Genomic DNA, 72089 nt, shown 5'->3' with positions numbered 1-72089 from the left:
TATGACAAACACACAGCCAATATCATCCTGAATGAGAAAAAGCTGGAAGCATTCCCTTTGAAATCAGGCAATAGACAAGGATGCCCTCTCTCACCACTCCTATGCAATATAGTATTGAAATTTCTAGCCAGAGCAATAAGGCAATTAAAAGAAACAAAAGGTATTCAGTTCAGAAAGGAGGGAGTCAAATTGTCTCTATTTGCAGATGACATGATTGTATATTTAGAAGACCCCATTGTCTCGGCCCAAAATCTCCTGAAACTGATAAGCAATTTCAACAAAGGCTCAGGATACAAAATCAATGTGCAGAAATCACGAGCATTCCTATATACCAATAACAGACACACAGACAGCCAAATCAAGAGCGAACTCCCATTCACAATTGCTACAAAGAGAATAAAATACCTAAGAACACAACTAACAAAGGATATAAAGGACTTCTTCAAGGAGAATTACAAACCACTGCTCAAGGAAATAAGAGAGGACACAACAGGTGGAAAAACATTCCATGCTCATGGTTAGGAAGAATGAATATAGTGAAAATGGCCATACTGTCCCAAGTAATTTATAGATTCAATGCTATCCCCATGAAGCTTCCAGTGACCTTCTTCACAGAACTGGAAAAACCACTTTTAACTTCATATGAAACCAAAAGAGAACCTGCGTAGCCAAGACAATCCTAAGCAAAAAGAACAAAGCCAGAGGCATCATGCTGCCAGACTTCAAATTACACTACAAGGCTACAGTAATCAAAACAGCATGGTACAGGTACCAAAACAGTGACATAGACAAATGGAACAGAACAGAGACCTCAGAAGCAACACCACACATCTACAACCATCTGATCTTTGAAAACCTGACTAAAACACGCAATTGGGAAAGGACTCGCGGTTTAATAAATGATGTTGAGAAAACTGGCTAGCCATGTGCAGAAAGCAAAAACTGGACCTCCTCCTGTCACCTTGCACTAAAATTAACTCCAGATGGATTACAGATCTAAACATAAGACCTAACACCCTAAAAACAGTAGAAGAAAACCTAGGCAAAACCATTCAGTACACAGGCATAGGCAAGGACTTCATGACTAAAACGCCAAAGGCATTGGCAACAAAAGCCAAGATAGACAAATGAGATCTAATTAAACTTCAGAGCTTCTGTACAGCAAAATAAACCATCATTAGAATGATCCAGCAACCAACAGAATGGGAAAAAATTTTTGCAATCTACACATCTGACCATGGACTAATATCCAGAATCTACAAAGAACTAAAACAGATTTGCAAGAAACAAACAAACAAACCCATTCAAAAGTGGGCAAAGGATATGAACAGACACTTCTCAAAAGAAGACATATATGAGGCCAACAAACATATGAAAAAATGCTCATCATCATCACTGGTCATTAGAGAAATGCAAATGAAAACCATATTGAGGTATCATCTCATGCTAGTTAGAATGGCGATCATTAAAAAATCTGGAGACAACAGATGCTGGAGAGGATGTGGAGAAATACGAACACTCTTACACTGCTGGTGTGAGTGTAAATTAATTCAGCCATTGTGGAAGACAGTGTGACGATTCCTCAAGGATCTAGAAACAGAAATTCCACTTGGCCCAGCAATCCCATTACTGGGTATATGCCCAAAGGATTATAAATCATTCTGTTATAAAGACACAGGCACACATATGTTCATTGTGGCACTATGTACAATAGCAAAGACCTAGAACCAACCTGAATGCCCATCGATGATAGACTGGACAAGGAAAATGTGGCACATATACACAATGGAATACTACACAGCAATAAAAAATGATGAGTTTGTGTCCTTTGTAGGGACTTGGATTAATCTGAAAACCATCATCTTCAGCAAACTGACACAAGAACAGAAAACCAAACACCACATGCTCTCACTCATAGAGGGGTGTTGAACAATGAGAACATGTGGACTCAGGGAAAGGAGCATCACACACTGGGGTCAGTTGGGGGAGTTGGGGAGGGACAGCACAAGGAGGGTAGGGTGGGGAGGGATAACGTGGGGAGAAATGTTGGATATAGATGAAGGGGTAATAGAGGCAGCAAACCACCTGGTTATGTATGCACCTATGCAACAATGCTTCATGATCTGCACATGTACCCCAGAACCTAATCACAATAAAAATAAAAACTAACAAACCAAAGTTGGAGGCATCATGCTACCTGACTTTAAACTATACTACAAGGCTACAGTAATCAAAACAATATGGCACTGGTACCAAAGCATAGATATAGACCAATGGAACAGAACAGAGGCCTCAGAAGTAATGCCACATATCTACAACCATCTGATCTTTGATGAACCTAACAAAAACAAACAATGGGGAAAGGATTCCCTATTTAATAAATGGTGTTGAGAGAACTGGCTAGCCAAAGTGCAAAGCTGAAACTGGACCCCTTCCTTACACTTTACACAAAAACTAACTCCAGATGGATAAAAGATTAAACATAAAACCTAACACCATAAAATCCCTAGAAGAAACCCTAGGCCATACCATTCAGGACATAGGTATAGGCAAGGACTTCATGACTAAAACACCAAAAGCAATGGCAACAAAAGCCAAGATAGACAAATGGGATCTAATTAAACTTATGAGCTTCTGTACAGCAAAAGAAGCTATCATTAGAGTGAATCAGCAACCAACAGAATGGAAAAAAAAATAGCAATTTGCTCATCTGACAAATGGCTAATATCCAGAATCTACGAAGAACTTAAATTTACAAGAAAAAAGCAAACGAGCCCATCAAAAAGTGGATGAAGGATATTAAGACACTTTTCAAAAGAAGATATTTATGCAGCCAATAAATATATGAAAAAATGCTCATCATCACTGGTCGTTGGAGACATGCACATCAAAACCATATTGAGATACCATCTCACACCAGTTAGAATGGTGATCATTAAAAAATCTGGAGACTACAGATGCTGGAGAGGATGTGGAGAAATAGGAATGTTTTTACACTGTTGGTGGGAGTGTAAATTAGGTCAACCATTGTGGAAGACAGTGTAGTGATTCCTCAAGGATCTAGGAATAGATATTCCACTTGGCCCAGCAATCCCACTACTGGGTATATACCCAAAGGATTATAAATCATTCTATTATAAAGACACAGGCACACGTATGTTCACTGCCACAGTGTTCACAACAGCAAAGACTTGGAACCAACCCACATGCCCGTCAATGATAGACTGGATAAAGAAAAATGTGGCACATATACACCCTGGAATACTATGCAGCCATAAAAGAGGCGAGTTCATGTCCTTTGCAGGGACATGGTTGAAGCTGGAAACCATCATTCTTAGCAAACTAACACAAGAACAGAAAACCAAACACCACATGTTCTCCCTCATAAGTGGATGTTGAACAATGAAAACACATGGACAGATGGAGAGGAATATCACACACCATGGCCTGTTTGGGGGTGGGGGAGCTAGGGTAGGGAGAGCAGGGAGTGGAGGGATTGGGAAGGGATAACATTAGGAGAAATAACTAATGTAGATGATGGAGGGAATGGATGAAGCAAACCATCATGGCTTGTGTATACCTATGTAACAATCCTGCATAATCTGCACACACATGTACCCCAAAACTTAAAGTATATAAAAAATAATAACTGGAGGAAAAGTATAAGTTAACTAGGTGAGGGAGGGTGACACTGAATAAGACAGAGGAGATAGAATATGGAAAGGTCCTGTGGTTAGAGGGCACATCACATATTTAAGAACCTGAAAGAAAATAAATGTGGCTGGGGCCACATTCATTTAATCATTACCTGAATTCTCATAAGGTAAAATAGAGTAAGAAAATTTTTAGATTTTGAATTTCATAGAGATCACTGAAATCTGAACTCACAGTGATTTTTTTTCCCTATGCTCATTCCTTCTCACCTACTGAATCAATTGAATTTGCATACTTCTTTAGTCTTCATTGTGGTTTATGATTCCTTTAATCTTCTCTATTTGTCCAGTACTTCACCCTGATTGGCTTAACTTCTTTCCACAGGGAACCATTTTAAAGTGCTTTGCTAATCCCTATAATTTTCTTTTTACCCTTTTGCGTTTATCCCATAGTTCTTTGCTGAGCTCCAAACCTAGGTAACCATCATCTTACTCTGTTCTCACTCCAGGATTCCAAGATTGTTTAAAGATTACACTATCACAATTTAATGACAACGTATACTTCCCTCAGCTGGGTCCTCAATACCATTCAGTTGTCTCTTAACTAATGTTTTGTTGCATCCTCAGGATTTATTGTAAGGTTTTTCATTAAAAACAAAACCCGCTATTACTCCACTATGCTCACTCATATTTGATGACCATACCTCCTATTTTTTGCAAAAGACTGAGGCAATCTGATGTAAAATTCTTCAGTATATCTCTTTCATGCTCCTATTGCTTCTTTATACATCTTCTATTAGCAACTGTCTTAGGTCTTTAAATATCCTCTTTCCCACCCAACTCAAAAGAAAAATGAGCCCCTTTCTTTACAACGTTTGTTCCTCTATGGCTTTATTCACTCTTATTTCCTGTAGGATCATGCTCCCTCCTCTCTGGAATGTTCAATTTCTTCATCATATTGGTGTCTTCTTGTTTACGTATAGTTCTAATCAGTGACTGCTTATCCTAAAACATCAAATGAAGCAAAACAAAAGGCTCATATGGCATTACTGGTCCCTGACGCTATCGCTCATCTTCTTATACAACAATACCAATAACAAAAATAATTTCTGATAAGAGCTCCTGATGCTGAGCTAAAGTACTTTAAACATTGCTTCATTTCAGCGTTACCAACACTTCCTGTAGAGTGGAGTGTTTTTGCCCCATTTTACAGATGAGAAAACTGAGGTTTTGGGTTAATATTTATTCTACTTTCTAGTAGTCCATTTACTCCTTAACTTCTTCTAATCTTAATTGTACTCTACTCATTTTAATGAAGTAGCTTCATCAATGATTTCCTAATTTCAAATTCAACAGGCTTATCTAGTAATCAATTTGACTGTTGTATTTGCCTTTTATTTGATGCTATCTACTGAGTCCCTTGATGTGGGCATTCCTGGGGGCTTAGTCTTTGGTCCTTTTCTCTTCTTACACTTTCACAGTTATTAATTAATGTCACTGATCCGAGTGATTCTAACCTCTATGTCTCTATCCCAGACCTATCTTTTGAGCTCTAGCTCCATGTGTTCCATTATCTAGTAATCATTTCTTCCTACATATACCATAGATACTACAAACACAAACAAGTCAAAACTAAACAAATCTATCCTCTTCAACTTCACCTTCTTTATCCAAAAAAGTCTCTCCTCCTTTTGACTTCCTTTGGGCCAGCCTCCTAATGTGCCTCTCCACCTCTAGGTCTACTTGCCCAGGGACATAGGTGTGAGGTGAATCTTCATAAAGCTTAGCTCTGATTACTTCACCTGTCCTGTTTAAAAAATCCTTTCATGTATTTGCATTCCTATCTAAGTAAACTAAAACTCCTTACATGTTCCAGGATGTTCATAATTTGTCTATTTTACATTGCCTATACTATCAGCTCCTGGTTTTCAAATCTGACATTATATAAGAGCAAATGGGGATCTTATAAATATCAATACTTGGGGTTCACCACAAACCAGATAAATTGGAATCTCTGGGTTGGCATTGGCGCCAGTAGTTTTAAATACTTTCCAGGTGATTCTAATGTGCAGCTGGGCTTGAGGACTTCTCTAAGCCAACTGTACTATTTTTTTCTGCATTTGGCCTATATATCTTGTTTCTCTACACTTGCTTATGCTTTCTCTTTGACAGATACCCTCTGTGGCCACAGTCACCATTTTTTGAGGTATATTTAACAGAGTAAAGTGAAAACATTTTAAATGTTCAATTTGACAAATTTTAAAAATTATAGATATCCATATAACCACTACACAAAATAAGACCATTTTATCACTGCAGAAAATTCACTTGTACCCTTTTCCAATTAGTTTTCCTCCCTCCCAGAAACCACTTTTGGACTTCTAACAATAAAGGTTTTGCCTGTTCTTATACTTCATAAAATTTTAACCATATAATATGTTCTATTCTTTGTTTAATCTCCTTCAGTAAAATGCCTGAGATTTATCTTTGTTATTGTACATACAGCAGTTTATAATTTTATTTCTGAGTAGTACTCAATTGTGTGAATATACCACAGCTTTTGTATTCTTTTTTGATTGAGGGACAACATTGGGCTGTTTTGATACATTCACTATTTGAAGCCATATGAATTCCTCAAGGCCCACTTCAAATTCTAATTTTGTCAAGAAGTCTTCTCTCATCTCCCAGTTATAAATGATCTCTTTTTACTGTGACCTCCCATAGCATTTTGTGCCTGTCTGAGACAGTGCAGAATGTATAAGAATCAGATATAACTGTGTTTAAAATGTGTCTTTATGACAAACTGGCCGATCTTATATAACTCAGTGTATTTGTTTTTTACTGCTATAATAACACATTGCTACAAATTTACTGGCTTAAAAATAACACTAATTTATAGTCTGACAGTTCTGGAGGTCAGAAGTCTAACATGAGTCTCACTGGGCTAAAATCAAGGTGTCAGCAGGGCTGCATTCCTTTTTGTATGCTCTGCAGAAGTACATGTTCCCCTCCTAGAGACTGTCCATTTTTCTTGGCTTGGAGTCTCTTTTCTTTTCTCACATTGTATCACTCTGACCTTTTTCTCTTCCTTTCTCTTCCACTTTTTAAAACAATTATTATTATTGCATATATTTATGGGATAAAATGTGATGCTTATGCACACACATGTGGAATGATTAAATTAATCTAATTGGTATATCATTGCCTCACATGCTAATCATTTTTTTTTTTTTGTGGTTAGAACATTTAAAACTTCTTCTAGAAATTTTCAAGTACACAGTACAGTATTGTTGACTATAGTCACCATGCCATACAATAGAGCACCAGAATATATTCCTCCTGTCTAACTGAAACTTTGTGCCCTCTGATTAGCCATTTCTTCCCTGCCCCAGCCCCCCAAATCGATGGTAACTACGATTCTACTCTCTGCATTGTTTGACTTTTTTAGATTCCCCATATAAACGAGATTATGCAGTATTTGTCTTTCTGTACCTGGCTATTTCACTCAGCATTATGTCCTCCAGGAAATGCTGTCAGAAATGTTAGAAATGAGAGAATTTCCTTCTTTTGTAAAGCTGTATAGTATTCTATTGTGTACATGTACCACAAATTTTTCATCCATTTATCCATTGATGAACACTTAGCTTGTGATTACATTAGGCCCATTTAGATAATCTAGGAATGGCAGCCTTAATCCTGTCTGTAATTCTTAATAACCCTTTGCAGTGTAACATATCACATTCAGAGGTACCCAAAGTTAAAATGTGGATGGATATCTTTGGGAAGGTAGTATTAGTCTGCCTATCATACTCAGTTAACTTCTGGGTTTGTTTCCTTATCTAGAAAATGAGATGAATGCTATCTATTTTATAGGATTGTATTGAGAGTAAAATTAAATCAGTTAACATATCTAAATTGCCTAGCACATTTCCTGGGAAAACATAGCAGTGTTATTGCTTCAACAAATATTTGAGATCCCGCTTTGAGCTAGGCACTATTATTGGTGCAAGTGATACAGTAATAAAACAGACCAAATATCTGCTTTATGTATTTGAAATTTTAGTCGGATGAGACTGGTAATAACCAATTAAACAACAAATATATAGAATTTTAGAAAGTGAAGTGATGTGGAGAAAAATAAATCAGAGTACAGGGTTAGAAAGTGATAGAGGTTATTTTATATCAGATGAGCATAGCCTCTCTGATAAGGTGATATTTGAACAAAGTCTTGAAGGAGGTGAGGCACTGAGCCATAGTGATATCTGGATATCTGTAGAATGAATATTATAGGAAAAGGGAACAGCAAGTACACACAAAGATCCAGAAATGGAGCAGGACATCCCAGTGGGCTGTATTAGGGTCTTCAAGGGGGTTAAAGATAGGAGATGAGGACAAAGAAATAATGACAATTATTATGATTATTCTATTGTCTGCTGCCTTACAACTTTGTAGGGGGCTTTGAGGGCATGAACTTTATCAGTTTTGTGATGAGAACTGTAAAAACTTACTCTCAGCAATATTGAAATGTAACAATATTCAATTATAAAGTATATTCAGCATGTTATCAATCTTTAAAATATAATCAAACATTCCTGTCTTATTTAGTGTTGCATGTCTCTCAGCTTAGCGTAATGCCCAACACATGGTAACTGTTCAAGGCAATTTTGTTATATGGACTGTTATACATACTGTGTCACATTGAAATAATTCACTCAGTTGTCCTATTCCTTTATTTATCTAAATTGTATTTAGTCATATATCATAGAAAGAAATTGTTCTCTCACCCAACTGTATAACCCACTACTCTCCATTTTGGTGAATGACTTTGCATAGGAAAAACCACCTTTTCTTTCCACTTCTAGATTCCTGGAGGTTGTCTGAGCCTGAATGACTGAGTAGTATAAACTTGTTGCCAAAGAGTAGCCTCAGGCTGTGTAAGTTGCTTTACCTTTTTATTCAAAGAGGCCCAAGTGAAGAGAGAATATTAATCAGTTTTATCTGTGCCTCAGAGTCACATGCTCCAGCCCTTTGCATTATTTCACTAGTTGTCTTGTTCTCTGCAAAACATTTTTATAAGTTTCTAGGAAGCTGGGAGTATTTTCAGAAATTTCTGAGCAGACTTGGAAGTATTGGAAATTTTAACTTCACATCAGTCCTGTTAGAACTTGTCTGTAACTAGAGTTGTCAGTTAAAACACAGGATGCCCTGTTAAATGTGAACTTAATATAAATAAAAATAATTTCCAATGTAAATATGTCCCCAACATTATATTCAAAATATTTATACTAACAAGAATTTACTTGAAATTTTATCTGACAATGTTATCTGTAAACCGAATGCCTGAAACTTCTGCAGCTACCTACCTTGGGATTACTATATCTGTGACTACTTCAGTTCTAGTCCTAGAAAGAATTGCCCATATTTACTATTTCCATGTTTTCTAATTCATACTCTTATAAACTAAGTCATCAGCCGTTGTTGCTACTATAAACTGAAATTAGTCTGGTTGATTCCACAGCGCAAAGTCCATTGATTCATTCTCAGCCCTTGGCAGCATTTGCCAAATTGATCACTCCTTTCTCCTTGGTGCACTATATTCCCTTGGATTCTACAACACCACCCTCTCCTGGTTTTATTTCTACGTAGTAGGTTCCTCCATGTTCATTTCTTTTGCTGGCTCCTCATATATCCTACCTGTCAACATTGAAGGGATACCATATTTCTCAACATCTCAGTCCTCATATCTCTGATCTCTGTTCTTATTCTCCTGTTGACCTAATCCCATATCACAGCTTTAAATTTCATGTATATGTTGATGAAATGTTGACAACTTCTAAATTTATGTCTTTATCCCAGACTTCTCCACAGAGCTCCAAAGTCAAATGTACAATGCCTACTCAAAGCCTCCACTTAGATGTATAATAGGCATCTCAAAGTCAACACATCAAAAACAAAATTCCTGTTCCTCTCCCTTGCCTCTCATAGCCCCACTACTCCTACAGTTTTTGCCATCTCAATTATTGGGGAGCTTCATCTTTCTAGTCTTTAATCTCTGGCTCATTTATTTCACAACTAATACCTTAGAAATGACATTGACATTTTCCTTAAGATTTATCCAGATTCTGATTACTTCTCACTGTCTCCACTGTTACTTTCCTGGTCCACCAGCTATTGGCTACATTATTATAATAGCCTTCATATGGCTTGGCTGTGTCACCATACAAATTTCATCTTGAATTGTAGCACCCATAAATCCTATTTTATGGGAGGGACCCAGTGGGAGATAACTGAATCACAGGGGCAGTTTCCCTTATGCTCTTCTCATGGCAGTGAATATGTCTCATGAGATCTGATGGTTTCAAAAGAGATTCCCTCTTCCACTTGGCCCTTATTCTCTCTTGCCTGCTGCCATGTAAGACATGCCTTTGCTTCTTCTTTGCCTTCTGCCATGAAGAGGCCTCCCTAGCCATGTGGAACTGTGAGTCCATTAAAATTTTTTCCTTTATAAATTACCAGTCTTTGGTATGTCTTTATTAGCAGCATGAGAACTAATACAGTAAATTGGTACCAGTACAGTGGGATGCTGCTGTAAAGATACCCAAAAATGTGGAATTGACTTTGGAACTGGGTAACTGGTAGAGATTGGAACAATTTGGAGGGCTCAGAAGACAGAAAAACATGGGAAAGTTTGGAAATTCCTAGGGACTTGTTGAATGGCTTTGGCAAAAATGCCAATAATGATATGGACAATGAAATCCAGGCTGAGGTGGTCTCAGATGGAGATGAGGAACTTGTTGAGAACTGGAATAAAGGTGACTCTTGCTATGTTTTAGCAAAGAGATTGGCGACCATTGGCTCTTTCCTAAAGATTTGTGGAACTTTGAACTTGAGGGAGAAGATTTAGGGTAACTGGCAGAAAAAGTTTCTAAGCAGAAAAGCATTCAAGAGATGACTTTGGCACTGTTAAAAGCATTCAGTTTTAAAAGAAAGACACAGCATAAAAGTTTTGATATTTTGCAGCTTGATGATGCAATAGAAAAGAAAAACTCATTTTCTAAAGAGAAATTCAAACAGGCTGCAGAAATTTGCATAAGTAATGAGGAGCCAAATGTTAATCTCCAAGACAGTGGGGAAAATGTCTCCAGGGCATGTCAGAGACTTTCCATGCAGCTTGTGCCATCACAGACCCAGAGGCCTAGGAAGAAAAAATGATTTCCTGTTCTGGTCTCAGGGTCCCTGTACTGTGTGCAGCCTAGGGACTTACCACCCTGCATTCCAGATTTTGATTTTACAGTTTTACAGGCTCATAGGGGAAAGGGACTTGCCTTGTCTCAGATGAGACTTTGAACTGTGAACTTTTGAGTTGATGCTGAAATGAACTGTTGGGGAACTGCTGGGGAGGCATGATTAGGACATGTGAGGACATGAGATTTGGGAGGGGCCAGGGCAGAATGATATGGTTTGGCTGTGTCCCCACCCAAATCTCATCTTGAATTTTAACTCCCACAATTCCCATGTGTTGTGGGAGGAACCTGGTGGGAGTTAGTTGAATCATGGGAGTGGGTTTTTCCCATTCTGTTCTCATGATAGTGAACAAGCCTCATGAGACTTGATGGCTTTAAAAATGGAAATATGCCTGCACAAGCTCTCTTCTCTTGTCTTCCCCAATGTGAGACATATCTTTCACATTCTGTCATGATTGTGAGGCCTCCCCAGCAACGTGAAAGTTTAAGTCCAAGAAAGTTCTTTCTTTTGTAAATTGCCCAGTCTCAGGTATATCTTTATCAGCATCATGAAAACAGACTAATACAAAGTTTGCACTATTAATTTTAAAGGTCTGTTAGAGCCCTAATTTTCCTATTTTTTTTTGGCTTCTAGGAGACTAATTCCTAACAGCAATCATACTTGAGCAGTTTTCCTACAGACCAGAACTGTCCTTTACTCTCTAGCAAGATTTTGAAAAATTCACAAAGGGCATTTATAACCTCTTCTTTACCATCAGTTTAACATTCTGATAACTCAACATTTATTGAGAAATTTAAAAATTATCCAGATTTTCAACTGTTGGTGTTATACCTTAATATATTATCAAAGGGTCAACTTCATCACTTTTTTAACTGACCACTTATTTTATGGGAATATTGATTTGGATTTTTTCATAAATATGTAAATGGTCTCATCCTATAGAAGCTGATATCATGCATTATTTTCTTTTCTTGTTTTTTTTTTTTTTTTTTGAGATGAAGTCTCACTCTGTCATCAGGCTGGAATGCAGTGGCACAATCTTGGCTCACTACAACCTCTGTCTCCTGGTTTCAAGCAATTCTCCAGCCTCAGCCTCCCAAGTAGCTGGGACTACAGGCACATACCACCACACCCAGCTAATTTCTGTATTTTTAGAGATGGGGTTTCACCATGTTGGCTGTGATGGTCTCGATCTCTTGATGTCATGATCCGCCCACCTCAGCCTCCCAAAGTGCTGGGATTACAGGCATAAGCCACCACACCCAGCCCATGTGTTACTTTCTTAAAAATGAATTCAACCTGAACTTTTAAAACTGTTTTATTTTACTGTAAACTGGATTTACATAACAATCCTTATTTTAAAATGCACTGAGAAATGAGCATTGACTTTAAATAGTTAAATAATTGTCATGTAAATAACGTTTTCATTAACTCTTGGAGCTCCAGAAGATGGAACTATGAACAGGAGTGGAAATGCAAAAAGATTAGCCTGCTGGATTTTGCCTTACAGATGTATGAGTCTCATTAAAATTAGGTATCTCTGGCATAAGTGTCAGTAAGTTTAAATAATTAATGAATGCATCATATCTCAAGTGCTTTCTGCTAATTTTATGTCACCACCCACAGATCAAAAGGTGTAGACTGAGAGTGTGACTCAATTATTTCATAACTAAGAAATACTCAATCTGATTCTAATTAGTCATCCCTAAATCGGGACTTCAACATAGCTTTTCAGCCTTGGATGACAAGATAAAAAGTCACACAGAGCAGATATTTACATTGGTATTTTGATGACCACGGAAAATAAATGATCTCATTAATAATGTAGATCTTTTTCCCCCAAGCAGTTTTCAAGTATAGAACACATTCTACTTTTTTTTATGTATTAAGGTTAAAGGGAAGATCCTGACATAGAAAGGAAGAACTTTCTTTCTGAACCTCTTTAATGAAAAACTAGCAAATTCCTTCTAGACTTTCTTTTTAAAAACAGCCTCTTTACTAATGAGAAACTGAAGTAAATTATCACTAATTAAATGCTAACTCTGTAAAAGATGCAGTAGTAGGAGCTGCTCATTTTAACCTCTTAACAATCCTCTAATATTCATATATTTCTATTGTATTGGTGAAGAAACAGGGTTTCAGCAAAAACTAATTTTGCCTAAGATTACACAGCTGGTAATTGGTATGTGAACTGGGTATTTCTTTCTTCATTCCCTTGTTCTTGTCATTGTCTAAGGTTTCCTGAGACCAAATTCCATTGTTTCACAAAGCATTTTCCCATGTTATTTTCCATTTTAGCACTAAGGTATTTAGATATTTGACTTCCCAGGTCCTATTTTCCTTTGAATAAGTATCAATCTTCAGTCAGAGCTAATAGTAGCAACCTCAATAATTACACATTAGGGAGCTTCTACTACTCAGCAAACATACAGAAAGCAACCAGAAAATCTGGGTTTCTAATTCTTGAACAACCAATATTTATTAAGGTACATATATATCAAAAAGGTAGTATTAATTAGTACTTTGGAACATAGGTACAAGTTAAATATGTATGCACAATGGTGTACAGTAAAGTGCTGTTTATGAGAGCAAAAAAATTTTGAAAACCAATATTCAATTATAAATTTAAATTATTCTACATAATTATGAGAAAGAATCCAGTCATTAAAATTGACAATGTAGATCTGTTACTTATCAACATAAATTTTTGTGTTGTTAAATTTTTGAAGCTTTCAAAAGAATAAATAATGAAATATCCTAATATATTATCAAATAAAATATGGTGCTATATTAAAAATATATATGTATATCCTAGAGAGGTTAGGTTTATCTCCAAAACACAAGGGTGGTTTAACATTTTAAAATTAAAGAATGTAATTCATATTAATAGAATCAGGGAGATTATATTTTACCTCAGTAGATGGAGAAAAAGCAATTTATAAAATCTAATAGCCCTTCAAAATTAATAAAAAAGATAAATTTTTAAAAATTTAGAAAAAATGGAAAATTGTATAACCTGATACATGATTATTTAAACTACAAGCCTACAGGCAACATTATGTTTAGAAGTGAAATGTTAAAAGACCTCCTGTACACATCACAATTGAGGGTGAGACACATATGCCCTGTATCAATCTATTTACCAATCTACCAGAGGTCCTAGCCAGTATAACATGGTAGGGAAAAAGTGGTATACAGATGGAAAAGGAAGAAATAAAACTGTCCTTTTTAATAGATGAGACTGTGTATGTAGAAGGTCCAAAAGAGTCTATAAAAAATCTATTGAAATTCATAAGCGAATTATCAAGGGCACTGAATATAAGATCAAATAATTATATTTGTATATGTCAGAAACAAGCATAAAATATTTGAAGGATAACATTCACAATACCATAACTATGTCAAATGCCTAGAGAAATCAGACAAAATTTATGATCAATCAATACACACAATTAGAACATTAGAACAATGGGGAAAATAGAGTTCCATCCACACATATATGGTTAATTGACTTACATCAAAAGTGCCACTGCAGTGCAGCAGGGAGAGATGACCTTGCTAATAAATGGTGCTGGATTTATAGTTTATTGAGCTACAAATAGAAAAAAAGGAAACCTTACCTCTACATTATAAACAAATTTCATTTGGACTGTGGATATAAATGTGAAAGGTAAAACAATAAAGCATCTAAGAAAAAATATGGGAAAATATCTCACTGACTTTGTGCAATTATTTCTTGCACAAGACATAAAAACAATCAAAGAAGATGCTATAAAATTGGACATTAAAATCTAGAACTTATATTAATCAAAAGCATCAATAAGAATGTGAAAAAGCCCCCCCCCCCAAAAAAAAAGAAAGAAAAAAAAGAAAAAAAGAAAATGAAAAAGCCAGCTTCCGCTGGGATAAGATGTTTATAAAAACTGTGATCAAGAAAGTTGGTATAACAAGAACATCTAAAGAACTACCAATCAATAATGACAGATAAGCCAGTAAACAAATTGGTAAAATACTCTGCCAGATAGTTTGTAAGATAGGATATCCCAATAGTCAATGAAATATGAAAATCTTCCGAGTGTCATCAGTCACCAGAGAATCACAAATTAGAAACATATTGAGAAATACACATTCACCTGAAAGGCTAAAGTGAAAAAGAGCAGATAATAACAAGTATTGGCAAGGATGTAAAGTGACTGGGACACTTATGAATAGCTAGTGGGAATTTAAATTTATACAACCACTTGTGAAGATTTGTTATACTAAAGTCAATAGCCTATGATCAAGGAAGTTTTTTCTTAATTATATACAGGAAAAATATGAAAATGGATGCACTAAACATATGTACAAGAATGTTCTTAAAAACATTATTCATAATAGCAAGAACTGGAAAAACCCAAATGTTCAAGTATAGAATGAATAAATAACTTATTGTATATTCACACAATGGATCTCTATGCAACCACTTGGATGAACCTCATAAAAATAATGAGATGTGAAGGAAGCTAGATATAAAAACAAGTGCATAGTGTAGAATTCTATTTATACAAAGTTCAGAAACATAATAACTATTTGATCTTATATTCAGTGACCTTGATAATTATTAATTCAATAGCTTTCTTATAGACTGTTTTGAACTTTCTACATACACAATCTCATCTATGAATAATGACAGTTTTATTTCTTCCTTCCCTGTCCTTATACCACTTTTTCCTTGCCTTGTTGTAATGGCTAGGACCTCTGGTACATTAGTAAATAGATTGATACAGGGAATCCTTGTCACATCCTCAATTGTAATGTATATGGGGGCTCTTTTAACATTTAACTGCTAAACATAATGTTTCTTGTAGACTTTTAGATTAAATAATCATATATCAGATAAGCAATTTTCCTTTCTTCCTGGTTTGTTACAAGTTTTATCTTTTTTTTTTTTTTAATTTTGGACGGGTATTCTTAGACTTGATGGCTTTATAAAAGAGAATGAAAAGAGAAGGGCTCCATAATATAGGAAATATTTGTAACAAAATGTTTGACTGCTAAATATTTGTGTATATTGAGACCAATTTATTTATTTTCCTTCAGCATGCATAACTGCCCACTTTGTGGTTGGAACTTAGATATTAAATTTGTTGTGATTTAAGGGGTAGGTACATAATCTTGGAGTTTGATGTTTTCAATTCAATTGGTGGATTTTTCTCAGTGATCCAGAAAAGGTCAACCTTTTGGCCTCATAATTGTATATATAGTTGCAAGCCAATTCAATCACATATGAACAAAACAGGTCTAACATGATTTTACTGGCATAAGGCCAGTCAGCCTCTACTTCAATCTTTTACTTAACAAGCTTTAAATAATCCTTGTAGTGGTTCCGGTGTGGCTAGGGCTCTCTAGTTCTGGGTGCATGGGCGTAAAACACAGGTTCTTTGGTCAGCTTCAATGATTTCACCATTGTCCTGGACTATCCTTTGATAATCACACATAATTAAAAATTCAGGAAATTATTTCCCTGCTACAAATTAGAAAGTTCAATTCAATTTCAGCAAAAAAAGTTATTAGACTGTCTAGGAAATTTATTATTTCTATAATTTAGTTCATAAATTTTAGCAATTTCTTTTTATATTTCTAAAATCAAAACATCAAGGTAGAAAAGAAAGAAAATTAGTCAAATGACTTTTATTTCTTTTCCAAAGTCTTGTGTCTTGTCTTTTCTCTTTTCTTTTCTTTTCTTCTCTTTCTCTCTTTTTCTCTTTCTCTCTCTCTCTCTCTTCCTTCCTTCTTTCTTTTCTTTCCTTCTTTCCTTCTTTCTTTCTTGAGAAACAGGGTCTCCCTATGTTTCTCAGGCTGATCTTGAACTCCTGGGCTAAAGCAATCCTCCCACCTCAGACCCCCCAAAGTACTGAGATTACAGGCAAGAGCCACTGCACCCAGCCCAAAGTGTTTTTCTTTGTTATTTATATGAAGTGAGCTTTTTTGTTGTTATGATACGCATTTTATTTACATTATATTATTGAATCCTGACAACAATCCAGTGAAACAAGTACTATATTATAGTTCCCATTTTACAGATAAAGAAACTGAGACACTGGGTGCTTAACTTGTCCAAAGTCATTCAGATAGAAAGTAGCAGAACTAAAATTCACATGAAGATTCATGTTGTTCCAGAGACTAAATTCTCAACCATTATAATGTATTTCAGATATATGTGCTACCTAGTAGTACAAATACATTTTTATTTATTTATTTATTTTTAATAACAATCCATTACGGAACAAGTTAATTTTGTATTCACTTATAGAAGAGGAAATTGAGGATTATAATGGTTTGTTAACCAAAAGAACATTAGCAAAAGGAATAGTAAAAATGTGTTTGGTACTATGGCACAAAGGGCCTTCAACTGGTTTATCTATCAGGTTGATCAGTCATGTTAATCAATCCTATAGTTAATTATTTTTTTCCCATAGTTTTCAGGTAGCAACACCCTACCTTCTTAATCACTCTGCCCAACTCGGGGATTTTCTTCTCTACAACCATTTTTTTCTCTTCTTTCTTTCTTTCATTCTTTCTTTCCTTTCTTTTCTTTCTTTCCTTCCTTCCTCTTTCTTTTCTTTTTCTTTCTTTCTTTTACTTTTCTTTCTTTCTTTCTTTTCTTTTTTTTTTTTTTAATTTCCAATCTCAAGCTTTTAGTGGAAACCAGAAGCAGCACCTCATTACAAAAAAGTTAGGGATGCTTTAATGAGAGCAGCAGTTCTCAACTAGAGAAGATTTTGTCCTCTCACCTCCAAGAACATTTGCTGAAGTGATGTCTGATAACATCTTTGATTATCACAACTTGGTGTGTGTGGAGGTGCTACTGGCATCTTCTAGGCAGACACCAGGGATGCTGCTAAACATCCTACAATGCACAGAATTCCCCTCCACAGAATGGTGTACAGGAGCTGGGTTGGGCAGTTAGTTGGAGGAAATAAACAGAGGTTGGTCAAAGTATATAAATTTTAAGTTATAAGTTGAATAAGTTCTATGGATCAAACATACAGCATAGTGACTATAGTTAATATTATATTGTGTACTTGAAATTTGCTGAGAGTACATCTTAAGCATTCTGAGCAAAATAAAAAGTTAAACATATGTACTGGTCAATTCTGTGCTTCTAAACAGAATATTACAGAATGAGTAATTTATAATGAACAGAAATATATTGGCTCACTGTTACAAAGGCTGGAAAGTCGAAGATTCAATGACCTGCATGTAGCGAGTACCTTCTTACTATGTCATAACTTGGTAGAAGGCATCACATGAGTGAGAAACAGAGAGAATGGGTTGAACTCATCGTTTTTTAAGAAACACACTCTCCCAATAACAATATTAATTCATTCATGAGAGCTCTACTTATGAATCACCTCTTAAAAGTTCCACCTCTCAACACTGTTGCATTGTGGGTTAAGTTGCTAACACATGAACTTTGAGGAACACATTCAAATTATAGCACTATGTGAGCTAATGAATGTGCTAATTAACATGATTATAATTATTTCGCAATATATACATATATCAAATCATGTTGCACACTTTAAACATAAAGAATTGTGTCAATTTTGCCTCAATAAAACTGAAACTATATTAAAACATTAATTTAAGAAAAAAAATTATGGCTCAAAATGCCAATAGGGTTGAGGTTGAGAAATTCTAACTTGGAGGTACAATCACAAATTGCCTTACATGGCTTGTTGCATGAGCTTATCTAGGACAATACCAGTTCTGTAACTAGGCTGCTATCTCGTAAATTCCAACAACTTTAATGTACCCAAGATGGCTCTTGTACACAAAAAGAATTGTCTCAAAGATTGTTTCCCAAACATTTATAGGTTCATATAATGGTTATATTTATAACCATTTATGGGTTATACTAACCTATGAATGCAAGTGGTTAATAATTTATTCAAAGAAATAAGAAACAAAGAAGTGAAAAAGCAAGCCACTCCTTATAAGGGATGGGAAAAGAGAGAGAAGCTCTGACAGAAGTTGATTCATACATTAGATTAGCTCTGACCTCATATTTAGTAACTTGTATCTTGACATACAGATAATCAAATTCTTTCCTCAGATATTTGTACAGAAATCTTAGACATCAAAAAGAGCTACAATGAAGGTATCTGAGATTAAATATTTTATCTCAATGTTGCAAAATAAGCAATTGTACATTGAAAGATAGACTAATAGAAAACATTAAAATTGTTTTTTTCCCCTTCTAAAATTCATTTTAGATTTAGGGGATACCTGTGTAGGTTTGTAACATGGGCAAACTGCATGTTGGGGGTGAGGGTTTGGTGTATAGATTATTTCATCACTTACTTAATAAGTATAGTAAATGATACATAGTTTTGGATCCTCACCCTCCTCCCACCCTCTATCCTCAAGTAGGCCCCAGTGTCTACTGTTTCCTTCTTTGTGTTTATGTGTACTCAGTGTTTAGCTCCCACTTATAAGTGAGAACTTGTGGTATCTGGTTTTCTGTTCCTGTGTTAATTCAGTAGAATAATGGCCTCCAGCTCCATCCATATTGGAACTACTGGGTGTAAGTCATTTTGCCTTACAATAATAGCTTTACTATCATATATTTTATATAGTTGCATAGGGTCATCAGGTGGTTTTATTTAGACTTCTAATGTGCTCTGCAGTTACATATTGGTTTATTTCCAGAGTGTTCCAGTGTTAATGGTTCATGGCAGAAGTCTTTGGCTGAATATAGAATCAAACATATAGTATGTGGTGTTAAGGGGTAAATGAAAATGATTGATCATAAGAGATGTTTCAATTTAATCTTTCAAGATTTCATGTGGTGAAGTGGAAAGAAGTCTAGCTGTGGTGCCAGATAAACCTCAGTCTCATCTGTGGCTCTGCAATTTTCTAGTCATTGGAATAAAGTTACTTAGTCTTCCTAAGCCACACTTTCCCCATCAGTAAAACAACAAAAATATTAAGAATTTCCACCTAAGAACTTTGTAAGGGTTAAACGGGAATGTGCATGTAAAATGAGAAGTACACACTCTCTTGCACATGTTAACACTCAAGAAGTGTTAGTCTTCTCCCACATAATCTTCACAGGAATTACTGGAAGTTATGCAACTTAATATGCAAAACATTTTGGAATTAGCTTTAAGTTTATTTGGTGATCTCTGTGACTATGTGAAATCACAAGAGCAGCTTGTAAAGACTTTCACATGGATACTTGTTCTGTAATTTTTTATTACACTCTGATGAGATGTACAATATAGGTAGAATTATAGAGTTATGTACCTAAGAGATACCGGAAAAGAAAGCCACTAATTTGACTTAATGGCTATATCAAAATGTCATGTTCAATAAATATCTGTAGAAACTCACAGAAAATATTTCTGATAATGGGTAGTAAATTACAGCAAATGTAGGATGTGAATAAGTAGGTAAGACTGTTGTATATTTGGGACAGGGTTAGAGTTTCTAAGCCATACTGAAAATATTGCCCCATAGTTGTCACATATTAAGAATTGCCAAGCTAGTTTGAGGTAGAATAAATTGCCATAATTTTGGATGATAATTTAGCAATAGGTCTTAAACATTAAAATAATCGGCTGGGCGCAGTGGCTTATGCCTGTAATTCCAGCACTTTTGGAGGCCAAGGCTGGCGGATCACCTGAGGTCAGGAGTTTGAGACCAGCCTTGCCAACATGGCGAAACCTCATCTCTACTAAAAATACAAAAAATTAGCCAGGCATGGTGGCAGGTGCCTGTAGTCCCAGCTACTCGGGAGGCTGAGGCAGGAGAATCACTTGAATCTGGGAGGTGGACGTTGCAGTGAGCCGAGATTGTGCCTCTGCACTCCAGCCTGGGTGACAGAGTGAGACTCTATCTCAAAAAAATAATAATAATTCTTTTTTTTCTCTAATCACGCATCTAGAAATCTAACCTGAAGAAATAGTTCTTGGTAATTTGTAGACAAAGATGCTCATTTAATAATAATTTATAACAATGAACATCTGAGAAATCTACAAATCACCAAGAATACATTAAATAAATTGTGCTGTATCTGTGTGATAAGATGCTATGTGGCTATTTTTAAAGATGTTGGCAAAAGAAAATGTTTAAAATGTAATATCACATACAAAAGAAGGGATCTAAAACTTCTTTACAACATAAATTCAGTTTGTTTTTGTTCATACATATAAAGCATATACTCAAGCAGCAATCGTTGTATCTGGGTAGAAAAACTGTAAATGACTTCCGTTTTTACTTTATAATTTAATTTTGTGAAAAAATTTAACAAAAACATTTTTTATTATTAGTAGAAAAAATAAATACTATATGCTATATAGTTTTGGAATACTTAAAAATACTTTTAAAAGGTACGGTTTTCTTTGAGCGCTGAGTTGTGGGCCAGCTGTCTATCAGGAAAAAGGAGGGCCAAATGTGTGAGCTGTCCAGCATTGGAGAAAAATTCTAGAGCAACAGCATCTTTAAGAGCCTAATTAACAAGTCAGTTGTGTCTAGCTAATTTAAACAATAAGCTTGTGTACCTACAATTTAACTAATCTGTGTATAGTTTATACCCTGAAATTGCTACACTTTGTAGCAATTTTGCACTCCAATCAGTTGACAGAGCACTAGTGAGCAGTAGACATAGAGCAGAGAGAGAGAGAGACAAGGGAGAAAGAAAGGGGAAAGGCTACGGGCCATAGGGTATGGAGTTTAGCAAAGAATTGCCCTTCCCTCTGCCACCCAGCCATTACTTTAGATGACCTCAGCAGGAAACTGCCTGCTTGAGGTTAGTTGCCCTATTTTCTAATATTCCCAATTACTGAGAAGTATGGAGGAAGTATATAGTAATGCACAAACTTTCTAGATTCTTTGTTTCATTTGTTGCTTTAAAGTTTGGACCAACTTTAAGGGTAGGGCACAGAAGAATAAAAGTTTAGACTGGGATTCTAGGAGATTCTCAGGCTTAGAGGTGCATACACCACTCTTTTTCCTCCCTGGGACATTAAAAAACATAGAGCCATATGATATGAACATTTTCTTTATTTTTTGTGTTTGTCCATTTTTTTTTCTGTCGTTAATTGCAGGGACAGCCCCACGGGGACAAGAACATAAATATGAGGGAGAAATTTGTCAGATTACTACAGGAATAGGCTTAAGATACCTAGACATAGTCCTTACATGCCTACTGATATATTTCTCAATTACACTGACTTATCATTTCCATTTCTCTGTCCTCTTTCATTTTTCCCTGTATAGAAAGGATGAGAAGATAAGATCAAATGTAGACTAAAAAAATGAACTCATAGTTTTTCTCTGACTATAAAACACACACATGATGATTGGAAATATAAATTATTAAATATCTCGCTACCTGAAAACTGTTTCAAATTTTGGCATAATTTCTTCTAGACATTTTCCAATGTATTTGTATCTGGGTTTGCATTTTTTCCATATTATTATATATTCTTCTGCAACAGACATTTTCTTGGGTGAAAAATATAAAGTTTACTTAAACATTCACAAAATGTGTAGACATTCAGAGTGCTACTAGTTTTTATTGATTCAAAATACCACCACAATGAGTAGCCTTCTAGCTAAATTTTTGTTCAGATCTTTGTTTGTTTAGGGATGGAGTCCTAGAATTATGATGTACCAGGTCAAAGGGTATAAACATTCTTCAGGTTTTTTATTTATGTTGTCCAATTTCCCTCCAGAAGTGTATCCTGACTTAAAGTCCCATCAACTATACAAATAAATATAAATCTAGATTTTTAAACCACAAGAAATAACACAAATACTTTAATAAAATTCAATTATGACAGCCAAATAAATAGAAATGAGTGTCGCTTTTGTCATTCTTCAGCCTTATTTCATGTGCTGGGACTGCAGTTTCACTCTTAACTATTATGAGGTATCCTCAGATAAAATCAGGGTGTAGGATGAACACTGAATAAATAATAAAGTTCAAAATAATGCTAGAGGTACCTTGGAAAATTCTCAAGTGATTCTGTTTGTGATAACTCTGAAGGCTCCCTCCTACCTACAGGATGATATTTAGATTTAGGTGTTTCTAATCTCAGGCTCAGCAAGCAACAAATTCGTATTGAGCCTGCTATGCTCCAGACCTTCTTCAAGTCAATGGTGATACTGTGTTGAGCAAGATGAAGTCTTTCCTCCCTGAAGTTGCAGTCTGGTAATCCTACTGCAACGAGCCAATCATTTCTTTTACTCCCTCTTCCACCACAAGATCCTGTGCTCTAATCAGACCTTTATTGTGATGCTTTATACTCATTCTTACTTGATTAGGCTTATCTTGTCTCATAAGCCCTAATCATTTCGGTCAAGGGTTATCTGATGTTTCCTGTGAAGCTCTCCTGAACTATTACAATAGTCTGAACACTTAAATCTGTACTTACACTTTAGAACTTGATTATTCATTGTCTTGAATAATAGCAAAAACTTGGAACCAATACAATCGCCCAGCAGTAATAGACTGGATAAGAAAATGTGACACATATATACCATGGAATACTATACAGCCATAGAAAAGGATGAGTTCATGTCCTTCGTAGGGACATGGATGAAGCTGGAAACCATCATTCTCAGCAAAGTAACACAGGGACAGAAAACCAAACACTGCATATTCTCACTTAGAAATGAGAGTTGAACAATGAGAACACAAGGACACAGGGAGGGGAACATCAGACACGGAGGCCTGTCTGGGGGTGGGGGACTAAGGGAGGGATAGCATTAGAAGAAATACCTATGTAGATAGATAATGGGTTGATGGGTGCAGCATACCACCATGGCATGTGTATACCTATGTAGCAAATCTGCACATTCTCGACATGTATCCCAGAACTTAAAGTATTTTTAAAAAGTTACATGCATGAAGTGTTATAGTTTCCCACTTTCCTCTTAAAGAGGCAGAGGATTTATTAAGGTTATAAAGGTAAAAGCGACTCCTAGATAACTACTTGCCATAAATTTCAGGGCCTGGTAAAAAGGGGGCACTGGCTTTTTGTTTAGTTTTGCTTTAATCTCTGCTTATCTGGTGGACCATCTTATTTGTTCTTTATGACTGAGCACCAGGAGAAAACAGCAGAAAAAGAGATATTAGTGTAACAGTCTAAATAACCAATTTGTAATAGAAAGTATATATGTGATTTCCTTTGATCAAATGGATGACACCAGAGGTAGCCAGGCTTGATTCTTCCTTCCAATATGCTACCCAAGTGGGCTATCAATTGATGAAGTTGTCCCCAATAGCCAAAGGCTTTGAGGTGTACTACCAGAGGCAGGAGCTGAGGGAAGCTTTGAAGAGGTTGAAACTCATTGTCAGACAACGGTGCAGGGGGAGTCACTCATTTATATTGCTCAAAAAGATCTCACGTGCACCCATGATTTGGATACCTGACATGAAGAGGGCATTGATGATCAACCATTCATAGCCAGAGAAGCAGTGGCAGATGAGTTTAGATTATACCAGTAGTGCCTTCTAACTCCAAACCTGCAGAGTAGAAAGCAACTCTGAAGAGAGAGGAGGAAAGTGCAGGTTGTAGTCAATCACCACTCCAAATCTCTTGAGTTGAAATTTGGCTGTTACTGAGGGAAGGGAAGAAGTAAACTGGCAATGAATTGAAATATTAAAATGGGTTATACTTTTTAAATTGGGTTGGATTTTTTTCCATAACTAAAAGTGATCAAAAAGCTAGGGGATATGCCTGAGGTGTTTTTCGGTTCAGGAAATGCAGATTGAACATATCATGGTTAAAGGTAGTAATTCAGAAAAAATTACATATTGTACCTATCACAATTCAATAAACTGAATATCAATACAATTTTTTTTTCGTTTCCTAAAGGTATCCTAGTCAGAATAGGTAACAGGATTTAGTACCTACGTCAGAAAACATTGCTATTTAACTGTATCTACCACATTTTTTTTTTTTTTTGCATCAAGAAGTTATGTAACAGCAATGTGAGTGTTTTTTTCTGAACTACTTAACAAAAAACACTGGACATACTGTACCTATTTCACTTGTTATACCTGATTATAAGTAGCAATTCAAGCTGGTAAAATGATTTAATGGAAAGATACTATGTAAGAGGTACTGTTTAATTTTTTTCTGTATTTTTTCATTATTTCCTGGTAACTTTTAGTCACATAGCTCCCTTCATTTCCAGACAAAAATGATCTAAACAAATGAGTCAGACTTTAACCCACACTGAGGCATTAGCTGCTGTTGTGTAATTACAAGACAGGTGTATCACCACTCCTAAGCCTGAAAACAACAATATTTCAACAACACAGGACATGGGCTTGACCACCAGTAACTGATTGCTGCATCCCACTGATGTTAATAACTATAATAATATTGACTATACAGCTGGATTCTACTTCATTATTTATGAGTCCTCCCTTCCATGGATATTGATGGAGGTCCTGGTGCTAATTTCATAAACTGATATTTGATTGTCAGTCGAAAATTCTATGAAACTGATCCAATTGGCTTATGCACAGAACCAACCCTCCTCTCTTCAGCAGTCTCCTGAGAGGGAGCCACAATTTGGAGCAGTGACATATCTAGCAGGTGTTAAGGTGTTCTTTTCAGGCTGGTAATTAATACTAATTAGCCCTTTGTTTGTGTTTTTAAAAGAAACGGGTTAAGAGGGGAAAGGTGAAAGGAAGGACGACTTCCAAGAAAAGGAAAACAGTTCAGAAGGACTGGGTGAAAGTATGACATGAGGTAGAGGAAAGAGAAATAGAAGTAAGCAGGAGACAGGAATACTAAGAGGGAAGGTGATTTAATAGAATAATTGAGAAAGGCTGAGATGGAAAGGAGAGGCGCTATACTATAGCATAAGTACTGGAAAAAGCTCAGGTTTTGTTAATAGAACTCGGTTTGAATACCAGCCCCTATATCAGGCGTCCCCAAACTACGGCCCGCGGGCTGCATGTGGCCCCCTGAGGCCATTTATCTGGGCCCCTGCCGCACTTCAGGAAGGGGCATCTCTTTCATTGGTGGTCAGTGAGAGGAGCACAGTATGTGGCGGCCCTCCAATGGTCTGAGGGACAGTGAACTGGCCCCCTGTGTAAAAAGTTTGGGGACACCTGCCCTATATGTTCCAGCCCTATGACCTTGGACAAGCTATGTCACCTATCTCTGCCTATTTATTAGTCTGTAAAAATGGGGATAATAATAGTACTTTCTTGGTAGAGTTGTTTTGAAGATTAGAAATAACATGCATAAAGTACATGGCAGAGAATGATGGTTTCCAGTTTCATCTATGTTCCTGCAAAGGACATGAATTCTTCGTTTTTTATGGCTGCATAGTATTCCATGGTGTATATGTGCCACATTTTCTTTATCCAGTCTATCACTGATGGGCATTGTGTTGGTTCCAAGTCTTTGCTATTGTGAACAGTGCCACAATGAACATATATGTGTATGCATCTTCATAACAGATGGTTTATAATCTTTGGGTATATACCCAGTAATGGGACTGCTGGGTCAAATGATACTTCCAGTTCTGAATCTTTGAGGAATCGCCACATTGTCTTCCACAATGGTTGAATTTACACTCCCACCAACAGTGTAAAAGCGTTCCTATTTCTACACATCCTCTCCAGCATGTGTTGTTTCCTGACTTTTTAACGATCACCATTCTAAGTGGTGTGAGATGGTATCTTATTGTGGTTTTGATTTGCATTTCTCTAATGACCAGTAATGACGAGCATTTTTTCATATGTCTGTTGGCTGCATAAATGTCTTCTTTTGAGAAGTATCTGTTCACATCCTTTGCCCACTTTTTGATGGGGAACCGAAAACCAAATACCACATGTTCTCACTCATAGATGGGAGTTAAACAATGAGAACTCATGAACATCACAGGAAGGCGAACATCGCACACTGAGGTCTTTTGGAGGGTGGGGAGCAGTGGGAGGGATAGCATTAGGAGAAATATCTAATATAGATGGCAGGTTGATGGGTGCAGCCAACCACCATGGCACATGTATACCTGTGTAACAAACCTGCACATGTACCTCAGAACTTAAAGTATAATAATAAAAAAACAACTGAGAAATAGAGAAGAAAGTACATGGCTTATGGTAGCTACTAAAAGAAAAGGTTACCTGATATTGTGGCAATAGTGGTTATTGTTGTTATTGTTAGAGGCAGTCATATTATTATTGTTAGGAACAATATTGTTTGCCAGTAATAAAGTAGAAATGAATTAGTTGCCATGACATTCAGCAATAAAAGAAAGTGAATCAATGAAGGATGCCTTAGATAGCCCTCCACATGTCAGTTTTAGAAAGAAGCTAGAACATTGCTGTGTGTAGTGAAAGAAGAAAGAATTGCATTGTATTATTCACATATTAGACATCCTACTACACATCACTTACATTAAAGAACTTCAGCCAAACAAGACTTAAATGCTATACTTTATGACTAGTTTTGTTCATAGCTCTTCATTTTCCATTTCTTTAGAATATGTAGTGATACAACTTAAACTTTAATAATTAGAAAAATATATTGAAAATGCCTGCACATGCACACAGATAGTATAAATATAGCTATTCTTTAATTGTTTTTGTTTTATCTCTTCAAAGAACTCTAGTAGGTAGGTTATGGTTCATAATAAATTATACTTTATGTTTGTTTTAAGAAGTTAATAAGAACAATTATTCCATGGATCATATGAAGTGAATGACTTTCCTGAGGTAAGAAAGAGTAGGCATTTGAATGTTTGAAACGCCTGGGATTTAAGAGCTAAGATACAAAGTTTTGACAAAGTTTATTTTTGTAAATGAACACCAGTAGCAAGCATATTTTATAGCAGTGCATTTAAAAGGAGGAATTCCAGTATGCCAAAGGTGAAGTCTAAGTACAAGCAGAGCCTCATTTTATTGAACTTAACTTTTATTGTTCTGGCAGATATTGCACTTTTTAAAAATTATGGGTTTATGGCAACCCTGGTTTGAGCAAGTTTATTGGTGCCATTTATCCAACAGCAGGTGTTCACTTTGTACCTGTGTGTCACATGTGGCTAACTCTCACAATATTTCAAACGTTTTTATTCTTCTTATATCTTTTGGTAATCTATGACTGGTCATGTTTGATGTTAACATTATAATTGTTTTGACGTGCCGTGAACTCAACTATGTTCATATAAGATGGTAAACTGTTGTGTGTATTCTGACTGCTCCACTGGCCAGCTGTTCCCCATGTCTCTCCTTCTCCTTGGAGCTATTTCCTGAAATACTACAGTGTTGAAATTAGGCCAGTTAATAACCCTGAAATGACATACAAATGTTCAAGTGAAAGGAAGAGTCTCACATCTCTCACTTTAAATTTAAAAAGCCAGTAATGATTGAGCTCACTGAGGAAGGATTGTTGAAAGCAGAGAGAGGCTGAATGCTAGGCATCTTGTGCCAAATAACCAAGTTGTTAATGCAAAATGAAAAGTTCTTGAAGGAAGTTAAAAGTGCTATTCCAATCAACACATGAATGATAAGAAAGTGAAACAGCATTATTACTGACATGGAGAAAGTTTTAGTGGTCTGGATAGTAGACCAAACAAGCCACAACATTCCCTTCAGCCAAAGCCTAATTTGGAGCAAGATCCTAACTCTTTTCAGTTCTATGAAGGCTGAGAGAAGTGCGGAAGCTGCAGCAGAAAAATGTGATGCTATCAGACCTTGTTTATGACTTTGAAGGGATGAAGCCATCTCCATAACAGGAAAGTGCAAGGTGAAGCAACAAGTACTGATATAGAAGCTATAGCAAGTCATGCCAAAGATTTAGCTAAGATTATTGATGAAGGTGGCTACATTAAATAACAAATTTTCAGTGTAGACAAACCAGACTTCTGTTGGAAAAAGATGCTATCTAAGACTTTCATAGCTAGAGAAGTCAATACCTGACTTCAAAGCTTCAAATGACAGACTGACTCTCTCGGTAGGGGGCTAATATGGCTGGTGACTCTAAGTTGAAGCTAATGCACAGTTACCATTCTGAAAATCCTAAGGTCCTTAAGAATTATGCTAAATCTATTCTGTGTTCTATAAATGGAACAACAAAGTCTGGATGACAGCACATCTGTTTACCAAAGAGTTTACTGAATATTTTAAGTCCACTGTTAAGACCTACTGCTCAGAAAAAAATTTTCCTTTAGAAACATGACTGCTCACTAACAAAGTACCTGGTCATCCAGTAAAGCAAGGAGATTAATGTTCTCTTCATGCCTGCTAACACAGCATCCATTCTGCAGTTCATACATCAAGGAGTGATTTTGACTTTCAAGTCTTATTATTTAACAAATATATTTTGTAAAACTATAACTGCCATAGACAGTGATTCCTCTGATGAATCTAGGCAAGGTAAAGTGAAAAGCTTCTGGGAAGGATTTAGCATTCTAGATGCCATTAAGAACACTCATGATTCATGGGAGAAGTTCAAAATACCAATATTAACAAGAGTTTGGAAGAAGTTGATTCCAACCCTCAGAGATGACTTTGAGGAATTCAAGATGTCAGTGGTGGAAGTAATTGCAAATGTGGTGAAAATAGCAAGAGAACTAGAATTAGAAGTACAGCCTGAAGATGTAACTGAATTGCTGCAATCTCATGATAAAACTTGAATGAATAAGGATTTATTTCTTATGTATGAGCAAGGATTTTTGTTTCTTTGTTTTGTTTGTTTGTCTGTTGGAGAAGTTTTTCTTGTGTTGCCCAGCCAGGAGTGCAGTGGCATGATCTCTGCTCACTGTGACCTCTGCCTCCCAGGTTTAAGTGATTCTCCTGCCTCAGTCTTCCAAGTAGCTGGGATTACAGGCATCTGCCACCATGCCCAGCTAATTTTTTGTATTTTTAGTAGAGAAAGGGTTTTGCCTAAATATAAAGCAGGACTATTCAAAATAGCTCTAATCTGGAAACATCTCAAATGTTCATCAGTAAAATGGTTAAGTGAATTTAGTATTTATTGTATAGTAGCATATTCACACATTATAATATGATACAGAATGATAATAGATGAACTACAGGTACATGTAACAGTGTGGAAGACCCTCTAAAAGATAAGATTGAGTCAAAGATGTCAGATACAAAAGTGTATATACTACAATATTCCACTTGTTAAAAGTTCAGGCCGGGCGCGGTGGCTCAAGCCTGTAATCCCAGCACTTTGGGAGGCCGAGGCGGGTGGATCACGAGGTCAAGAGATCGAGACCATCCTGGTCAACATGGTGAAACCCCGTCTCTACTAAAAATACAAAAAATTAGCTGGGCATGGTGGCGCGTGCCTGTAATCCCAGCTACTCAGGAGGCTGAGGCAGGAGAATTGCCTGAACCCAGGAGGCGGAGGTTGCGGTGAGCCGAGATCGCGCCATTGCACTCCAGCCTGGGTAACAAGAGCGAAACTCCGTCTCAAAAAAAAAAAAAAAAAAAAAAAAAAAAAAAAAAAAAAAGTTCAAACACTGGCAAAACTAATGTATGGTGTTAAAACTCAAGATAGTGGGGAGGGTAATAAGAGGTCTTCTGAGGTTCTGGTAATGTTTTCTGAACTTACTGCTAATTGCATGGGAGTGTTAAGTTTGTGAAAAATCATGAAGTTGTATATTTATAATTTGTGCATTTTTATTATGCATGTTACACTTCAATATAAAGTTTATACTTAAAGTGCTATGTTATGCTACAGGCAATGTAACAAAAACAAAATTAACAAATTAACTTTTCCTGTTTAGAAACAACCAATATGAAATTATACATCAGGAGTTATTATTTTCTTTCAAGATTCTATAGCATGTTGTCCTTTATATTCTGTAGAAAGCAAGATGTGTGTTCTCTGTCAATTCACTAGTTGATACTGCTAGAGAATCATGACTTCTTTGGCTGACAACAAAATTTTCTTTCTTAAGTAAGTCTTGCTTCTTAGAATTATAGGAACCTTTTCGAGAAAAGCTTACTAATGTTTTGACTATGGGTAGAGTCTGATTTATAGTAAAGTGGTTAATGTCTGAAACCATAAACTTCAGATGCTTAATTCATGTATTTACATTTACTAAGATAGGAATTTATATTATTTATTTTTACTGTAGACCAACTAGTCTTTCTTCTTCATTCTTTCACACTTTCAGCTGGTGAAGTTTAAAAGAGTTGTTTCAGGAGAGGGCTAAAAAATAATGTTCTTGCTCAATAAGGCATTAGGTTTCATGAAAATGTTCAAATGCCTTCTCTTTTATTTTTATACTACATATTTGATGTATATATTTTGGGGTACATGTGATGGATAATTTGTTATATTCATATAATCAAAGCAGGGTAATTGGGGTGTCCATGACCTTAAATATGAGACTGAAGACAACTTCCATGGTTAATGACATAATTTTAGTGAGAAAGAAGAAGAATATGGGATGTAACTGTTGGATCAATTTTTATTTTAACTTTGTTTCCTGGACAAAATCACAGTTATGAGCTGACCTTTGGCTGCTACTAATTTATTACTAACTAAATCTTTCAATTGCTGTATTAGTCTGTTTTCACACTGCTATAAAGATATTACCTGAGACTGGATAATTTATAAATAAGTGGTTTAACTGACTCATAGTTCCACATGGCTGGGGAGGCCTCAGGAAACTCGTAATCATGGTGGAGGGGGAAAAAGAAAAAGCACCTTCTTCACAAGGTGGCGAGAGAGAGAGAGAGAGATAGAGAGAGAGAGAGAGAGAGAGAGAGAGAGAGAGAGAGAGAGAGACAGACAGAGACAGACAGAAAGAGAGAGAAAGGGGAAACTGCCACTTTTTAAACCATCAGATCTCATGAGAACTCCCTGCCTATCACCAGAACAGCATGGGGGAAATTGCTTTCATGATCCAATCATCTCCCACCAGGTCCCTCTCTTGACATGCAGGAATCACAATTGGAGATGAGATTTGTGTGGGAACACAGAGCCAAACCACCAAACCATCTCAATTTCTGACAATGCTTTCTTTTTGTTTTTAAACAAACAAACAAAAGAAAATCAGGCTCATGGCTATTGTTGTGTGTGTCCTAGCAGTGACGGCCCATGTTTAAAAGTCCCCCATTGAACAATGTAATGCATGTGGGTCGTTAATTGTAATGTTGAGGTGCCTTTGCACAGCTAAAGCAGAGCTTCCCATGTGTCATGCCCAAGTTAACAATAATTTTACTATTGCCTTTCAGACCATGGCTTAGGCGTAGATTGCCAGGCAGATGAATCGTCATGCTTTCTCTCCCTCTCCTTATTTTTTATTACTCCAATAATGAGCAATCTTCTTCTGTTTTCCCACACAATGCTCACTCATATCCTTGTGATTGAGTTTACATAGTTCCCTCTCTCTTTTGCCCATACAACTTCTATACTTCTTTCAAGTTTCAAATCAATAATACACAAACATAATTTGTTCATCAGTTAATAAATAGGGGCCCAAAGAAGAGAAAATATGCTCTTGGATCTCATGAGTCTTTGAGAGTAAATTATAGACCAGGTGTCCTTTCCTTTTTTTTTTTTTTTTTTTTTTTTTTTTGGCAGCAAAGTCATTAGATTACTTGTCTGAGTAAATTTTTTTAATAAATATTTACTGAGTGCCTACTCTGCATTATGTTTTGTGCTAGATGTGTGGAACACAAGAATAATTAACACAATCTCCCTGTCTTCAAAGAACTGGTAGTCTAGATAAGCAAGTAATTTCACACAATATGAAAAGAACATAGGGTGCATAGGAACACAGAGGAGAGACATCTAAATCTAGACCGCTGTAATAAAGGAGGAACTATTGTGAAAAGACCTGGAGGAGGACACCCAAGCAGAGTTTTAAAGGATGAGTAGTAGCCAAATGAAGAGGAGGGTGGGAATTTCCAGAAGAAGCAATAGCATGAGCAAAGGCACTGAGGTGAGAAACAGCATGTTTGTGTACGCACAGAAAAGGACATACACGGTAAGCGTTTGAGACAAGGAATAGGAATAGATGATACTAAAGAGGTAGTCAGGAGCCAGTTTATGAAAAGCAAAGCATGGTAATGGGAATAATCCTAACCTCCCCCCAAAACAGAAGTATATTATCTAAAATTTATCTTACATTTTATGTGTTAAATGCTCCAACTTTCAAAGGTGATAGAAACTTCTCTACTGCATAATAGGCAGGGAAAATTCATCCCATTGTCTAACAAATACCATTGCCACGTGATATGGTTAGGCTTTGTGTTCCCACCCAAATCTAATCTTAAATTGTAGTTTCCATGATCCCCATGTGTGGTGAGAGGAAACTGGTGGGAGGTAATTGAATCATGAGGGTGGTTACCCCCATGTTGTTCTCATGATAGTAAGTTCTCACAAGATCTGATGGTCATATAAGGGGCTTTTCTCCCTTTGCTCAGCATTTCTCCTGCTGCCATGTGAAGAAGGACATGTTTTCTTTCTCTTCCACCATGAAGTGAGTTTCCTGAGGCCTCTCAGGGATGTGAAACTGTGAATCAATTAAACTTCTTTCCTTTATAAATTACCCAGTCTCAGGCAGTTCTTCATAGCTGCATGAGAACAGACTAATACACCTTTTGATCCCCATAATCTCTCTGTCCTTATGATTCTTGTTTTCTTTCTATTCCCTGGATTACCAATTGTTTTCAGTGCCCCAAGGTGGGCCCCTTTCATTTATATGGGACTTTGATAGTTTAGTAAATGCTACTAGATTTGCTTTTTAGCTCTTCCTTTTATAAGGAGGTTTATAAGCCCTTCTTGCTTCTCTCCTTTCTACGTTTTTTCTTAGCCTTTAGGTCACACCAGTAGTATATAGTACTAATGGTCATGCACTCATGCATTAGCACTCTTCCTCCCCCAATTCCCCATTGGTACACACATATGCGTGCACACACACATGCACATCAGCCTTCGTTAGGCTCAAGACAAAGTTAAGTGAAACTTACTGATACTTTCCTTACTAGCGCCCTACATCTTTCATGGACCTTCTCTACCTTACCTGCCTAGATTCCCTAAGGCATATTTCTAATGTAAATGAAAAATTTTCTCAGTCAGTGGAAAACAAAGGAGCTATACATCAGGTACAGAATTTGCCTATTTGTTCATTCCTCTGTGTGCATGAATTTGTGCTGTGCTTCATAGAACCACCATCACTATCTCTTACCTGGGCAGACTGAGTTTAAATCCTTTGAGTTTTCTGATGAAAAGGCATTCCCTTAGTAAACCACATTATAATATTTCCTCCCTGGTCATTCTGGGATGTTTCCTCATAGTTTACTTTCTAAGGCTCATCTTTCTTACAGAGAGTGGTTCTTTGTTAGGGTTAGAATTTCCCATAAACCTACTCAATAATTTGTTTGTGTTTGGCTTCTTTGAAATACCACACAAAGCAATCCCTGTAAAAGGCAAAGCTGTCCTGAAGGGTGAGAAGGGAGTCCGAGACATAGGTTCCAAGTTGCTCTTTTCAGGCTGAGCCAGCTGGGTAATCTTATCTCACCTGGCTGCTTTTCAAGGTGCCCAATTCAGGGGCTTTTCCTCTGGGAGCAGCATTTGCCCCAGGAAATCAAGTGCTTTCTAGTGAGAGGCAAAACTTTGGGAAATCTGAGGACCCAGGGTGGTATGGTCTGTTCAGGAGAATTTTGGGGAACAGGATGGCCCTCTTCTCCCTCCAGCACTTGTAGAGATCAACACTTGGCCCCAGAACAGAGACCAGACTGAGAGGCGAGGCTAGGAGGAAACAGGGAACCCAGGAAAGGAGACTAGATTGCAAAGGCACCTACACAGCTCTGAGTCAAAGGCTGTCAGTCATCTCGGCTCAGACTGCTCTGCTCTCCAGCAGCCCAGCCCTTTCCCAGGGTTGGGGCAGGAGATTGCTACATGTAGGCTTACCTGGGGAAAAACCAGAGCCTCACTTTAGTCCCTTCCGGTAATTGACACTACTGGACACCCAGAGGGGGAGGAGAGAGCTTCTCCATAAATGGTCCCACCCCTGGGCAAGGTGGCTCACTCTGGCAAGTAGGAACAGGGGAGTGTGCACCTGCCACCAGTCAAGCTCAGCCAGACTGCAAGAGGAGGCGAGGCAGAGCCAGCTTCAACCATGGACAAGTTGAAGTGCCTGACTTTCTTCAACTGCAGGGGGAAGGAGGTAGGGGTCTGGGAGCTGCGGGAGGTGTGGAGGGCCTGAGAGTAGAAAACTTAAGGGAAGTTGCTAGTCTCAGTTTTTGCTTTCTGTGACTTTTCCTTGTTCTCCATGTTTCTGTTCAACTATTGTGTGCCTGAGATATAAATATAGAGAAGAGAAAAAAGAAAAGCTCTTACTCTCCTAGCTAGAAGACTCAGGGCCACTTCATCCTCTGCCTTGGGAGTACCCATAAAATCCTGTTCTCTGTCCTTTTCCTAACTGTGTCCATATGCTAGAGAAAAGTGCAAAAGTATACTGTCCTTAACTGACCCAAGAACCCTCCATACCCCAGAGCAGTGAGCAGGTTGGGAGAACCCCTATCCCTCCTCCCCCTCCCAAGTGGAGAGAGAGCTACTCCATCTGGTGACACAGGAGAATTTGTTTCTGCACATTATTCTATGGCTTTCAGAAAAGCGCTGATTTTAATCTATAAGACAGAGAAAAGTTAAACTACCCTTAACTTGATACATCCAATATTATCACGCCATAGGAAAAGTTTATGGATTCTTGTTCGATTGCTTTTTTTCCAGTAGAAACTACATTTGATCCTGCTCAAAGATCTGCTACAATATCAATAGTAATGACTTTATCTAATTCACCTTTAAGATTTTTATATTTGAAACCTGATTTGTCTACTTTCATTTGCCCCTCACACTGCTGTGACAGAGACCTTTGTATTTCCAGCCTGCTTTGTCTGCTTTCATTTGTGCCTCACACTGGTGCCACATTTAACGTTTTTACCAAAATTTGGATAATCTCAGCTGATGGAGTAGTAAACATACCTACAGAACTATGCCCACTCTAAGGGGTAAATGTTGTAAAGTAAAAGCAGCTATCAGCAGAAATCTCCCCAACTTTCTAAAGCATTCCCCTCAGCTATGGTTTTCAGGGTTTGTTCCCCCCATTTTTCTGTTGTTCTATGGATTTGTGAAATTATGCTTCTGTGGAATTTGTAATAGTAGAAAGAAAAGCTGTTGATGTTTTCTCTTCCCCAGAAAGTGTCAGCTTCATCAGAGAATTTCCATGTTGGTGAAAATGATGAGAATCAGGACCGTGGTAACTGGTCCAAAAAATCGGATTATCTTCTATCTATGGTTGGATACGCAGTGGGATTGGGAAATGTGTGGAGATTTCCATATCTGACCTACAACAATGGTGGAGGTATTCTATTTCACCCCCACCCCACACCTTCGCTTTTCCCTCCAGTTTTAAATGTGATGCTGTATGGCCTCTGAGGGTGTTTTACACATTGAAGGAAGGCATATGATAGTTGATAGTTTGGGTCAGTGGGAGAATGAGAAAAAGCATATTGAATTTATTAATTAGTCTGAGATACTAGCTCAAGTTAGAAAGCTAGTTTCACAAAATCCTCAGATATAAACTTGATGAAAGCTTTATTTTTAGTACTTCTAAGCTTCTGATTTGAGATTTCATGTAATCTTCAACTATGACATACTTTTTCTAATTTATGCCTATTTCTGTGATAATCTGTTCAGACTCAAATTGTGCTTTGCTTAATTTATAGCTGAATCAGAAATAAACAGAGAAATCAAGTTCAATTAAGAAGCTCAAATAAATTATTTGTTTAACTAAAATAATGCATTATATTGTGATGATTTAAGTGTGGAAAGAGATGATTAAAAATTAAAGGTTTAGTATTTTAAGCTGCAATATTAAGTTACATGTATTCCAAACTGGACTATGTAGAAGATCATTCTAAAATGAAATAATTTAGTTCAAGGATTGATGTTTTATTCCTGCAAAACAATGCTGTTTATACCTTGTAGATCATTAGGGTAGACTCAATTAGAATAAGGAGAGAAATATAACTTTGAGGTGACACACAATGGGAAAGAAAATGAATTGCCCAATTCTCTAGTAATGTCCAAACAACTTTTTCACTTACACCATATTTTATTTACTTGTAATTACAGGTTCTATTAGAAGTATAGAGATGACATGCCCTTATATTTCATAACTGGGTGCCAGTGAGACTGTGCCACTATAATTATTTTTCTTAGTATAATAGGATTTTGTGTGATGATATTTCAATCATATTTCTTGTTAATTGATTACATTAAAATATTCACAGTGGTCTTCAGAGACTTAAGAAAGGAATTCTGTTTATTAAATGCTTTAAGTGTCAGTAGCATAAATTCCCCTATCTAGAAGCTGAGTCATTCAGTCAGCTGGAAAATGCATCAGAAATTACAATTTTGTTTATGTCTATGTCCTAAGGTCCAGTGTGGTGAAGAGAAGCATTCTGGCTCATTTTGAGCCTCTTGTAACTCATGTTTAGAGTAAGAAATCCCCTGTGCCTTGACATCATACATAGGCCCAATAATTGCCACAAATTTCTAGGAACTATATTAAACACGTTTATTTTGAGATAAAATCTCGCTCTGTCACACAGGCTGGAGTGTGGTGGCATGATCTTGGCTCACTGCAACCTCCACCTGCCAAGTTCAAGAAATTCTCTACTTCAGCCTCCCCAGTAGCTGGGAATACAGGTGCCCACCACCATGCCTGGCTACTTTTTATATTTTTAGTAGAGATGGAGTTTCACCATCTTGGCCAGGCTGCTCTTGAACTCCTGACCTTGTGATCCACCCACCTCGGCCTCCCAAAGTGATAGAATTACAGGCATGAGCCACCATGCCCAGCCTAAACTAGTTTTAATAGAAAATTTTAAAATATAGTCAAAACAATAATAATATTAATTGTATGCTATTATCTTTTTCATCATTTCCTCTAAAATTTTATATGCAATATTGGTTTTCAGTTTTTTAAGTTAACACTCTCAATGCTTCTTCTTTTGTCCAAGTCTAGAAGAGGAAAGTGAGATTCAAATTTGTTAAATGCTAATTAGGATTAATAATACAGTCAGGTTTAAAAGTTATTTCTAAAACCTGGAAACATTTTTATCTGTATATTCTTTTTAACAGTTTGTGAAAGAGAACTGTCACTTTAGGGTCTAGGTCTGCAGTATTGACGATTTATGGCCACTATATTAACAATTTATCAACTATGGATAGTATTAATAATAATAGCTGAGAAGTCAGACATAACACTGAAGAAAGTAATCTTTTTGTAAAGAAAAATACCTGTTAGCACTCAGCTGGTTAAGCTTGTTTATTGTAGTTAAACAGGGATATTCTGTATTTTTTCTTCATGTTTGTCTTTCACAGGACTTGAACTTCTATTAGTCACAGTAAAGATGGTATGTGCATTGCAACATCTTTACAAACATATTTTTCCCTATGGTCTAGTGACTTCCAGGGTTAGCATTAAAGTAAGTCAGTTACCTATGAATAAATAACAAGTACTTTATAGACTCATTTGTAGTAGATGTATTCTGAGAGTTGAAAAAAGTGTTATTTTTAGGTGTGATGTTACACAGTATCATAATATGAAAAATAGTTGAGGCAAAACTGTAACATGAGTAAATAAAATGTACATAATCTGAAAACCCATTTTTATCCACTGATCCCTACATTCCTTATTAAACTTTACCAATACTTCTAGAATGTTTTATTAATAAGTTTAATATTCTGTCGTGGCTTCAACCTATAATTTTGCAAAGCTTCTAATGAAAAACACTACGCCCCAAAAGTAGAAAGAAAAAACAAAAGGAAAATGATAAAAGATTAAAAGTAGGGGAGGGGGATGAATCATCTAGTGTGGGAGAATTATTCTTCATCAAATTGAAAGTTAATTGAGTATGTCTCAAAATTCAGAGTCTTCAAACAAAACCAATATGTTTTGTATTAATATTGAGTGAAGAACCTTGTGACTCTTACTGAAATCTAATTTCAGTAACTTACACTCTGAGCCACATTAGCATTTTTACCCCTAGTCTTAAAAATAGACTATTTATTTTTAAAGGAGAAAGGAGAAAAAGCAATGTTGAGCATGTGCTGTGTGCCTTCCATTTTGGCAGGCATTTTCACATAGGCCCTGTATTTGAACCCTTACCACAAACTGAGTTGGTTTTGTTCTCCCTTTTATAAGGAATCCAAGGTTCAGACATTAGGTAAGTTGCCCTAGGTCACATAACTGGTAAATGGTCTAGCCAGGATTTCAACCTAGGTCTATCTGGCTCCAATGCCTGGGATCACTCAAATCCTCTGGTTAAGTTTTTATACGTTATTGTTTGTAATAATCACAACAACCTCATTAGGTAATACTAGGATACCCATTTCATAGATGAGAAATCCAAGATTTAAAGAATCAACTACTTATTCATAGAAAGTAGTGAATTTTAGGCTCAAACCCAGCACATTTTGATTCCACTGTATCAGGATGCTTTTAAAATGTTACGCTGGTTGTCAAAGTGCCATCAAGACTTTGACGTGTAATAGTGCTTTGATTCTTTCTTACCTTTTTTAGGTGCCTTCCTGATACCTTATGCAATTATGCTAGCATTGGCTGGTTTACCTTTGTTCTTTCTGGAGTGTTCACTGGGACAATTTGCTAGCTTAGGTCCAGTTTCAGTTTGGAGGATTCTTCCGTTGTTTCAAGGTTGGTATTAAAGCATTTTCTTCACCATGGTTATTAGTATATTTGTGCATATAGCTACCTTCACTATGAGGAAGAAAAATTGCTTATTCTGACAATTTAAGGCAAAGTAAGCATGCATCATTGTTGTGTTGCTGCACAGTTTTCCACTATAGAATTTAAAAATCAAATGTTTTTATTTCTGTTTATCCTGGGCTGCAGAAATGGGAAGGGTTAGAAAGCACACTAAAGACAGTAATAAGGGTATCATTATTTTCCTATTTTAACCTTTTGAATTCTTTTGGCACATGATCTAGTGCTCTAATTTAAAGTCTCTGACTTTTTTCTACTTCTATTTAGTCTTTGTCCTACTGCCTTTGCATATCTTTTACAGTGCCTCATTCAGAAAAGTTGAAGGTAAGCCACTATTTTTTCTTGGATGCTCCTAATAGGACACTGGTAAAGCTTAATAAATGCCTTGTTATTAAACATCAAACTACCTCTTTTGTCTGAAGATTAAATATAATTTTGATATATGTTAGCTTGCAAAAATGGTTTTCAATGCAACATCAAAAATAAATTCGTGAATAGAATATTGTTCTGGAAGAGTGAGGAAACTGCCTTAAAAGCTAGTTTTAAGCATAGGAGTTATATTCAGCACGCTAAACTGCATTCTAAAACTACCTAGTTAAGGAAATTTTTGAGATTTAATTCGGATTGTCATTGAATTATTTAACTTTCTTTACACATAGTTGTAAAAATATGTACACCATCCCTTCAGGTTCTTAATTTAGAGGCTTCATTTTCTACTTTTCAAAATGTTGATTTGTAAATGAATATTGTATTGTTCAGTGAGCAAATAAGATACGAGCTTTGATTTTTTTTTTTTTGTCTAAAGAACGTCTGCTTTGCATGATCTGACAAGAATTTGTAGGCTTAATAAGAAAAAGTAATAGACATGGGTTTTGCTTTATGTGAATTTGATGGGCTTAAAACAAGTCTTCTGGCCTTGGCCTTAAAACCCTTTCTAATCAACTGAAAAACTGCATCCAAAAGCCAATCATAAAAATGAATTTAAATTTAGAAGAAAATTGGTCAGACAGCATTAACCCCTACTCTCCCAGGAAGAAAAAAGAAAAAAAGTCATTCAAAACAGTCTTTATTTGTTTATTTTGAAAGATTCTCACTCTGTTACCCAGGCTGGAGTGCAGTGGCGGATCTCGGCTCACAGCAACCCCTGTCTCCTAGGTTCAAGTGATTTTCCTGCCATAGCTTCCCAAGTAGCTGGAATTACAGGTGTGCGCCACCACACTCAGCTAATTCTTGTATTTTCAGTAGAGACAGTGTTTCACCACATTGGCCACGTTGGTCTGGAACTCCTGCTCTCAAGTGTTCCACCTGCCACTGCCTGGCAAACTGCTAGGATTATAGGCCTGAGCCACCGCGCCCAGCCGGATACAGTCTTTTTTATTTTACAATTGATTTTGTGGTAATCGAGATACATTTTCTTATGAATTAGCAAAATAAACTTCACTTGAGTTTGGTTTTTATTTTAATTGTTCTTTTTTTCCAGGTGTGGGAATTACAATGGTCCTGATATCCATTTTTGTGACAATCTATTACAATGTCATAATTGCCTATAGTCTTTACTACATGTTTGCTTCTTTTCAAAGTGAACTACCATGGAAAAATTGTTCTTCGTGGTCAGATAAAAATTGTAGCAGATCACCAATAGGTAAAATTTGTCAACCCCCAAATAATTCTTTCATTTTTTTTTAATGTGCCTGAAGGGTTAAATCATTCTTTAAGCAATTTAGGTACATTTTTAAGTGGTCCAAAGGTCACTAGTGAAAGCAGAAGATAGCATATATAATCTGAAAAAATAAGTAATACAATGTGTTAATCTCTGAAAGCAGCCAGGAAGGCTCAATCTTGCCTAGGAGTACTTCTTCCAGGCCTAAGTTCTGGGCAGGAGAGGAGAAACTGAGAAAATGACAAAGGGAGAAAAGTGCTATCCATGATAGTTTTGTGTGTCTCAGGAGACAGTAGATGTTGTTCATGTCCTATGTTGCTAATTTGGGGGATAATGTACCATCCATGTCATAGATTATTACCATTTTAATTACCTATGTACATCAGAGGATAAATTTATAAATATGTAATGCTTCTGAGTTTAAAGGCTTTAATTTATTTATAAACATAGGTTGGATAGGTAATTCCACATGCCAAAAGTTTGTTAGAGCACTATACTGCAACTGAAACAATTGTTACTCTATACCTGTTGTTACTGTAAATATAATCATGGTTTACAAAGGCAGACAGTTTTGTAATCCCTCCTAGTTAAGTAGACAAGATTTTAAAATGCTGAATGTACATAGCTTATTCCATCTGTAAGATTTCTGCTCCACTTTCTCCAAGTAACAATTTTGATGGTAATTTAAATAATTTATCATTAAAACTTTTTTTCCAGGAAAGTAGTCTTCTAAAACTAAGTACATGTCTGTGTCTATATATTTTTTTTCTATCATCTTTAGTAACACACTGTAATGTGAGTACAATAAATAATGGAATACTGGAGATTATACAAATAAATAAAAGCTGGGTAGATATCAACAATTTAACCTGCATCAATGGCAGTGAAATTTATCAGCCAGGGCAGCTTCCCAGTGAACAATATTGGAAGTAAGTATGCTAGATAATTTACTTTTAAAGAGATGTTATCTTAAAATTCATATAAAACAACAAAATATCAATAAACCCCTCCTTAATTCACATAAATAGAAAAAGGGAAGTCAGAGAAAATTATATTTCATTTAACTCAAATGTTTACCTATGCCATGTTATTAGTAGTTATCTGCAAAATTAGCTCATAGTCAGCAATGTGTCTTTTATAAATTAGTTATTAAATGGGCAGGATGCTGCACTGATTTATTAAGTGCTTATTAGCTATGAGTTAGGAAATTGCTTTGAAGAAAAAATATCCAAAGTTTAGACTGCAGTGATCAAGTTGTAATGATAAATAGCTGGGTGATGAGTAAGATTGCTTTTTTTAAAAAAGTGTAATTCCTCATCAATTTTGTTTACCATTGTCATTATATGGTAAGAATAGATATGTAGGGTTATATTTACTTTTATTAAATGATCTCTCTTTACTTACTCTATACCTATCCATTACCTTCACCTAATATTGTTGACTCTATTGCTAAATGATCTCTTCTTCATTCACATGTTAATGACCTTTGTAACTCTTTTTAAACTTTGGATCTTCAAATGTTCTCAAACTTCAATCTTAGAAGTAAGATCCTAGATCTATGCATGTACCTAGTGAGAATCTTGGAATTTTGCATAAAGTCTGTGGAAAAGGTGTGAATAATGGGATCATTTGAGTTTGACGATATCTATAAGTATGGAATGAGAAAATATTTACTATAATCTAAATGTTTTCCTCATTATTTTAATATAAAAAAATACTGCAATAGTAAAATATAAAATCTGATATAAAGTTAATTTCTTTACATAAAGGATCCTGAAATAGGGGAAAGTAATACCTAAAAGAATCAATAGATTTTTTTATTCTATGGTTTGAAACTTTGCATTGGATGTGGTTAACTCTGAAGTTAGGAGGCTGGTCATTTAATGAACTATCTGTACCTCTTCATTGATGGTATCTATCAATAAAGGCTCACAGAATTTTGATCTATTAATAAGATACCATATTCATGAAGCTTCCACCTGGACAAATAATATTACAACATTCAATATATTTTCTTTAAGACAAGTGATTCTGTGATCATAAAATGGCTTATGTGTTTCAGTAAAGTGGCGCTCCAACGATCAAGTGGAATGGATGAGACTGGAGTAATTGTGTGGTATTTAGCACTTTGTCTTCTTCTGGCTTGGCTCATAGTTGGAGCAGCACTTTTTAAAGGAATCAAGTCTTCTGGCAAGGTAATTTAAAAAACACATCAGATAGTGATATAGCAGCTTCCCAATTTCATTGTAGTTCAATATCAAGCATGATCAAAAGCATGTTTTTTTTTTCTATAATGGAACCATTTAAATGTGTGAAAAGCTTTCTCAGTAGTCATCTTAAGCTCTAAGTAAATACATAGGATCTCTGTTATTGCTAAATACAAAACAAAACAAACAAAATAAAAACTGGTACTAGAGTTGCACATTTCCTAAAAACATGGACCCTTTTAGCTGATAAAGCATTCTGAGGCTTGAGAGTATATTGCTAAATTTTCTATCCTACTTTATAAAGAAACATTTTGAATGGAATCATATATTGCAATGTTTGGTTTGGAAAAGTCTAGATCCTTGTTCTAGAGAGTAATAATATCAGGAATCCCCTAGTTGAAGAGAGAGGTGTGTGTGTGTGTGTGTGTGTGTGTGTGTGTGTGTGTGTATGTATACACACACTATGTATTCATTTTCTTAAATATTGCCAAAATGAACACAGAACTTTTTCTCTCAGTGAAAGGAACTCTTCTGAAAAGCATTCTGTTATATTTTCACACTTCATTGTTCACTTTTATAAACTTTCATAGAGAATAATGGTAATTTAAGAGAACATGAAATTTTCTCTGTGAACAGTTATACAATACCCAGAAAAAAAATGTCTGTTTTTAACTAGTCAATGGAAATTTCCTTAAAGGTTGAGGACAGGAATAACTGGGGATCTTGTCTTTGTATTCTCAGTACATTATCTAGCACATCCAGTTAATGTCAAATTGTAATGAGACACGCTGTTACATTACAAAAATGCTGTGAATATCACAAATTCAGTGAAAACTTTCCAAAATGTTTTAGCTCCATATTTTTGAAACCCTTGGTTTCCTTTTGATGTTAATATTGAAACAGTCCATTAAAGGCCATTTACCCAGGCAATTAATTTTTACTGGTGTCTGGATGACCTGTTTAAATCATCTCCTTGGGTGTATTATAAAACATAGGACATCTATGGATCAAGGAAATCATCCACATTAAGGCAAAGCTGGTCTCAAAGGCAATCTGCTCATTGGGAACCAGGTGTTATCTAGTACAGAAGCAGTGCACTTGCGTGTGTGCTATCAAACTCTCTTAATGGTAGCTATAAGGATAACAGTAACAAATGTCCAGTATTCACTTCAATATGCTTTTCTTGGATTTGAATATATGCTAGGAAGTATTTTCCTTTTCTTTGAAGGCTGCATAGGTATTAACCAATGCAGGGTTTAAATCATTTCCCTCCTTGCCTCAATGCAGTAATTTACTGAGAGAAGACATTCAGTCTCCACAGACATGTATAAGGATATATTTAGGAGAGCATTCTGCTGAGATCCCAAGTTATCATTGCTGATGTATTATTTATTTACAACATAAACCTAGGAAATGCTTATTAATACATCAAAGTATTTTTGAAATGGATTATTTGAGAGTGGTGAGGATGCAAATAAGAAATCACACTAATACTGGTATATCATCAGACCCTATGAAATCCCCTGCACTTTAATTAATCTCAACTGGCTAATAATTTTACTTGTATGCAATTATACATCATGATTTTTAAAATAACTTACTAATCTTTGGTTACTTTTCTTGGTAGGTGGTATATTTTACAGCTCTTTTCCCCTATGTGGTCCTACTGATCTTGTTAGTACGAGGTGCAACTTTGGAGGGTGCTTCAAAAGGCATTTCATACTATATTGGAGCACAGTCAAATTTCACAAAACTTAGGGAAGCTGAGGTGAGTCTTAACTTGGATTTCAGATTATCTGAGTAGGTAAATCTTAAAAGCAAATGCCAAACGTCTTTGGTTCCATATGAGTATTGAAATTTAATAGCTTGCAAAAGAATATACAGTTAAATTTATCAGTTTCTATCCACTAGGATGTCTGACTTAGTTAATATTTAACATATCATTAATATTCTTTTATTGATAGTGAGATAATTTTTAGAAATAGGATTTTAAAATTCATTTTTTATTCATATAAATTGATTCTATTTGACCAACAAAATTTCAGGCTTATTAATATGAAAAACAATATTTCATGCATAAATATTTGCAAGTTGATGACTAGGACTATGTGATTTATTGGATAAACTCATAGTAGTTTTAGAGATTACTGTTGAAAGTTTAATTGTCTAATATACATTTTAATTTTCTTCAAAATTTAATATCCCCAAAATTTATCAAATTTTGCCTAATGAATTGTGAAGTTAAAACATAAATTTGACATGGATTAAACATTCCATAACCAAAATTGTTACTTATACCAAAAACCTAAACATGTGCCATGAGTAAGAATTGGGTAACCCTGTTTTAACTTTACCTTCATATAATGACTGAATTATCACCGGTATGTAAAATATTTCACAATTTGACTGCTGAGAGTATTAACAGTAAGTATACTACAGATAGTATGCTTCTGTAAGTATGGCCTAGAATGATTTTACTTTTTTACTAGTCATATCATATTCTTAGCACACATTAAGCTTCTGTTCAACTAAAAACCTGTAATCTTACGTTGAAATCAAGAGACGCTATATTATCTGCCAAACTAGTAGTATTATTCAAATGGATATTAGTTTAATTTGCTATAGCATTTTTCATGGAACTCATGCTAATTTCCAGCCACTGCTGTCTTCTTTACTAAATACTTACAAGAAGGTGTGTACTTATTTCTTGTAATTTTTTTTGTGATCAGTGCCAAATTGATTAGCGTTTAATTGTGGAAATCTGTCATTAATTTACAGTTACCTTTAGGAAATCTAAAATGCCAGTCTCTGGTCATTGGTTACCTTTTTTTGTGCTCAGTAATTTCCTCTCAATGACTGATCACACAGATTTAACTTATTTTAGACCTATGGAATTTTATTATTATAGTCTTGGAGCTTAATATACTTTGATGTGTTCACAGGCCATTTTAATTTGCTTCTTCATTTATTTTGGGCCTCACTCTTTTTAGCCTTGTTGGTTAATCTCTTCCCCATTTGAAGACCATTTTGGATGGTAAATAAGAAACAAATAAAATGGAAATTATCATTCATCACCTTCTCTATGTGAGGTTATTGAACAAGATAAAATATGTTAATGAACTTGGAAATAGCAAACTTTTATATAAATATGGGCTAATGTACAATTATTTCAATTATTTCTCTTATACTATCTTGTTAGAGTCACAATATTTTCCCTAAGAAGTAGATTCACCATTTTTTTTTTTGAAATTCATGACTTTGAACCTAGTTAAAAATCCCCTTTGATATTCTTTTAGTGGTTTTTGCAAGCCTAAGATATTTGGGTTTTGTACTTCCTTGAAATCATTCTGAAAAATTTATATGACACTTTTATATTGTTTTATGTTTCAGTGATTCTAACATCTTAAAAAATCAGAGTGAAACCTAAAACTCCTTGTGAAACATACAATTTAATCTTCTCACCCCTCTACTCTCCAACATAACATTACCCATCTCCTTTCTTGGGAGATTTGCTGGCAATGACAGTTGTTTTTCTTATTTTTTTTCTTCAATCCTCACAATATATATTCTAAACATGGAATAATAATCAGGTGTCTTTCCTTTTCTTGGAATATCTGAACTTCATTGAGATCTCCAGGAGAGTAGAGAACCACACAAATTTATAGATGGAGTCTTCAGGAATTCAGAGATTATTTTTCTAACTCCCTCATTTTACAGTGATGAAACTAAGACCTACATAGATTCAGTTTTAGCCAATTGTACACAGCCAATTAATAAAACTTGAATTACGATTTCCTAATCCATAATGTAATAATCTTGTATATGGTTATGAGATTAATAGATATGGAGATTAAAACTATGTTTGGAATTTCTCTTCATTTTTATTTGTGACCTAGGTACACATCATGGTATTCAGTAGCATTCTTACACAACACAGGACTGTCAAACTCACTTCACCATCAAACAGGCACACATAACACATCAAGTAAAAGAAGCTCAGAGACCAACATGAGCATGCTGTTCATCTCTTAATATGGACAGTGGCCTAAGAAATAAGAGGGCATTTTAATTCTAACATGATTTTCTTAAATATAAGTGAAATAACCATGATCTATCCCAAAACAGTTTTCTATGGAACTTGAAATTTGATTCTAAATTTTATTTGGAAAGGAAAAAGGTCAAAATCCCAAGGTGTATCTGAAGTAAAGAGGACTTCTCCTACCAGATATGAGACAATATTTATAATGCTGTACTAATTAAAATACTGAGGTGTTAGCATAGGTATAAATATGTAGACCAGTGGAACAGGATAGTAGTCTCAGAAATAGATACAAAAACAAATGGAACTTGGTATGTGGCAGATGTGGCAATGCAGATCAATAAGAAAAGAGATGATAATCCAATTGATAGAATTGATATCCAATTGATATCTAATTTATTTAATGGATAATATCAATTATCCTTGAGCAATTGATATCCCATTTAGGAAACAATATCAGTTGGAAATTTCACATATTCACATATCATATATAATTATATGCATAATATAAATATTAGGTGAATTGAAAATTTAACAATATAGGCAAAACTTTAATTCCTTTAGAAGAAAATATAGAATAACACCTTTATAACCTTGGGCTAAGCAGTTTTTAAAAATTTATAGAGATGAAGGTTAACACATATAGTCAAAGATAGATACCTTCAGCTACAATAAACCAACAACAAAAACCTTCATTCATTAAAGGACACAATGTTAAAAGGTAAACAAAATTAAGCCACAAATTGGTAGGAAAAATATCAACATATATAATAGTAAAAAGATTAGAATCCAAATTACATCAAGAATTTTAGGAACCAAGTAAGACAGTCTAAACCAAAAACCGGCAAAAGACATGACTGGGAATTTCACAGAAACAAAAATGACTCCTATGGAAAATGAAGTGTTGGCAAGTAGGTGGAGGAATGGGAACCCTCACACCCAGGTGGTGGGAATGCAAAATGGCATAATCCTTTAAAGAACAATTTGGCAAGATTTAGAAGGGAGGAATGCATGTACTTTACGACATCACAGTTCCACACCTACAGATGAGGAATGTACAAGAATGTTCACAGCTCCATAATAGCAACATACTGAATGACCTAAATGTCCATCACCAGGAGAAAGGTTAAATTGTGACATATGCAGTGTGGTAATAAAGAAGTGGAAAAGAGCCAGGCATGGTTGCTCATGCCTGTAATCCCAGCACTTTGGGAGTCTGAGGCAGGCAGATCACCTGAGGTCAGGAGTTCGAGATCAGCCCGGCCAACATGGTGAAACCCTGTCTCTACCAAAGCACAAAAAATTAGCTGGGTGTGGTGGCATGTGCTTGTAATCCCAGCTTCTGGAGGCCAAGGCACAAGAATTGCTTGAACCTGTCAGGTGGGGGTTACAGTGAGGCAAGATTTTGCCACTACACTGCAGCCTGGGCGACAGAGCTGAGACTGTGTCTCAAAAACAAACAAACAGGTAGAAAAGAATAATTAAAACTACATTTATTTAATTTAACTAAATGAATTTGCTTATATTCTTTTACTTTTGAGTCACAAAGTGGGTATTTTATATAGTTCAACTTGATGATGGATAAATCTCACAATACCTAATAAAAAATGGCACATTGTATAAGTTTACATCTATTAACTTTTCTATAAATTCCAAAACATTCAAAACTAAGTGTAAAAAAGAACAAAGAAATTATGAACAAAAGTCAAGATAGCAATTACCACTGGTGGGTAGAAGGATGATGATGATAAGGAAGTCTTTTAAAAGACTGTAAAATTTTATTTCTTAAGCTGAGTAGTGGGCATTTGGGTTTTCATTTCATTGTTATTAATAGCATATTTGCATATGTATTTATATGAGTGAAAAATTGATTATATGTTTTAAAATATTAAATTATTTTCTCTTATAGGTTTGGAAAGATGCTGCCACTCAGATATTTTACTCCCTTTCAGTGGCTTGGGGTGGCTTAGTGGCTCTATCATCTTACAATAAGTTCAAAAACAACTGCTTCTCTGATGCCATTGTAGTTTGTTTGACAAACTGTCTCACTAGTGTGTTTGCTGGATTTGCTATTTTTTCTATATTGGGACACATGGCCCATATATCTGGAAAGGAAGTTTCTCAAGTTGTAAAATCAGGTTTGTAATGCTATATATGATCAATTTTGATTAATTCAATGTATCTCACTTATGAAACTCTAATGTAGGTTTATAGAAATTTACTTAAAACAGTCATGATTTAGAATATTGCATTTTCTTCCTTATTTTATCTTATATAATTTGGTTGCTGTAATAATATAATAATTCTTAGATTATCCATGTAAAGAAGAGTATATTAGGGAAACACTGTTGAAGAAGAGACGATGTTTAGGTTAGTACTTAATATGAACCACTTACTATACAACTTCAAGATTCAGGCATCATGCTAAACACTTCCCATGCATCATAAAAGAAAGAAAATGTACATGCAAATCCCTCTGTATAATTACAGTATTGGGTTTGAATTTTTAAATCACATGAACATCATACACGTAAGAGAGTCAAGTGACTTGGAGTGTCCAGTTGTATATAGCCTTAAAGGAATGAATCTTAGTGAACTGCCTAACTTTATAGATATTAGCTAGGGATGCTTGATTATGTGGCTATAGATTCTTGGGAAAAAAAATACTAGGGTTCTTTTAAGTAGAGATTCTTCATTAAAATTTTGTTTATAATTAGTATCATATGATGGAAGGACTGGTGATTCATAACAGAATGTCAGGGACCTTGTAGATTATCTATTGTCCAGCTCCTCAGTTGCAGAGAAGTGGATTGATGCACAGAAAGGTGCATTTATGTATTGGAGAAGGTCAAATATTTAGGAAGTGATAGAGCCTAGACTAAAAGCTAATTTTCATGAATCTTAAATTAGTCCTCTGGGAGGTTGGAGAAACAAAAATACTTAAAACTGAGGATCACAAAATAGAACTGGCACAAAATTTAAAAATACTCTAAAGGTAACATCAAATGGAAAACAAGATTTAATTTATACTTTCATTATATATGATTTTGCATACATCCATATAGTGATTCTGGGTAAACATTTGAAGAGAAGGTTAAAAACAAAGGTTAGTTCATAGATATATATTTCTTAGTAGTGCAATTCTTTTAGAGTTTCTAGCCTAAGATAATATAAACTAATTTACGTTTCTGGAATTTAAGACAGCTGTTATTCTTTGTCAATCTTAAAAAATAAAATAATTTAAATGAAACTATAAAAAGAATTAAAATTTCTTACGTGAGGAATGTACCATTTACATTAGTCTGTATTGCTAACTTAATTCATGTCACATGTTCACATTATCACATCACAAAACAACCAAATTAAATAATGTAAAAAGGGAACATGAAATAGTTCATAAAAAGAAATTTATGTCATGGATTGTGCTGTCAAATAAGATGAGATTTTTTTAATATCTTATTTTGTAAATGTTTAAACATGTGAATATTCTTGGTAACTAATTTAAAATACCATACTTTTGTATAGGTTTTGATTTGGCATTCATTGCCTATCCAGAAGCTCTAGCCCAACTCCCAGGTGGTCCATTTTGGTCCATATTATTTTTTTTCATGCTTTTAACTTTGGGTCTTGATTCTCAGTTTGCTTCAATTGGTAAGTAATATTTCCAGTGTTAACATATTCCTCTTATATTTCTCTTGTGTTTCCTCTACTTTAAAACGTGCTTTTATTACCCCTATTAGCCCCTCTAGCTGTTAATCTCAGAATGATCTTTCTCAAAGTTGTTTTAACTAAAATTTAAATACAGAAAAACACTTGACACTCAAAAGGAATACACATTACTATTTCATCATACTTGTTTCAGATATTTTAAGAAAATAAACTATTACAGGTGAATTTGAAGTCCTCTGTTTTTCTCTTCCTAATACAATTCACAATTTTCTCTAGAAGCAACTCAGAGTGGATTTTGTATGTTATTTTGTCCATTTTTATATGCATTTTATATGTTTCTGTAAATACACACATTTTTAAAGTTTCACATAAATGTGAAGTTATATGACTCTGAAAGTTGTTTTAGCATTCATTACGAATCGCACTGATACACAGAAATGTAGATCTAACTAAATCACAGTCTGTTTGTTGCCATAATAATGGGCATATGAATGATAAGCAATTTTAAAAAAATTAAACAAACTGCTGCAATGATCATCCTCCTACATACTTCTATACATACATAGGGATTTACCTAGCTTACACGAAGCAATTTTCAGCCTACCACTTTCTCAAATACAATATTTTCATAGTTTACTCTGCTTATAGGATAAAGTTCAGAGTTTTCTGGTTGGCTTTCAAAGTCCTTGAAAACCTCAAACATGTTTTCTGATATTTTCATTTACACATCCTTCTACTCTTAGCGAGTTCCCTATTTCATGAAACCATTTATTTCTAAACCTAGAATCCTTTCTGTCTCCACACCACTCTTTCAAAAATTTACCTTATTTAAAAGTCCTATTAGAATTCTTTCTTTTACACTAATTCACTCACAGGGAACTGTTACCTTACAGTTACTATCAGTGAAAAATCATATAAAGCAGACTAAAAACACAAATAGAACTGCATTTGATTTTCATCAGAACAAGTGGTGACTGTCAAAAGAAATAACCCTATGGGTTTTTAAAAGCAAGGAGCAGGGCTCAGAGTCTCTTATCAACATATATTTGTAAATTTAATTAAGGTACATTGAATTATGTGATTAACAGTATTGGTAAATAAGTTGACATATAACATGTCATTTCTACCCCTCTGAAGAAACGATCACCACAACAATTCAAGATTTATTTCCCAAAGTGATGAAGAAAATGAGGGTTCCCATAACTTTGGGTTGCTGCTTGGTTTTGTTTCTCCTCGGTCTCGTCTGTGTGACTCAGGTATACTACAGCATTTATTTTCATAGAAAAAATATTAGTTGGAACATACTTTATAACCTAACTAACAAAACCAAGGCTTAAGAGGATACTTAGTGACAAGTCCACGCATGACTTGGATCAAAGTTTTCTGGGTTTTGGCCCAATTTTCTTGATTATTACTTTTATAGTAAGTCTACTTTGCAGATGAGGAGGACGAATAATGGACAGTTACCTCAGTTACAATAAGATTACAGACTTTAAACACATGCTACCTTTCTTAGCAGCCACTACAGAACATACAGACAATGCATGCCATTTTGATAATCAACAATTCTAAGTGTTTATTGTTTTCCAGTGACTCAGTATAGATTGAAAGATTTTTGAGATATTTAAAGCCACATATGAGTTTACATCTGAAACATTGCTTTTCACATTTTAGCAGAGGTGAAACTAAAGAGCATATGTCAAGATTGACAGATTCAATTTGAATACCTCATCAATCATAAACATAGTTAAAATATACCTAGAAGTAATCAATATTTTTTTGATAGGCTGGAATTTACTGGGTTCATCTGATTGACCACTTCTGCGCTGGATGGGGCATTTTAATTGCAGCTATACTGGAGCTAGTAGGAATCATCTGGATCTATGGTAAATAGTAACTATAAAATTATTTTCAAGTTTTACTAAAACACTTTAGTTTGATTTGCTTTCATTATGATTACTGAATTATAGTATTAATTTTATACTATTATAATAGTAAAATAAAATATACTGGACAAAAATATGTTATGAAGAAAAGGTAATTACAGGTGTATGATTCATTGTTGTGATACAGAAAAATGTTTAGACATAGAAAGATAATAGATGCCACAATGGTTACTGGAAGAAAATATTAGCAAGCACTCAATGTACTCTTTATTTTCTTTAGGAGGGAACAGATTCATTGAGGATATAGAAATGATGATTGGAGCAAAGAGGTGGATATTCTGGCTATGGTGGAGAGCTTGCTGGTTTGTCATTACACCTATCCTTTTGATTGTAAGTAATAATATACCATGAACTTTATATCAATAATATATACATTCTAAAATAAACTTAATAATTCACATTGAAGACAAAAGGCAAAGTAATTTTGAATGACTTTCAGATTCTGAAGTATATATGGCTGGTGCTTCAAAGCTGCCTAAATTAAAATGCCTTTGCAGTATTATTTTGAGGCCATCAGTTTAAACATTTACCATTTGAGAAAATAAACAGGTTTACGTAGATATAAAAGTTATCAATAATTTAAAATTTATCAATAGAATAAATGAAAATAAAATATGAATTTGCCTATTCCCTAAAAAACAATATGTTGAGCCATCAATAATGTTCCTAACCTCTCTGCCAGGCACAGAAAAAAACAAAGATACATAAGGCCCAGATCCTCCCTTCAAGGAATTCAGTTTAAATATACTTTCTGCTGAGAAACAACAGTCATATCTTAATCCATATTTTATCTCTTAATAAGGAAGGTATTTGGCATCTGAAAGTAGCAAATGAAACTTACCTGTGTCACTAAGGGCAATGGTTTATGTTAATAAAATCAACAATTATTACTATTTAGGAGCTGAGGTAAAGCAAAAGCTGTCTTACTCCAGAGACATACATATCAACTTAAAATCTTCAAATAACATTTCAGGACAGTAGATGGCTGAGCACCAAAATAAACACTACACTGGATGGAGAATGATTATGGACTAGAAATAATGGTTGTGAGGTGGGGTAGGGTCAAAGCTTCATAGGTGTGTTTTGGTTCTCCTTGCCTTCATGCATCATAGGTTTTCCTAGAAAAAGCCATTAAGTAATTCTATCCCGGATTTCCTTCAAATCTAAAGTGTCACATTTGTTTGTAGAGAGGATTACATTTTTTAACATTATGAAATCAATTTCAAAAAGGGAGCAGTTTGAAACTAGATAATGCTGAATTAAAATATTTGGACACTCCATATTTTTGCTAAATGATTTTGAAAATGCCACTAAATATTTTCATTTGACAAGTCTCCATAATAAAATAAGCCCCCTTGTCAACATAGAATCTCTTAAGAAGCGCATATTTGGCCGGACATGGTGGTTCATGCCTGTAATCCCAGCACTTTGGGAGGCTGAGGTGGGTGGATCACCTGAGGTCAGGAGCTCCAGACCAGCCTGGTCAACACGGTGAAACCGTGTCTCTACTAAAAATACAAAAATTAGCGGGGTGTGGCGGTGCTCGCCTGTAACCCCAGCTACTCTGAAGGCTGAGGCAGGAGGATCGCTTGAACTCGGGAGGCGGAGGTTGCAGTGAGCCGAGATCTTGCCACTGCACTCCAGGCTGAACGACAAGAGGGAGACTCTGTCTCAAAAACAAACAAACAAACAAACAAACAAACAAACAAAAAAAAACCACAAAAAAACAAAAAAGGAAGCTCATATTCATTGATTACATAAGTTTGACACTTGAATTTAATTTAAAATGAGAAAGTATTACATATGAAATGATTTACACTGCCATCTATTTTGCATAAAGTCATGTGTCTTGGATTCTACTATCCCTCCTCCATTCTTTTTTTTTTTATTATTTTTTTTTTTGAGACGGAGTTTCGCTCTTGTTATCCAGGCTGGAGTGCAATGGCGCTATCTCGGCTCACCGCAACCTCCGCCTCCTGGGTTCAGGCAATTCTCCTGCCTCAGCCTCCTGAGTAGCTGGGATTACAGGCACGCACCACCACGCCCAGCTAATTTTTAGTATTTTTAGTAGAGACGGGGTTTCACCATGTTGACCAGGATGGTCTCGATCTCTTGACCTCATGATCCACCCGCCTCGGCCTCCCAAAGTGCTGGGATTACAGGGTTGAGCCACCGCGCCCGGCCCTCCTCCATTCTTTTATAGTTATGTACATGTATAGTAATTGTAAAATACATTTAAATTGCTGTAATTAAATTACTGGAGCTAAGCCATTTAATTTTAAAATTAAACTTATGAATCTATTTATTCTTTTCTCATTGATTTTAGTAAAACAAAAATAGCTAACTATAAGGAAACTCCTAAATAATTATTGGGTTTTTTGTTTTGTTTTGCTTTACCAATTTCTAAATAATTAGTTTTAATGCTTCAATGTTTCTAGTAGGTTTATTTTAACTTGGCCTGAAAGTGTTTTTAAGATTCAGATTTCACTGTATTTCTGAAACATATATTTATTTATTTTTCCTCAGTAAGAGGCTGTAAGTGAAACGTGCTTCGGTAAATGTGCACCAATAGTGTGTGTAAATGCACATGTGTTTTTGATGTGTCAAAAGGGGAGCCTTGTGCAGTGGGAAAGAATAGAAGCAATTCCTAAGCAAGAAGAAAAGCCTGCCCACTAAAGTGTACTTCATATTCTCATTGTATTAATTTATATGCTGGCATATAGATTTAATCTACGGCATAGAATAAAACCATACTATTATAAATCAAAGTGAAAAGCCCAATAACAGAAAATTTCCGATCCTATTTTACTTTCAATCTGATACATGGTCAAGTATTTTATTGAAATATATGTTGAACAAGTATTTGGATTTATAAATATATGATGGTATCAATTTGGGAAAAATTTATTCAAAGTAAAAATAGAGTTATTTATTTTGGTTCATTCCATATTGTTATCTTCTGGCTGGTTACCTGATTATCTCCATTGTTTGAATATATTTTCATATTAATTATTTTGACAAATCACATCTAAGGAACAGAATCAAATTGCTAATCATCAGTACAATAAAAGTCTAATCTTTAGCTTTGTCTTTGCACATTTTACTTTCACAGGCAATATTTATCTGGTCACTGGTGCAATTTCATAGACCTGATTATGGCACAATTCCATACCCTGACTGGGGAGTTGCTTTAGGCTGGTGCATGATTATTTTCTGCATTATCTGGATACCAATTATGGCTATCATAAAAATAATTCAGGCTAAAGGAAACATCTTTCAAGTGAGTGCACTGAAATTTATAATACATTATACAAAGTAGTTATGATCAAAATGAAGATTAATTTATTCATATGGTGGCAATATGAGATTATATAAAATATAATTAATTATTCCTTCCTCTTGGCTACTTCTGTACCTGACACAACCATCTGTTAACTAGTGTACAACATGGTATTATATTATTTATATATTTGCTGTGTTTCTCTATACTAGACTATAAGCTCCTTGTGGGAAGGCTCTTGCCTTACTTGTTGCTGTATTCCCAGGCCTTGCTACAGTGCTTAGCATATGACAGCTATGGCATCTGTACCTGTGCTGAATTGTCCCTGAAGATGCCACAAAGCAAATGACCTGTCTGCTTTATATCCATAGTCACTACTGTTAAACTTCATCTAGCTAAAATATACATCCTAATAGTGTTTTTATACTGAAATAATCCTGGTAAATAGCTTGAACCCAATTTAGACCCTGAGTCATCCCTGTTCCACGGTGGTCTAGGGGTATGAAGTTCATTATGACATCTCAGTAGGACAATGACAAAGTAGGCTCAGGAGCTTTAGATTTAAATAAATTCCTAAGTCCATACAACAATAAATCCAAATCAATGGCTTGATCCTAGAACTCCCTTTCCTTTGTTCTTGAAACACATTCCACATATACACTGGTTTAGATCCTCAGCTTGTCCTCATCCTAAGATCAGGATGGAAATGCCTGACTCAGTGAAGGTACAATAGTCACTCTGTGACTCTAATAGGTGCATACACCTTGTTTTGAAATCATTTACAGACTCAGTTATTTTTGTTTAGTAGTTAATATACTTCTATTAACAACTAGCTACATTTGATTATACTTTTTTCGTGGTAAACTGTGCATTATTAGGAATTTAGATAATAGTTTTCTATGATTCCTATTTTTTGTTAGTAAAGAAAAAATAATTTAAATGAAAGTGAAGTTCAATATTTGCTTGTTTACAGATTGTAGCACTTAAATTCTAAGACAAGAATTTTTTCTTTTTGCATTTCAGCGCCTTATAAGTTGCTGCAGACCAGCTTCTAACTGGGGTCCCTACCTGGAACAACATCGTGGGGAGAGATATAAAGGCATGACAGATCCCAAAAAGGAGGCTGACCATGAAATACCTACTGTTAGTGGCAGCAGAAAACCAGAATGAGATCTCATTGAAAAAAATATGATTGTATAATGTGATTATTTTTTAGAATGAGGGAAACTTATTTATTTATATGTTAATTGAATAGTAAAATGTACATACTATGTTCATGATAGTGTAATTTTTTTCACATTAAGCAGAAATGCAATATAAAAATGTAAATCTCTTAATGCTCAGCCATATGCTTAGAATATTCCCCTTTAGGTTATCTATCTGTATAACACACATATAACTGTCTCTATTTCACAATTTATATTTTTGTAAATAGTATAATGCTTTTCTAATACATTGGAGGCTTTATTTTGAGCTAATCACTTAGAAAATATATTTTCTATTACACAAGTTTTAAAATATTATTTACTTGCATTTTCTTAATATACAATCTTTCTTTTCCACAAATCTGGGGGGGGGGGAATAAATCCATACATTTAAAAGAAAGAGTTAAAACTGAAGGCCTCACTTAATTAGAAATGTGATAAATATATGGACAAATGTACTATGTATACTATAAGAGGACTATAGTTTAATAATTTTTATCCAAATATGTTTAAAAACCCCATGCATTTGTTATAGCTCATGTTTTCTATGGGAACTTACTAGTTAATGTTCTTTATAAAGAGTGAAATAAGATGGAAAAATAAGGATTCTATGGCCAGTAAGTGATAAATCCAGAAAATGGAGTTTTGAGTACTTATTTTCCCCAAAACAATCTTCCTTTCTTAGGTAATTTGAAAGAAAACTATGACCCATTGAATTTCTATTGTGTTTCACAAAATTAAGAGTTGTCCATTATACTCTCTGAAATATAGGTTTCATTTCAAATAGAATATGGACTTAAATGTTAATGAGAAAATGGCTTTAATCAAATCTAGCCTTTTATGATTGTGATACATGGCTGATACAGTGGTTTTGTCTTACATGAATAAGTTATTATTTACAGATGGTAACTTACATACTATTGGAAGATAAACTTTTCAAACTTGTCAAGAATGAGCAAAGCCAAATTAGGAAGTCCTATGTCCTAGTTTCTCTACCAAGGATAATTAACTATATCACTAAGAGCTTTATATATTAATTATATATTTTTGACAACTGGTTTAAGCATCATAGCCTATGACGATAAACACTGTCTACATAGGTAAAGAACCTTTCATCAATTCTTAAATTTCTTAACCTGGGCTTCAGGGAGCATATGAAACCAAAATTATATGGATCATTTTCTGTGTGTATGTCTACATGCATTTTTCTAGGGAGAGAGTCCATGGTTTTCATCAGAATATCAAAGAAACTTGTGACCCAAAGAAGTTTAAGAATCACATACACTGTGGCTGGCATTTTGTGCTTGGCAAATGAGTGAGAATAGAAGAAATAATTTTCCCTACACATTTTAAAATGTTTTCTCTTCCTTGTGTTTGAAGATGAAAGGAGTAATAAATTAAGGCATTTCTTTAATTTATATCGGCAGTTTATTTAGAGGGGAGGGGACATGAAGGTAGGTAAATAGGTAGGCCTCTAATTGAACCACCTCAATAAGTTATGTACATATGCATAAGATAAAATTGTGTTTGACAATCTGAGGGTTTTCCTTCTCTCTCTCTCGCTCTCTCTCTTTTTTTTTTTTTTTTGGTGGGGATGGAGTCTCGTTCTGTCACCCAGGCTGGAGTAGAGTAGCATGATCTCAGCTCACTGCAACCTCCGCCTTCTGGAATCAAGCAGTTCTCCTGCCTCACCCTCCTGAGTAGTGGGACTACAGGCACTCACCAGCACACTCAGCTAACTTTTGTATTTTTAGCAGAGATGGGGTTTCCCCTTGTTGGACAGGCTGGTCTCAAACTCCCAACCTCAACTGATCCACCTGCCTCAGTCTCCCAAATTCCTGGGATTACAGGTGTGAGCCACTGCACCAGGCCCATTCTAAGGGCTTTCTTTGAAGACAGATTCAATGCTGTTAGTAAACTTCAAGAGAGTGTTAATTCCTTAGTTATACCAGATTTTATAAAATAATATTTTAAAATAGATGGCTACCTAGAGGTTAGAAATACATTTCCTTAATTTTAATCTACATTATATTGCACACATTCTATAACTACATTTTGGTGCTACTTAAGGTGTGCAATTTTCTATAAACGACTTTTCCAATTCAGGGAAGATTTGGGCATTGTAAATGAAAGAATATCTAATTAAGGGAAGTGGGAAGGGAAAGAAATCCTTTTCAAAAGCTGACCACAAAGAATAGTTAAAAGTTTTTGTCACCATCTTCACAACTGTGGAAAGCACAGATCTTAACAGAGAGCTTGGCATATTATAGTGTACTCAATGATAGTTTTTATTATTATTACCCAGATTCAACAGTGGCAAGAGACATAGTTCTACATAATGGAAAGCATTTCCATCAAATCTCACTTACTTTAATGCAAACTTGGAGATAATTTATAGTATTGTATTGTAAACCATTAATGAAAAGTGGTTTTCACAGTTGAGTGAAATTAAAATCACTATATCTCAACTAGTCTGTTTACTGTAGCTTATTTATCACTAAAAAACTTTTGAACTGCTTTTGTTTCTCTATCATGTTTCCATTCCTTCTCCAGTAAATATATTTTAGCCGTATGTAATCAATTACTTAAAGTGTAAGAAACCTGGTAAGTATCTGGATTTTTTGTATCTGACTTGGCATCCCCTCCCTCTTAAAAATATTCATTTAGCATAAACATACAATGAAATGAATCTACTCAAAGCGTCTTTAATGATTTCCACCACTGCAATTACATCTTGTATGCTTTTGGGTGGATTTCCGGCCAGCTGATACACCTCTCAAACCCTTGGTAACTAGGAAATGTTCCAGTTCAGCTAGCTCATATTCCACCATCCTGAGGTTTAACAATAGTCTCTTCTGCATGGGTACTGAATGTGGGAAATTATTGAAAATATCCCGAGAGAGGCTGTTGATTGAAAGATTGTTGTCTGTGTTGCTGTTAATTAACCCAGTATAATAGAGTTTTACTGGTGCAAAAGCAGTTGAATTTGATGACATTTCGTCAGTGCTTCTCTGTAAAGAAAGGGAATTATACATATGGAGTTTATCGAACTAAGCAATTTCCAAACTACCAAACAATTTGGTTAATCTTGGTTACCAAAATAAACTGATTTTCCCTAAGAGGTACAGATTAAAAGTGTATTTAATTATTACATTAATTCAAAAATATATTCTTCCAAAACTAGACTGAGAAAAAATATATATGAAAGCAGCCTTTAGTCAAAGCTCCATATCGTTTCCTTATATTTCCTGAGCAGTCCAGTAGGTAAACACATGAACTCTCTTTGACTCTTATCTAAAAGCACTTCACTTGTGACTTTTACACTAGGAAATCCACACTCATACTTGAATTATTTGTGAATGCTCAGAAAGTGCCCATAAAATAAAAACGGTGAGATTAGCAAACAGACACGTTGGGGAGGAGAAGCAAGAGAAGCAAGAGAGAAGATACAGATTCTTAAAGTGGGAGATGGTGGTTGGGAATGGGCACTTACAGCTGCACTTTACTCTCCAATGAGTGAAAAGCTGAGCACATAACTTAGGGACTTGGGGCTTTTTAGAAGAGAAAGTTAGAAATACATTTTCTTAATTTTAATCCACATTATGTTACACGCATTCTACCACTACTGTCGAATCACTGGTCAGAATATAGGAACTGCGGGAGTAAGGGGGAATAGAGGAAACAGGTACTCTCCCTTTACCTCTCATTTTACTGTATTTTACTCTCTTACATACACAGCCGCCAGTCCATATATTCATCTACCTTCATCTAATTCAAATGTCTCTTACATTCACCATTACCTGAAAGCGGTATTTCCCGAAGAAGAACATCAAGGCACACAGAATGCCGCTCGCTAGAAGTAAAAGGATGTACATGGCTCCTCTTTGGCCTCTTCTCTCTCTTCGGGTTGGACCCCCAAGGCTGGTATTTAGGAAGCAGTGGGCCTCTAGCCACCCGAATTTGAAAAACTTCGGGCCAGGATGCTAGGTGTCCCGGACTGCCTGGTACAAGTGGGATGCCCTGTGTTGTCCTGGTTTATATACTAAAGAGGGCATGAGAAGTCACAATTGGGCACGCACGTGGTGGTGCTGCACCACAATAAGATGACGTAACAACCGCCCCTGCAGGAAACCAGCGGACTCTTAGTAACTGCCCACCTGGTCAGTGTCAGGTCATTACAGAGGAGAGTAAAAGACAGTGAGGAAGTTTGGGATTTCTGGGAAGCTGAAACCTGGTGGAAGGAAAGGCTCCAAATGGATTGGTTAAATAGAATATTTAAAGTGTTCCTACCTTTAAAAAAAGAAAGTCTTTGCTGCAACCACTCTTTTATTCACTTCAAAACGCAAGACAAAAATGCACTGTAAAAAGTCGTTACCCACAAATTGTCTTTGCCAGAAACTACCTCCTCCACACTCGTATTGCTATTTTAGAATTTACTTCAACTCTAGTCAAATTGGAATAATTATGTACATTTGCATCATTTTATAGTTTAAGAAATAATTTTTGAGACATTTTCCCATAAAAGCCTCACAATAAATTTCTACTAAAGGTGTTTTTTTTTTTAATTTCAAGTTTATATAATTTTAAAATTTTTATTTTATTTCTTAATTTAATTTAATTTAACTTTTTATCAGCTTTTCAGTACCAGGATACATGTGCAGGATGTACAGTTTTGTTACATATGTAGATGTGTGCCATGGCTGCATGCTGCCAGATCTACCCATCACCCAGGTATTAATTAATTCGAGCACCCATTAGCCCAGCACCCATTAGCTGTTCTTCCTGATGCTCTTCCTCCCCACTGATCGCACCCCTGTCCACAGGCCACAGTGCATTTCGTTACCTCTTACTATGTGTCCATGTGTTCTCGTCTTCAGCTCTCACCAGCTCCCACTTATAAGTGAAAACATGTGGTGTTTAATTGTCCAGAACCAAGGTATTTTTACTATTGTGTCTACTTTTGTAAATGTGGAAACAGATTCATGTGTTAAACTCATTTGAAACTAATAGTAAAAGCAGGACTTGAATCCATGGAGTTTGAGCCCTGAGATAAACACCCACATTCACATCCTTATCCACATGATCTCTATCTCCCCTCCAATTTGTGAGCATCAAGTATTTAATATTCTCCTACCGTGGGACTGAACAGTGTACTTGGAGCTGTATTAATGGGAGATAACACATACAGGAATCATTTCACTAGACAAGTTAGAAATGTTCAGGAAATTCATTTAAATGTAGTCTATGGCACTGACCTGAAGACCCAGAACTAAAGATAATATCCACGGTAATCTCAAGGTGAGTGTCCAGCTGCTACCCAGTAACTCTGCTAGGTAAACAACCCTCATCTTCATAGAGATGGGAAGGAAGAAATTCCATTTAAAATTTTTCATATCACACCATAAGAGTACAAAGCTTAAAGTTGTATTGATTCAATGAATATTTATTAAACACATACGAGACACTGTTCTGTATTTTAAGAATCCGATTATAAGCAAAAATAAAGTCTTTCTTCACCTGTAATGTGTACTATAGTTTAAGGGGCAGACATTAATTAAATACAGAAATGTGTGTGAAAGTGCTGAGATAAATGGTACCAGAAAGCACATGGTGATGTGGGAGCTCATAATAAAATATGGGGCAGGTGGCAAAGTCAGCCAGAACCCGTGTCCTTCCCTTCAGGATAGAGAGCTCCCCTGGACCTCTCTGTCTTGGAGCCAGGGACTAGAATCAAGAAACTTAGAAATTCCATCTATCATATTATATTGTGGCTGATCCTGCACTCAGACCGCTAGATGCAGACTTTCACACTCCTCCTTCCCCTCTCCAAAGACAGAAGTGCCTCTACCCATATCCACCACTACCACAAGCCCATGTGGAGTATTGCCAGGCTATTGCCCAAGTTTCTGCAAAGCCCAAGAGCTCTTCAGTCAGCCTGTGGTGATTGCTGCCTGGCCTGGAACTCGCCCTTCCAGGAATTGGGCTCTCCTCTGGCCCAGGGCAGGTCCAGAAATACTGTCCAAGATTCAAGTCCTGATATGAGGGATCAAAAGTGCCTGCTTGATGCTTACTACTCTTTTGCCAAGCTGGTACCTAAGATGCAAGACAAAGCCCCCTTTAATTTTCCCTCTGCTTTTCTTAACCAGAAGGACTCTCACCCAATAGCCACCAAGGCTGGGACGGTACTGAGTCTCGAATTAAAGGTACTGAATCTCATCCAAATTTCTGGATATATTTCCTGAGAATTGCTGCTGATTATTCAGGGTGCAATGGCTCTATGGTTTGTGAGTGATAAATGCTGTCAGGACTGGGTTCTTCTCTTCAAGGTAGCGGGTTCCCTTTTGGCCTAAGGTGTGTTTAGAAATGTCATTCAGGAGCTAGGGCCTGGAAAAGGGGCCTCGCAAAGCTGACAGGTGCCCTATCTTGGTGTGGTTCAACTCTTATCCGATGCAAGCAAAATCCTCCCCACTCTTTTCTCTCTTCTCCTAAAAAAAAAGAGAATGTGTCCCCTTTGGAGCTGCAAGCTGTGCAGCCTGAAGTTAGGGGAGGGGTAATGCTAGTACTCCCTTACCTTCCACAGCTGGTATCTTGGTAGGTCATGTGCCTTCCTACTCCACTAGCCTTGGGCCCAGTTCAGCAGTAGGATTCACCTAGACCTTTTAGTCCATGTGGCCTAGATTGCCTTTCAAGTTTATTTAGGGCCCCAGAATGTTTTAGCCTACTTAGGTGAGGCTTGTGGGAGCCAAAGTTCAGGCTGCAGGAATTGGCTATTCCTTTCTGGCTATCGCTAGTTTAAACACTCACTCCACGGATGAACATTAGCTGACTTTGTTCTGGCTTTATCTTCTGCTATAACAGGGGAGTGCTGAGTTCAATTCCTCACAATCACTGCAGTTTGCCTTTCTCTAGCACACAGAAATACTCTGCACCATACAGCCACTGCTGGGGTATTGGGAAGGGGTGGTGTGGACCATTCAAGACTGTTTTTCTCTACCCCTACAGTGCCTCTTTTCAATGATATAAAGTTAAAACCAGGTACTGTAAGTGCTCACCTCATTTTTCAATTCTTAATATGGTGCTTTTTTGTGTAATTATTTGTTAAATTTGTGTCCTTGTTGTGGGGAGGGTGATGATCAATAGAGCCTTATATTCTGTTATCTTACTCTCATCCTCTATTTTCTGTTTTTTTTTAAATAGAAAAAGAACATGGTTCCTGTAGATCTTTGACCAGTTTACAGAGCTCCTGTGTAATTATTTTAGTTGAGAGTATTATTATTTTTATTAATACCTTAGAGTGAATGTGTTTGATACTATGATGTTGGGCATTAGACACAGATGGGTTGTTGGCATTGACAAAGACTCAATATTCTTACACAGTTTTAAAATTGGGATATGTGCCTCTTACAACAATAGAAAAGATTAAGGATATTACAAGTGAACACAGCCAGGAAAATGCAGAAGGACTGAACTTCAACATAATAAAAGCTGTGTAAGACAAACCTACAGCTAGCAGTAGATATAACCAGTGAAAAATGGAAAGCTTTTACTCTAAAATGAGGAGCAAAACAAAGATGCCCACTCTCACCATTTGGATTCACCACAGTACTAAAAGTCTAAACCAGAGCAAATTCAGTGATAAAATATATAAAAGCCATTTTAATAAGAAAGAAAGAAGTTAAATTGCCTATTTTTGTAGATGACAAGATCTTATATAGAGAAAACATTAAAAATTTCACTAAATTTTTTTAAACTGATAAATTCAACAAAGTTGTAGGGTACAACACACAAAAATTTGTTGTATCTTTATACATTAGTCATGATCTGAAAAGAAGATTAAAAAAAATCCCACTTCCAATAATGTCAAAAAGAAGAACATATTTAGAACTGACGAGGTGGGGTAAGTTGGCAGAATATAAGGGCTCAACCAATTGTCACCCCATAAAACACCATTTAACAACTATCTATGCAGAAAAAAACTTGTATAAGAACCAAAAATCAAGGAAGCATTCATAGTACCTGGTTTTAACTTCATATCACTGAAAGAAGCACTGAAAAGGTAAAAATCAGTCCTGAATCATTGACCCCACTCATCTTCCATCTCCCCTGGCAGTGGTAGTGCAGTGCTGAGATTGTTTCTGTGCCCTAGGGAGAGGGTGATCCAGCAATTGTGAGGCATTGAACTCAGTACTGTCTATTATAGTAGAAAGGAAAGCCAGAGCAAACTCAGCGTATGCGCATCTCCCCACAGAATAAGAATTTAAACTAGCCGTAGCCAGAGGAGAATCACTGATCCCAGCAGTCAGAACTTGAGTTTTTGCAAGCCTGGCCAGTGGATAAAGTGCTCTGGGTCTTTAAGCAATTGGAAAGGCAGTCTAAGCCACACGGACTACAACTCCTAGGCACGTCCTAGTGTTAAAGTGGGCCAAGAGCCAGTAGACTGGGGGCTCACACAACCTACTGACATATCAGCTAGAGCAGCAAAAGGAATACTGGCATCACCCCTCCTTTAACTCAGGCTCCACAGCTTACAGCTCCAAAGATTTCTTCCTTCTGCTTCAGTAGAGGGAAATAAGAGTGGGGAGGACTTCGTCCTGCATCTTGGATACCAGCTCAAACCCAGCAGGATGGGGCACTGGTAAGAGCTGTGAGGCCCATTTTGAGGCCCCTGCTCCTAGATGACAGTTCTAGACACACTCTGAGGCATGAGGGAACCCACTGCCCTAAAGAGAAGGATCTAGTCCTGGCAGCATTCATCACTTTCTAACTGAGGAGCTCTTGGCCCCTATATAGCCAGCAACAACATTGAGATACTACCTTGAGGGGTTTGAGTGAGATTCTGAGACAACCTGGACTAAGATGATACTTAATAAATTCCTGGCTATGGTGGTTACTATGGCGATGAAAAAAAATTAAGCAGAAATTCTGGGGCTGAAAATTGCAATTGGCGTATTGCAGAATGCATCAATCTTTAATGGCAGAATTGATAAAGCAGAAGAAAGAGTTAGGGAATTTAAAGATAGTCTATTTGAAAATACACAGGGGGGACAAAAGAAAAAAGAATAAAAAGCAGTGAAGTACACCTATAGGATCTAGAAAATAGCCTAAAACAGGCAAACCTAAAACTTATTGGCCTTAAAAAGGAGATAGAGAAAGAGATAATGGCAGACAGTTGTTCAAAGGGATTATAACAGGAAACGTCCCATACCTAGAGAAAGATAGCAATATCCAAGTCCAATAAGGTTACTGAACACCAAGCAGGTATAACGCAAAGAAGACTACCTCAAGGCATTTAGTAATAAAATTCCCAAAAGTCAAAGATAAAAAAGGATCTTAAAATCATCAAAAGAAAAGGAAGAAACACCATAAAATAGTGCTTCAATACATCTGGCAGCTGACTTTTCAGAAAGTGATATGATATATTTAAAGCACTGAAAGAAAAAAAATAATTACCCAGAATAATATATCCAGTGAAAATAGTCTTCAAACATGAAGGAGAAAGTTTTTCAGACAAACAAAAGCTGAGGGATTTTATTAACACCAAATCTGCCCTACCGGAAATTCTAAAGGAAGCCCTTCAATCAAAAAGAAAAGAATGTTAAAGAGCAAAACTAATCATCTGAAAGTAAAAAACTCACTGGGAATAGTAAATACACAGAGAAACAGAATATTATAACACTGTAACTGTGATGTGTAAACTACACTTATCCTAATTGAGAGACTAAATGATGAACTCATCAAAATAATAACTAGAACAACTTGAGACATAGAGAATATAGCGAGAAATAAATAGGTACAACAAACGCTAAAAAGTGGGGAGACAAAGTAAGGGCTTACAGTTTTTACTAGTCTTTTTTTTTAATGCAAAGAATGTGATGTTTCTGTCAGCTTAAAATAATGGGTTATAAGTTAATGTTTGAAGCCTTATGGTAACTTGTAGCAAAAGCATAGTGTAAATGCACAAAATATAAAAAGTGAGAAACTAACTCATATCACCAGAGAAAATCACCTTCAGTAAAAAATAGGAAAGAAAGAAAAATGGAAGAAAAGCCCACAAAACAACCAGAAAACTAATAACAAAATGGCAGGAGTAAGTCTTTACTTATATAATAAGTAATAAATAATAACATTGAATGTAAATGGACTAAACCTTCCAAATAAAAGACAGAGTGACTGAACGGGTATGAAAACCAAGACCCAGTAACCTGTTGCCTACAAGAAACACAATTCACCTATAAAGACATACACACACTTAAATTAAAGGGATGGGAAAAGATTCCAAGCCAATGAAACTTTAAAAAAGCAGGAGTTATACTTATATTAGACAAAGTACATGTCAAAAGAAAAAGTATAAGAAGAGACAAAGAAAGTCACTATGTGATCATAAACAGATAAATTCAGCAAGAGGATATAACATGTTTAAATATATATGCACCCAACACTGGAACACCCAGATATATAAAATAAGTATTATTAGAGCTAAAGAGAGAGATAGGCCCCAATATAACAATAGCTGAGACTTCAACACCCCACTTTTAGCATTAGACAGAGCTTGCAGACAGAAAATCAACAAAGAAATATCAGACTCAATCTGTACTATAAGCCAAATGGATTTAATAGATATTTACAAAACATTTCATCTAACAGCTGCAGAATACAAATTGTTTTCCTCAGCACATTAATCATTCTCAAGGATAGATAACATTTTAGGTCATAAAACAAGTTTGCATAATTCAAAAATGATATAATATCAAGCATCTTCTCTGATCACAATGGAATAAAACTAGAAATCAGTAACAAGAGGTATATTTGAAACTATGTAGATACATGGAATTTTAAAAATACACTTCTGAATGACAAGTGGGTCAATAAAGAAATTGAAAAATTTCTTGAAACAAAAGATAAGGGAAACACAACATACCAAAACATATGAGCTAGAGTAAAAGTGGTATAAGAGGAAAATTTATTGCTATTTGTGCCTAAATCAAAAAAGATGAAAGATGTCAAATTAATAACCTAATTTTGCAATTTAGAGAACTAGAAAGGCCAGGGCAAACCAAACCAAAAATTAACTTTAAAAGAAAAAGTAAGATTTGAACTTAGAAAAATTTCAAAGGAAAAATTGAAATGAAGGAAACAATACAAAAGATCAACAAAAGAAAAAGTTGTTTTTTAAGATGTTAAACAAAATTGACGACCTTAAGCAGACTAAGAAAAAAAGAGAGAAGACCCAAATAAATAAAATCAGAGATGAAATGAAAGATATTACAATATATACTGCTAAAATTCAAAGAAACATTAGTAGCCACTGTGAGCTACTATATGCTAGTAAATTGGAAAATCTAGAGAACATGAATAAATTCCTAGACATTTATAGCCTACCAACATTGAACCAGAAAGACATCTAAAACCTCAACAGACCAATAACAAGTAATGAGATTGAAGCCTTAATAAAGGTGTCCCAGTAAAGTCAAGCTCAGGACCCAGTGGCTTCACTGCTGAATGCTACCAAACATTTGAGAAAAAACGAATACTAGTTCTACTCAAAGTATTCTAAAATATAGAGGAGAAAGGAGAATTTTCAAACTAGTTCTACAAGGCCAGAATTACCCTGATGGAAAAACCAAAGACACATAAAAAAGAAATGTGTAGGCCAATATCTCTGATCAATATTGATACAGAAATCCTCAACAAAATACTAGCAAACTGAATTCAACAATATATTAAAAAGATCATTCATCATGAGCAAGTGGGATTTATCCCAGGTTTGTCATGATTGTTCCACATATGCAAATCAATCACTGTGATGCATTATATTAACATAATGAAAGACAAAACCCTATGATCATTTTCATTGATGCTGAAAAACATTTTATAAAATTCAACATGCCTTCATGATAAAAACCCTCAAAAAACTGGGGATAGAAGGAACATACCTCATAATAAAACCCATATATTAAAGACCCACAGTTAATGTCATACTGAACTGGAAAAAACTAAAAGCCTTTTTTGTAAGATCTGGAACACAATAAGGTTGCCAACCATCACCACTGTTATTTAACATAGGACTGGAAGTCCTAACTAGAACAACTGGACAATAGAAAGAAAGAAAAATTATTCACATTGGAATGAAATAAGTCAAATCATGCTTGTTTGCAGGTGATATGATTTTATATTTGGAAAAACCTAAAGACTCCACCACAAACTTTTGTAACTGATAAACAAAGTCTGTAATGTTGCAGGATACAAAAATCAACATACAAAACTGAGTAGCATTTCTATATGCCAACATTGAGCAATCTAAAAAAAAAAAAGAAATTAAAAAAACTTACTTATAATAGCCACAAATAAAATTAAATATCTAGGAAATAACCAAATAATTTAAAAAATCTATAGTGAAATTATAAAGCACTGACAAAAAATTGAAGAGGACAGCAAAAAATTCAAAGATGTTTCATGTTCATGGATTGGAATAACTAATATTGTTAAAATCTCCATGTTTCCAAGGCAATCTCGAGATTCAATGCAACCCCTATAAAAATACCAATGATATTCTTCACAGAAATACAAAAAATAATCCTAAAATTTGTATAGAACCACAAAAGATCCAGAATAGTCAAAACTATCCTAAGCAAAGAGAACACAACTGGAGAAATCATATTATCTGACTTCAAATTTTTCTACATAGCCGTAGGAACCAACAGCATGATATTGGCATAAAAACAGAATCATAGATAAAGAAACACCATCTATCTCTTGCCACATACAAAAATCAAATGAAAATGAATTAAAGATTTAAATCTAAGAACTCAAGCTATAAAACTGCTACAAGAAAATTTGAGGAAGAATCTCAAGGACATTTTTCTGGGCAAAATATCTTGAGTAATATCCCACAAACACAGGCAGCCAAACCAAGAACGGACACATGGGTTCCAATCAACTTAGAAAGCTTCTGGACAGCAAAGAAAACAATCATCAAAGTAAAGAGACAACCCACAATGGGAGAAAATATTTGCAAACTACCCATCTCACCAGAATATATAAAATGCTCAAACAACTCTATAGGAAAAAAATCTAATAATTCAATCAAAAATGAGCTCAATATCTGAATAAATATTTCCAAAAGAAGACATAAAAATGGCAAACAGGTTTATGTAAAGGTGCTCACCATTGATCATCGGAGAAATACAAATCAAAACTTCAATGAAATATCACTCTAGCGAAAATGGCTTACATTCAAAAGACAGGCAATAACATATGCTGGTAAGGAGTTGGAGAAAAGGGAAGCTTTGTACACTGTTGATGGGAATGTAAATTACTACAACCACTGTGGAGAAGGGTTTGGAGCATCCAGTAATTCCACTTCTGATTATATACTGAAATAAAGTAAATGAGTATATTGAAAAGATATCTGCACTCCCATGTTTGTTCCAGCACTATTCCCAGTAGTCATGATTTAGAACCAACTTATGTGTGTGTCAGTAGATGAATAAAGAGGATCTAGTGCATATATACAATGAAGTACTCTTGTAAAAATAATGAGATTCTGTTATTTGCAATAATATGGATCAAAATGGTGATCATTATGTTAAGTGAAATAAGCCAGGCACAGAAAGACAAACATCACTTATTTGTAGCATCTAAAATTAAAAGCAATTGCATTCCTTGACATAGTGAGTAGATGAATTGTTATCAGAAGATGCAAAAGGTAGTAGAGGCACTGGGAGGAGTTGGGGGTGCTTAATAGGTACAAAAATACAGAAAGAATGAATAAGACCTATTATTTAATAGTACAACAGAGTGATATCATCAATAATAATTTAATTGTATATTTAAAATAACTTAAAATACAATTGAAGTGTTTTTAACACAAAGGACAAATGCTTGGATGGAAACCCCATTCTCCATAATATAATTATTTCACATTTCATGACTGTATCAAAATAGCTCATGTATCTATTAAAAAAAAAAAAAAAAAGAATAGCCGGGTGCAGTGGCTCAAGCCTATAATCCCAGCACTTTGGGAGGCCAACGTGGGTGGATCACAAGGTTAGGAGTTCGAGATCACTCTGGCAAGATGGTGAAACCCCGTCTCTACGAAAAATACAAAAATTAGCTGGGCACAGTGGCACGTGCCTGTAATCCCAGCTACATGCGAGGCTGAGGCAGGAGAATTTGCTTGAACCTGGGAGGTGGAGGTTGCCGTGAGCTGAGACAGTGCCACTGCACTCCAGCCTGGGTGACAGAATGAGACTCTGTCTCAAAAAAATAAAAATAAAAAAGAATAAAAATATAGAACTGAAATCAGTTATATAATTTTAGATGCTACAAATAAGTGAATAATCTGAACTTTCATGTTAAGTTCAGATTCATTTCAATAAATTAAATATTCAAAAAATTTAAAAAAAT

The 72089-nt window shown here is 35.5% G+C and overlaps 1 protein-coding gene across 1 annotated transcript; it reads left to right on the top strand.

Annotated features, from left to right (window-relative positions):
• Positions 1-34820: 34820 nt before the first annotated feature.
• Positions 34821-58092, top strand: SLC6A14 (solute carrier family 6 member 14). Its single transcript, XM_003931051.3, has 14 exons — positions 34821-35051; positions 36083-36248; positions 39477-39608; positions 41158-41319; positions 42119-42266; positions 43400-43532; positions 45172-45312; positions 49493-49721; positions 51109-51234; positions 52390-52508; positions 53039-53138; positions 53419-53528; positions 56311-56478; positions 57502-58092. The coding sequence occupies exons 1-14, from the start codon at positions 35004-35006 to the stop codon at positions 57646-57648; spliced, it is 1929 nt and encodes a 642-aa protein (XP_003931100.1). The 5' UTR covers positions 34821-35003; the 3' UTR covers positions 57649-58092.
• Positions 58093-72089: the final 13997 nt, after the last annotated feature.

The sequence above is a fragment of the Saimiri boliviensis genome, chromosome X (assembly GCF_048565385.1).
Source record: "Saimiri boliviensis isolate mSaiBol1 chromosome X, mSaiBol1.pri, whole genome shotgun sequence".
Classification (NCBI taxonomy): Eukaryota; Metazoa; Chordata; class Mammalia; order Primates; family Cebidae; genus Saimiri; species Saimiri boliviensis.
This window is presented reverse-complemented; position numbering and strand designations above follow the sequence as displayed.

What these genes read in the sequence shown, in the direction of transcription:
- SLC6A14 (XM_003931051.3), top strand. Translation starts at nt 35,004, where the DNA reads ATGGACAAGTTGAAGTGCCTGACTTTCTTCAACTGCAGGGGGAAGGAG. An exon ending in GAATCAAGTCTTCTGGCAAG is followed by an intron (nt 43,533 to 45,171) that starts GTAATTTAAAAA and finishes TTTTCTTGGTAG; the next exon opens with GTGGTATATTTTACAGCTCT. An exon ending in AGGAATCATCTGGATCTATG is followed by an intron (nt 53,139 to 53,418) that starts GTAAATAGTAAC and finishes TATTTTCTTTAG; the next exon opens with GAGGGAACAGATTCATTGAG.